Raw genomic sequence first — 72,089 nt, 5'->3', positions numbered from 1 at the left:
TCTTTGATCTGCAGAAGCTATATGGCCAGTTGGTGATCAAACCGATTAGATAGTAAATGATGATGTGCGTGAAAGAATGGTCCTATCACCAATTACACGAACAAGATGTCGTAGGCGCAAAGAAAAAAGGATCCCATCCTGTGGAGAAAAAAAAATCAACTCAAAAATGTCCAAAATGTGGTTCAAATGACTACGGTAAACAAACTTGTAGGAATCTTGTTCCATGTAGAACTCTTTTTAAATTGGTGTGTAATGAATAAATATTTTATGCATTTTATTGTTTATGTTGATGGCACATACAATCCTTTAAATATCAGACAATTAAAAGTTTATTACTTTTATTTCTTTACTCTGATAATTCACTTTTATGGAATTGGATCCTCGCCGGATCTAATTCATGGGGATCCTAGGGATCAACTCATATGGGCCGTTGATCAAAAATCGTGTGGTTATAATTTTTTCCTTTTTTATATTTTCACGCAAAACGAGACTGTTTTACTTTTAAAACATTTAATTGTGACCGTACGATTTTTGATCAACGGTCCATGTGGGTTGATCCCTAGGATCCCTAGATATTAGATCCGGCGAGGATCCAATTCCCACTTTTATAAAATGGTAAAGTGTTTTCTAGGAACCATGTGTGAGAAAGAAAGGTTTCCTTGATTATTTATTAAAATAAAATTGAGAGAAATCGTTTGCTCTTTGTTTGGAAAAGAAAAGAGAAAAAAAAAAAGGGAGAAATTTTTAGTAAAAGATTATAGGACAAGAAGTTTTTAAGGCTAGCAATTAGTTATTCACATAATTGAGGGTACTTGTGTCTATTTAGGTGAGATTTTGAATATATATGAAAGTTTTTCTAGAAACTGACATTTTTGAAATTAAGGGTTAGTTTGTTGGATAAACGAGATATAAGCATATAAAGTTAGGGGCAAAATGACCATTGGGACCTCTATAAATAGAAGGTCGTAAATTTTCATGAGCAGCTTACCTTACTAGCAAGTGGACCTGCGAGCCAATCTGTGGCGACCTAGATCGTTGCACCCGATTCTTGGGCTCGTTTTTCAATGCTTTTCAGGTGTGCTCCTACGAAAAAAGTCATTGCAATCACCGTCGTTCGATTCCTCTTGTCGTGACGAACAAAACCCAACCAAATTTTACCCTGTTTGGCCATGTTTTTAGGTAGGTTGAGTACGACAGTATTCGATGTCCTAGACGGCGAACTCGCCATCTTCGTCCACCTCGAAGCCAACCACCCCCCTCAGCTGACATATCCTAGTACTGTAGGATATGTTCATGCTTGGTACACCCACGATGGGAGAGTATACACATCCTAGTAGTGATCATGCTTGGTATATTCGCAATGGGTGTTCACTACCTAGTACTATTACATATGGTTCTTCTTGGTATATCTGCAATGGGGGACCATACACATTCTTAGGGTGATCATACTTGGTATACTGCAATTCGTGATCACTACCTACTAGGGTTGTAAAGAGTGGTTGTGCTTGGTAATGGGTGACCACTTCCTAGTTGGATTTCGTTGAGTTGCTCTGGAATCCTATTTCATTTCCGGTTTAAATTGAGTTGGTTTGGAACCCTAGATTCTTGTGCATAGAAGTTGCTCGAGTTTATGGTTGTAACTTAGAGTTACAATTGGATATTTGGATTTCAAGTAAAGAATTACGGGAAACCTTATAGAGTTTGGCTTTATTAAAATTGGTGAAGTCATATTTGACCTTGTTGGTTGATTAACATAGTTAAATATTAATATTGTATGACTTTGATTGTGATTGTGGAATTGTATTGGAAAACATTGTGATATGAACGACGAAATGACAATCCTGGTTGGCATATGATTTTGTTATGCAGTCTGGAATCCAGTGAATCATGCTAGTTAAGTTCCATTGAGTGATTTTGGAACTCCATGTTTTTTTGCTAGAAAGTACTATGAGAAATGTCGGAGTTTATCAAATAATGACCTACAAATAGTTTCATCCCGTCTTAGTGTACGTAGATAGTGTAACACAAAGGTTAAATGTAACCATGAATAAATGAAAAAGTGACTATGCTATTGAACCGTTGGGTTATTTTTTGTCATGTCTCAGAAGCAAGACATGATAATTGAACATGTATTTTCTGATGTCAGTTGTCAATCTTGGACGTATTTCAGGATCAAGGTATGACAATTGGAGAAAAGGATATCACATCGGTCATACGACCAAATAATATAAGATTAAATGACTCGCATTCGAAAAGATTGAAGTTTGCTCTAGAGACTGAATACCGACTAACGAGGATCACGAAAAGATTGTCGTTGGCTCTAGTATACTGACTTGACCAGTTCTCGATGTAGGAATTGGTTTCCCTTGTAACCCTATATGGGACAACTCAAGAGGGGGTGTGTTGGAGAATAGAATCTCACATCAGTTATATGACAAAATAATATGTAATTAATATAAGGGAATTTCCACCCCTAATATCACCGAAACCTTTTGTGATAAAACAAAACGCCTAGAAATAGGCGGTTAAGTTAGGACAATATCAGTGATATTGGTGGTGGACCATACTAGGCCTATAAAGTTTGGTATCAGAATAGGCCATTCTTTCGACATGTCCTGCGACCGAGTTATTGGGCTCGAACATGCTTCTTGAAGTTCGGCTTTGGAAAAGATGCGCTAGCTCCAACCTAAGGCTACTGAATCATTAAGCCTTCAAAAAGATTGTTGTTGGCTCCAGAGATTGAATATCAATCGACTAGGCTCTTGAAAAGACTGTCGTTAGCTCTGGTATAAGGACTTGAGCAGTTCCTTGTGGAAATAATTTCCATTATGACCCCATGTGGTGCCACTCGTGAGGGAACGTGTCGGAGAATAAGATACACATTGGTCATATACACTACTACGTTTAACTATTTGCTCGACGAACAAAAGTTGGTTGCACAAAGTGTATTTCCGTCGCACAAACGTTTGCGTGACGGAAACTTCATCCTACAGAATCCGTCGCGTAAAGATCATGAAGAAAGACTTTGCGCGACCAACAATAGCATTTGTAGCAAGAAGCCGGCACAACGGTTTAGCCTTCGTCGCACAAATTTTTTAGGAACGAATGTGTTAGTCGCACAAAATACCAGGATACAAACGTGGGATGAATAATATTCGTCTCTCGAAACTTTGCACGACGACAGTTTATTCTTGCGCGACGAATCCTTGTTAGTCGTTAGAATTTTGCGAGACGAAGGTATTCGTCGCGCAAAAAGAAAAAAAAAATTTAATTTAATTTAATTTTTTTTTTTTACATTTTGTTATAAAATAATAAAATTAAATTGCAATTAAAAAATGTAATGAAGAGAAAAATAATTTATTTAAATAAATATAAAATGTATGTACAAGGAAAATATTTAAAAAGTAAGGGAGTAAAAAACAAAGAAAATAATGTGGCATAATCTACAGGGTCGTCATTCGGAGGCGGCTAGAAGGTTTCGAGGTTGGGGACAGGCTTAGAGGTCGAAGGGGCAAAGTTATGGGCATGCTTTGGTTGAAAGGGCTCGGATGTCGATAGGGGACGAAGATTTGGGAGACGAATACCAGACTGACTCAGGGCCTGTACAATCAAGGTCTCTGTAAGGATTTGAAACCCCACATCCTCTGGGGGATCCACAGACTCTAGTGGAGTCTCGAGAGGAAGCTGGGAGGTGGACTTATGAAGAACCAATTGCCTCTTCTCCATCTTCATTGCCTTTGTAATATAACATGAAATATTAATAATAACATTGAAATAATAACCATGATACTTGAATGCATAAGATAGTAATTACAATTGAATAATACTTACATGAAGGGACTCGGCCAACTCATCCCCTGGTCGAACATAAACGTCGCTAAAGGCATCAATCCCCGGGAAATATGAACCCCCCTGAATAGAACAAGAGAAGAAAATTGTTAGTACGAAAAAAAAAATTAATATTATTGACATAATAAAAATTGAATATGAAAAACTTTATTATTACATGTCGCCGCGCCTCCATCCTATATGAGAAAGGCTTCGAACTAGGGCTGGGTTCGGTTCAAATTTTTTTCAATTTTTTTTGGTTCGGTTTCAGCCCGGCTCAGGTTTTTTTTTCTTTCCTTATTCTTCCACAAACACCTTTGCATTTAATCTTGCACTCTCCTGCGCTTCCAGTGAGCATGTATGTTATCCAACATGTTGTGGGTCAAACCATCTCTACCTACAAAATCTAAATGAACTGAATCAGTAACCACTGACCAGAAACTCATAACCTTTCTTACTATTTTCCTGCATTTCAAAGCTCTAAAGTCGAAAAATTTCATCAACGAAAACCCAAATCAAAACGCTCTCCAATTTACAATTCTCATTAAGAAGCAATCAAATGAATCAAAACCTAAATGAAGGCTATAAAAGCAAAGGAAGGAGATTATCTATAGCAATGAAATTGAAAATAAAATCGCAATCAATACATGATTGTTGCTTCTGTTCCCAGCCAAAAGAAGGAAAAGAAAATCGCAAACCCCATGAAATTGAAAAGTTGCAGAACCCATGAAATTGAAAATAAAATCTACAAAACCCATGAAATTGAAAAGAAAATCTGTAGAACATGAGAGAAATTACCATGAGACTAACCTTGCAAAGGAAGTCGTCGGTCGTCATCAAGACTCGAAATGGTGAGAGGAAGTCGTGGATCGCGATCACAGGGGTGAGAAACGTATAATACTTTTAAACTTAATATAAAAAACATACCATTTGGGCTCCTAAAAATGACTGCAGAGCCACACCCAATTATCTTCCCAGTCCTCAACCTCATTCGGGCAACCCTCCTCAAGAGCGACCTACAGAACATCAACTATCTCAAAATATTGGTGCAAGTCACTCTTCCACTGCTTGTACCGTTCAGCGAAGAGCCTGTTGACGTACGCCAACATATCGTCGTTGATGTCGTCGAAATTGTAGTTTGTCTGCAATGTAACAAATTAATTACATACATTAAGTAATATAAATATATAAAATTTAAAGGAAAGACAATTAAATGGTAGGATACTTACCGACAACTGTGCTTGCACCTTCATCCTCACCTCATCTGCCATCGCCTTCCAAGACTTCCATTGCATAGGGCAATAGGTCCAAACGATGTGACCAATTTCATGGGCCAATGCGCTATGTTGCTCCGCCATTGGTGCAGCCCGATGCCAGTCGTCGTATCTGATCAAAATTCGGTGAAATAAATGTTGAGCAATGCATTAAAATTTCAACGTTCATGTGTCACATAAATTTTACATGCAGCGTGTGACTTAATAAAAATCGAAAAAGTCATAAAAAAAAGACACTTGTCAATACCTAGCAAAAATGATTTATTTCATTTTATTATTATATTCAAAATTAAGCCATAAAAAATTCTATAAATAGAAGGCTAAGCCTTTCATTTCATGACACCAATTCACTTCACAGAATCCTGGAAGCTTTGAAATTCTAAAGCTCTCAAGCATCCAACCCCCCAAATTCCCAAGAATTCTGAAGGATCCAGAAAGTTCTCTTCGTTCTTCGCCAAATCTTCAAGGCCATTTTTCATTCAAGATCAAACCGTGACGACCCTTGAAGAAACATCCCTTGTTCATTCAAGATCAAGCCCCGACGGCCCTTGAAGAAACATTCCTCGTTCATTCAAGATCAAGCCCCGATGGCTCTTGAAGAAACATTCCTCGTTCATCAAGATCAAGCCCAACGACCTTTGAAGAAATCCATACAACGGTTCATCAAGATCAAGCCTCGAAGGCCTGTGAAGATCCATTCATCATCGTTCATGAAGATTAAGCCCAATGACCCTTGAAGAAATCCACATAACTATTCATCAAGATCAAGCCCCGAAGGCCCTTGAAGATTCGTTCATCCTAAGATCAAGCCCCGATGGCCATTTGGATCAACAAATCTACACCACTGTTTATCCCTAGATAACGTCCCGATGACCTTTTGGATGAATAGTGCATTAAAAAATCTACACCTCACGAAGGTAGAATCAGAGGATCACATTGTAAAAGATATTGTAACCCCAAAATTAATACAAAATATTATTTTGTACACGTGTTCTTGTCTCGTTTGTTTAAGGAATTTTCCATGTTTACAAATTTAGCATGCCTGGTGGGACAAGTCTCTACCTCTAATCTATATCTTCAAATCCTCAAAAAAGCACAAATGGCATGAAGGAAGGTTCAAGTTTTTCCCACAACCAACGCGAAGAATAAGAACTTCCTTACAGCAAGTGGTGGCACTTCGGGCGTCATAACTTGAAATAAGGCAAGAACACTTTCCACTATGTCTTCCACCTCTGCATCAACTCTGCCGAAGGAACAAGAGCACTTGAGGCATGAGCCCGTGATCACCCTGACCTCGCTTATAGCATAAAGGGAGGAAAGTCTGAAGAAGTACTCTGAGTCCCTACTTTCCGATGCAGACTCGAGCGGCAGCACAACCATTCAAGTCATGACCACCGAAAGGACTTCAATTAAGGAGCAGCTGGCTCAAATGAATGAAGCAATCGTAAAACTCACACAGACTATGGAGGAGAAAGACTTGTAAATCACCACATCCATTAGCCAACTGGAGGCGCAACACGATGTGAAAGTCAACCCAAAGGTTGATCCATTAAAAAGAGAAGTCGATCAAGAAGATGAGCTTCTGGTGGAGAAAGTCGAAGATAAGTTAGAGCCAAACCAAGCAGCGAGGCTCATGGGATCTATCCAGCAACTGCAGCATATGATCGCCAACACCATCAAGGCGTAGTACGAAGATAGCTCACGTACCTCCGTGTTGTACTCGAAGCCCTACTCTAAGAACATTGACGCCCTGAAGATGCCAATGGGTTATTAACTACCAAAGTTCATACAGTTTGATGGAAAGGGAAACCTAAAGCAGCATGTCACCCATTTCGTTGAAACTTGCAACAACGCAGGGATAAAAGGATACTACCTCGCGAAGCAGTTTGTTCGCTCTCTGAAAGGGAATGCATTCGACTGGTACGCGGATTTAGAGCCTGAGTCTATCAACAACTGGGAACAATTGGAGCAGGAGTTCTTGAACCGCTTCTATAGCACCCGTCGCACTGTAAGCATGCTAGAACTGACAAGTACGAAGCAATGGAAGGATGAGCCAGTCGTTGACTACATCAACCGATGGCATACTCTAAGCCTCGACTGCAAAGATAGGTTCTTGGAAATCTCTTCGATCAAGATGTTCTTCCAAGGCATGCAATGGGGATTACACTACATCCTTCAAGGCATCAAACTGCAGACTTTCGAAGAGTTAGCCACCCGCGCCCACGACATGGAGTTGAGCATCACCCATCATGGAAAAAATAGGCCAATCACCGATTTCAAGAAGGATAAGTGTTTGCTTTGAAAGTGGACAATCATGGGAAGAAGCCCACCAAGGAAACTTTTACCATCAACACTACCCCCCATTAAGACCTCCTCCGCACCCATCAAGATCTCCTCCAAGAATAAAATGAAGGAGATGAAAAAAGGTGAGCCTCTTCGCACCCAAGATAGTTACAAAAACACCTTGAGGGAACTGAAGTAGAAGACATACCTTTTTTTTTCGGACTCTAACATAGTTGTAATGCTAGATGACCTGCTGGAGAGTAAGGTAATCAAGCTGCCTAAATGCAAGCGTCTCGAAGAGATGAATCGCGTTGACAAATGCTTCATCCTTTAGGAACTCATCATGAAGCTAGCACAACAAGGGCAAATCAAACTCGACCTAGAAGACATGGTCACAATGCACACTATTATGATTGTGTTTGGATCTTTTGATGTTGTTCTTCTCTAAATGACTCATAACCATTCTTGCCAATGCTTAAATCACACGGCACCTTCTGCACAACCATTGCTGGGGCCAAGTGACCAAAATGCACTTACCGACGATGATAAGGATGGACATTTGTGACCCACAAAAAGACAAGAAAGCTAAAACCACAAGCCAAAAGGCCAAAGGTGGAACAAGGGAGAAAGCATTATCGCTGTAATAGTAGGAAGCCTAAAAGAAACGTAAAAGCTGTTAAGCCAACATATGGTGGGGAACCTATGGAGCAAGAACCACGCATTCTTGTCTCCTTGCACGAGTACTTCCCGAAGGACTTCTTCCAACAGTGCACTACTGTTGCATGTTACATGGTCAAAATAGAAATGGAAGAACTCTCAAAAGGCAAAGTTATCGCCATCGAGGAAGAAAATACCATCACACCCAAAAAAGGCCTGCCGACACAAGTTAGCATCAAGGAAGCATTAAGATTGCCCAAGGAAATATGAAAAGCACAATAGTGGTCTTGGCAAGTCTCGATGACCATAAGGTACAAGAAAGTAAGGATGAAGGCTTGAAGCTTCGGCTATATAAATACGCCACATGTTGTGCTGCCCATGATGCAATCAACTTCACTGACGAAGACTTACTGCCAAAGCCTCACAACCATTTTCTCTTCGTCTCGGGGTACGTAATGGAGCATAAAGTCAATCGCATGCTTGTGGATGGTGGATCGACCATAAACATCATGCCAAGGTCAACAATGACCACAATCAGCATCAAGGTACATGAACTATCCCTATGCCGTATGCTAATCCAGGGTTTTAACCAATGAGGACAAAGAGCGATGGCCATGATCCGAGTAGAGATGACCATTTGTAAACTCAAATCAACAATATTCCTTATGATTGATTCAAGAACTTCCTACAACTTGCTCTTAGGAAGGCCTTAGATCCATGAGAATAGAGTAGTATCATCCATCCTCCACCAATGCTTAAAATTCTATCGTGAAGGTGATCCAAGGTGATACCAAGTCATTCACCGAAGCTGAATCACGCTTTGTAGGCGTCAAGTTTTACACGGAGGAAGACATGGTGCTCAAAGCTCTTCTAAAAGAGATCAAATCCACGGGAAAATCAACACCTAAAAAGCAGGAATGGCAAGCCATGCCCAAGAAGTAAGAAAGAGAAGTCGTGCCATCTTCAAGCAAAAATGATGATGAACCTGCAACAACCAAAGGGAGTAGGACACCCTCAAAAGTGCCGAACACACTAGTCTTCCGATAAATCTCGATGTCGAGAAGAAAGAATGGTCAATCCCCGTTCGAACCTAGAGCAAGCAAAGTCGACACACAGCGGCACAAAGATGATGTAAAGTTGCCCAAGACAAATGCAGTTTTACCTCTAACATAGCTAGGCGATGCTAAGGTTGCAAGACCACCGCAAGGCTTCATAAAAGCTATGCCAAAGGGGGTGGAACCAAGCTTTCTTCCAACCAAGAGGACCAAACAAGGTTTTGATCCAAACGCCTACAAATTCATGTCAAAAGCTGGGTACGACTTTGCTTCCTCTTAGAATCCTGGAAAGAAGGTTTCAAACACAGTCAACAACAAAGAACGTGACCTCACCGAGACTCAAAAAAAGTTGAAGGAGCATGGTTACGGAGTTGACAACAATAAAGCTGGACTTGGCTTTTCACCAAAGCACCTTTGAAGATTTCAAACAAAGCGAATGATAACATTCAACACATCAGCATGAGCATTGAACAAGATCAAGAGGGTCCTAAACATGCCCCTTGGACATTAGTCTTCGATAGGATGAATCGTTTAAACCCAAAATTTTAGCACTTAATCACATTGGTGGTCAAGACCAAACCTCCGTCTTCAAGAAGCTTAACACGCCAACATCCCAAAGCTTTATTTTTGAAAGGTTGTCAAAACCTAAGAAACAAAGCAACGCGGCTAGCTCTCATCCACGATGGTTAGCTTTGGAAAGACTTGAAGACAACAAGAAGCATTCTAAAAAGAGGTAGACAATGCCAAAGGAAGAAAAGCTCGACGGGCTAGCAGAAAAATAAGATGTTCAAAATTCAATTCCTTCCAGGATGAAGCACCAAGCAATCTTGGAGGTTGACATAAATAGACCACTGAAAGTAAGAAGGCGTACCATCATCCACACCAGTCAATCTTTACGCCAACAAGCCCAAAAGGGGGACACTGAAGGAGAGGTCCAAGACGTTTTCCACATCACTATCTAAGAAGACAAAGAAGACGAAATCCTTAAGGAATATGTCATTACTGCACCACCACAACTCGAAGATAGGGGGCAAGCCACGGTTGATGATCTCAAGAAGCTCAACTTAGGAATAAAAGAGGAGCCTAAACCTATCTTCGTAAGTGCGCTGCTAAGTGCGGACGAGATAGAGGAGTACCACCAACTTCTATTAGAGTATAAAGACATCTTTGCTTGGACATACAAGGAAATGCTCGGCCTTGACGCTATCATCGTTGTGCATCATCTTGTACTCAAGCTTGGAACGCGACCGATAAAGCAAACTTAAAGGCGTTATCGATCCGAGCTCATCCCATAAATTGAGGTCGAGATTGACAAGTTAATCGAAGCAGGCTTCGTTTGAGAAGTGCAATACCCCAAGTGGATCTCCAACATCATCATTGTCCTTAAGAAATCGGGACAAATACATGTTTGAGTAGACTTCCGAGACCTCAATGATGCTTGCCCAAAGGACGACTTTCCCCTGCCAATCATTGAAATCATGGTGGACGCAACCATTAGCCACGAGGCACTGTCATTCATGGACGACTCCTCTGGATACAATCAAATTCACATGGCTCCCGAAGATGAGGAACTAACAGCCTTTCGCACTCCAAAAGGTATCTACTACTATAAGGTGATGCCCTTTGGTCTAAAAATGCTGAAGCTATATATCAACGTGCAATGCAGAAAATCTTCAATGACATGCTACACAAAAGCGTAGAATGTTACGTAGACAATGTGGTGGTTAAGAGAAAAAAAGAGATCAGATCACTTGAAGAATTTATGAATAGTGTTCAAAAGGCTGCAAAAATATAGCCTCAAGATGAACCCGTTGAAGTGTGCGTCACCTCTGGAAAGTTCCTTGGCTTCATTGTCAAGTACCGTGGCATCGAAGTGGACTAATCAAAGATCAAGGCCATTCAAAGCATGCATGAGCCATGAAATCTACACGAGCTGAAAAGTCTGCAAAGACGACTTGCTTTCATCAGACGATTTATCTCCAACCTGGCAGGACGTTGTCAACCATTCAGTCGACTCATGAAGAAAGATGTTATGTTCGTATGAGACGAAACATGCCACAATGCCTTTGAAAGCATAAAAAGGTATTTGTCAAGTCCACCTGTCCTGGGGGCATCCGTGCCTGGGAAGTCGCTTAGAAAAGTTCAGTAGAAGCATTATTGGCACAAGAAAATGTATCCCAGAAAGAATGAGTGATTTACTGCCTCAATTGAACTCTCACTGGCACTGAGTTAAACTACTCCCCAATAGAAAAGATATGCCTTGCCTTAGTGTTCTCCATTCAGAAGCTCAGACATTACATGTATGCTTACACCATCCACTTGGTCGCTAAAGCTGACTCGATGAAATACATCATGTCCAAACCAGTTTTGATTGAGCAACTAGCTAAATGAGCATTGCTTCTCAATCAATACAAGATCATTTATGTCCCAGCTAAAGCCGTTAAGAAACAAGCGCTAGCAGACTTCATTACCGATCATCCAATCCCAGTCGATTGGAAAATCTCAGACGACTTGCCTGACGAGGAGGTGTTCTACATTAGCATCTTCCCGACATGGATAATGGTCTTCGACGAATTTGCACGAGCAGATGGAGTGGGGGTATGAGTAGTATTCATATCATCACAAAGGTAAATACTACCTTATTCCTTCCAACTAACCGAACTTTGCTCCAACAATATCATTGAGTACCAAGCACTGATCATCGGGCTTCAAATGGCGATCAACATGGAAATCATAGCCCTTGAGGTATATAGCAACTCCAAGCTTATAATCAATCAACTCTTAATTGAATATGAGGTAAGGAAAGATGATCTCGTCCCATACTTCCGGTTGGCAACTCAATTACTACAAAAGTTTAAGCTTGTGACACTAGAAGATGTGCCAACAAAAGAAAATCAAATGGCAGACACTCTTGCTAACCTAGTCTCGAATATGACACTAGGAAAAGACAAAGCTACAGACATGCCAATTTGCTAAAGATGGGTGATCCCGCTTGTCACCGAAATGCTATTAGATGATGCAAATGTCATCTCAGTACTTATGGTCGACGCTAAAGATTGGAGACGGCCGCTGATCAACTACTTGGAACATGGAAGGCTTCTAGATGATCTTAGACATCACTTTGAAGTATGTTGACGAGCACCTTGCTTCCTATACTACAAAGGAACACTTTACCGACGCTCTTTTCAAGGAGTACTTCTAAGATACCTAGGTGAGGAAAAAGCCAATCAAGCCATGGAAGAAGCACACTCAGGTGTATGTGGGGTACATCAGTCTGGGCCAAAGCTACATTTCCAGCTCAAAAGAATGGGTTACTATTGGCCAAGCATGGTGAAGGATTGTCTGGAACACTCTAAAAGGTGCCAAGCCTGCCAAATCCATGTTAACTTCATACATCAACCGCCTAAACCATTACACCTAGGCCTGGCAAACGGGTCGTGTCTGTCATGTTTGTGTCATTTTCGTGTAACATCTGTTATCTTAACGGGTTCCTGTCGTGTCACACATATTATCTTAACGGGTCCTTAACAGGTCGGGTCACTTTACCTATTAGGTAAAGTGACCCGACCTGTTAAGGACCCTTTATGACCCATTAAGAAAAATATATTTTTTTCTTAAATTTGCACATACCACACATTACCACATAAATATTACTTCAAAACATTAAAACACATTTGTCGTTTAAGTACTACATCTACATTCGAAAATAAGAGCCTAATAAAAAACATCCATACACTAGTCTATTACAAAATATTAAATGTGCAAGGATATGCAAAATGAAAGAGTTTTTGTTTTCAATGACCTTTCTCAAAAGTTTAAACATTGCCAATGGAACTTAAAGTTTGCATGTTATTTCGTTTACAAAATCCTCAATTTTCTCATCGATCATCATGGGGAAATTGTATTGGAACTTTGGTTTGATCTATTGCCTTTAAGAGTTATGTTGATGATGTTTTCAGTAAGGTTTTCCATGTCAAAACTCTCTTCCGCATAAACTAAGTATAGAAAAACCAAACATTAAAAACCATTCAAATTATGAGAAGTTTACCAAAATAATTATGAAAAGAAATAAAACAATAGTATTATACTATATAAAAATATATTACCTCCTTTTCCAAATAGTCAATCTCATGTGCACAACAAAGCTTGAACTGTTTCTAGTAACAATGAACTACGATATTGATCTAGTACTCTATCCCCAATACTAAATGCAGATTCTGATGCAACAGTTGAAATGGGAATTGTTAACACATCTTGTGCTAACTGAGAAAGTATTGGATATTGAAAACACTCCATTTGCCACCAAGAAAGGACATCTATGTCTACTTTTCTATCTATTCTTTTATCCTCCAAATACTTCTGCAACTCATTTTTTTCAATCGAACTTGAACCATCGTAATTATTATCAAAATCCTACATCATAAAAAACATAATAAGAATCATGCATCATGTCAATTTCAAATATAATATCAACACTTTTTATAGTACTACTACTACAAATATATAAAGTAAATAAAAACAAACTTATGTTAACTCAAAGAGAACATCTCCAGATTCTGTTTGACGATTAGGCATTGAATTCATTGGAGTATTTGAATTGTCAAGATGCGAAAATTTTTCCAAGTATACACCAAAAAGAACATTCAATTTGTCATTAACCTTTGTAAATTCGACCGAATTCACACCATGAAGCTTTGTGTAAGCCCAATCCACAAAATGCAATTTATAACAAGGGTCTAAGATGATTGCAATTGCCAAAATCAAGTTGTACTCTGACCAATACTTCTCAAACTTCATGTACATGTAAGTCCCCATCTTATTCATGAAACTTTCAGAGTCATTCATGGTTGCCTTAATTTGAAGTTGGATTACGAACACCTTAGGGAAGAACAAATTTGATGTGAGGTACTTTGTCCCATAGAATAAGCACGTAACCTCATAAGAATACCCCTAAAACTTGGAAATCTTCATTATTTATCTCACTCTTCAGAAGAAGGACAACTACTAAAATTGGAATCACTCAACCCTAAATGAATCAAAGCATATCGATAGAAAATTGCACTATCTAGCATAATATAGGTTGAGTTCCATCTAGTAGATACATCTTGTCTCAAACCTCTCTTACTATCCAATATTCCCACTTGTCTAACACATACATAAAACTTTAGTTTCCTAGCCTCAGAGCCCTTTATATACTTGATGCATTCATGAATCTTTATCACCGAAGAATAAATTTCTTTAAGTCTGTTGATGCACAAAGCTAGAGGGGTCTTGGAATAACGTAAATCCGACCGTGAATCTGCAATAAAGTAAAGAACACAAGATGTATCGTGGTTCACCCCAATGTTTGGGCTACATCCACACTGATGTTGATATTGTTCACTCTAAATGGTGAATATACAAGAAGGCTAGAGGCAGTGTGCTCTCTAGCCTATTTTCTGTGTGCTCTCTTCCTATGGCCTAAAACTTGACCTCCTTTAATGAGGAGAGTGAGAAGTCCTTTTATAGAATAAGGGCTCCTCACTTATTACATATTTACCCCCTTCATTTATTACATAATTACATTTGAGTCCTCCGAGTATTTATACGAGGTCTAAATATGGAGGCCCTAAGTATGGTACAAACAGTAGTCCCCCAAGTCTTCAGTCAAGAGAGTCTTTTGGCTGGAGACTTGAAATTCAGTCTATGTGTGGGCCGAAGTAACTAGATGTCGTCTGGAACTGATACTCGATATAAGGCGGTGCTCAATGTGAAATGATGCTCAACTAGAAGTAGCATATGTTGCAAGGTTACTCGACTTGTGGCTTATGTTGCCTTGGTTGGCTCGGCTTGTGGCGTTGAAGGTGAATGAGTCATTTTTATAGAATAAGGGATCGCTCCTCAATACATAAATAATGGGCTAGAGTTGATACTCGCAGCGAGGTGGTTGCTCAGCAGGCGGCGATGCTCTCTAATGATGGTGAGGGAGTCCCTTTTATAGAATAAGGGCTCGCTCCTCAATACATAAGTGATGGGTTAAGAGTGATGCTCGCGGCGAGGCGTTTGCTTAGCTGACGGTGATGCTCTTTAATGATGGTGAGAGAGTTCCTTTTATAGAATAAGGGTTTGCTCCTCAATACACAAGTGATGGGTTAGGAATGATGCTCATGACGAGGCGGTTGTTCAACTGGCAGCGATGCTTTCTAATGAAGGTGAGGGAGTCCCTTTTATAGAATAAGGGTTCGCTCCTCAATTCATAAGTGATGGGCTAGAGTTGATGCTCACGGTGAGGCGGTTGCTCAACAGGTGGCGATGCTCTCGAATGATGGTGAGGGAGTCCCTTTTATAGAATAAGGGTTCGCTCCTCAGTACATAAATAATGGGTGCTCTCTAATGAAAGTGAGGGAGTCCCTTTTATAAAATAAGGGTTCGCTCCTCAGTACATAAATAATGGGTTAAGTCCCCTCAAGTATTTTTCATAAGGCCCCGTTGTGGAAGCCCAATATATGGTACATAGTGTAGTCCCCCAAGTCTTCAATCAATGGAGTCTGTTGGCTAGAAACTTCAAATTCAATCCATGTATGGGCCGAAGTGGCGGTTGTTCAGAGACGGTCTTTGTATATCATGCATTGAAGCTTTGTAAGTGAAGCTTTGAAGCTGGAGCTTTTGTAAATGAAGCTTTGAAGCTGGAGCTCTGTAAATGAAGCTTTTGAAGCTGGAGCTTTTGAAGCTGGAGCTCTGTAAATGAAGCTTTCGAAGCTGATTGACATGAGTGATGCTCATGAATGTTTATGTTGATTGACATGAGTGATGCTCATGGATGTTGACATGAGTGATGCTTATGAATGTTGATATGAGTGATGCTCATAAATGTTTATGAATGTTTATGTATGATTGACATGAGTGATGACCTAGTGGGTGATAAATGCTCATGAATTTTGGAGTATTGGACGTACTTTTGATCACCTAGTGGGTGATAATAGCGGCAGGCTGCCAAATAATTTTGGAGTACTGGGTGTACTTTTGATCACCTGGTTGGTGATACTAGCGGCAGGCTGCCGAATAATTTTTGGAGTACTGGGCATACTTTTGATCACTTGGTTGGTGATAATAGCAGCAGGCTGCCGAATAATTTTGGAGTACTAAACGTACTTTTGATCACCTGGTGGGTGATAATAGCGGCAGGCTGCCGAATAATTTTGGAGTACTGGGCGTACTTTTGATCACCTGGTTGTTGATAATAGCGGCAGGCTGCCGAATAATTTTGGAGTATTGGACGTACTTTTTTTTTTTACCCTCTGATGGGGTTATACAGATGTCTCCAAAAGATAAGAAAAATAAATCACATCATTCAAAAATAAATCCGACCCTCTGCTCAATGGGTCACACCCATAATTCCCTTTTCTGCATGTCATCACCACCGCAATTATGTCTGCTTCTTTTTATCTTCTTTTGCTTTCTGCTTTTACTTTATGCTTTTCTTTCTACTTTCTGCTTTTGTTTTTGTTTTTGTTTCTTATTTTTCTTTTCCCTTTTGCAGTTGGCAGACAAGGAATGATAATAGGATTAATAATAAGAAAAGAATCTTATCTCCGCTTTTGCTTTTGTTTCTCACTCCGTTTCCTGCATGTTCTCCTGTTTGGCCATGCTGCAAGCTTTATCAGACTGATTGAGAATCTCATAGTAGAACACTGAGAAATTTAGTGCCAGACCCAATCTTATTGGATGAGTTGGTGATAGAACCGCAAATACTATGTCCTGGGCAGCCTTGTAAGCAAGCATAGTGTTCTCAGCAGCAATTTTTCTCTTCTCGGCGGACTTGAACTCTGCCATGTAACGGTGGTAGTTGCCCTTCATCTTCAGATAGAAGACCTTGGACTCACTGGCCGACGCCAACGGCACAAGATTGGAGTCTAAGAGCTTCAATATGCTAGCGTAGACATCAGAGAGCTTGGACTCAACCTTGGATCTGTACTCCTTGATGAGTGGCACGTGTTCCTCATTCTTCCGGCCCTCCTCCTTCTGCTCGATCGAAGAACACGATGCGCTAAGCGGCGCGGAAGGAGCCGATCACGTTCTTGTACGTGATGGAAAGAAGGTTGCGCTCCTCGACAGTCAGCTCGACGGCCGGAGTCGAACCAACGACCAATTTCTCCATGAACTGGACCATCTCCTCATAGCGCTCTGCTTGCTCAGAGAGCTTCGCCAGGTACACGTACTGCTCCCTGGTGAGGTTATCGGGGACGACGGAAGCCATCAGAATGGGTGTTGGAAAACAAGCTTGGCGATTGCGTGTGAGGTGTTTGTGAAAATGTCTCTGTGATTTGCTTGTGGAATTGGAGGCTATTGGTCAGCGGATTCAAGAGAGATGCACCTGAGTTTTTCTTTCTCTCTGTAGATTGAATTGGTGTGTCTCTGAGTGTGGGTGTTAGGTTTCTACAGATTCACGGTGGTGAGATTTGATGAAAAAATGAAAGAGAACCGACATAGTTTTTCATGTCGATTCCCACAGACGGCGCCAAATGTTGATGCACAAAACCGGAGGGGTCTTGGAACAACATAAATTCGACCGTGAATCTGCAAGAAAGTAAAGAACACAAGATGTATCGTGGTTCACCCTAATGTTTAGGCTACGTCCACATTGATCTTGATATTGTTTCACTCTAAATGGTGAATATACAAGAAGGCTAGAGGCAGTGTACTCTCTAGCCTATTTTCTATGTGCTCTCTTCCCATGGCCTAAAACTTGACATCCTTTCATGAGGAGAGTGAGGGGTCCTTTTATAGAATAAGGGCTCCTCACTTATTACATATTTGCCCCCTTCATTTATTACATAATTACATTTGAGTCCTCCGAGTATTTATACGAGGTCTAAATACGGAGGCCCTAAGTATGGTACAAACAAAGTCCATCTTAAACTATCAAATTCAAAACATGAGCACAACAACGAACATGAAAGAACTCACCATTCATCATAAGAAGACTTCTAAGATTCAATTGATTCTTCAAAATGCTAACAAAAGAAATATTTGAAGAAGCATTATCCAAAGTAATAGAAAATAACTTCTTATCAATCCCCCACTCAGTCACCAATGCATTAATTTTCTCAGATAATGCAACACCAGTATGCGGAGGAGGCATGTGACAAAACCTTAAATTTCTTTTATGCAATTTCCAATATTTGTCTACAAAGTGAGCAGTAAGAGCAAGATACTCATCAGTGCATTGTGAGGTCCATAAGTCTGATATCAAACAAATTCTACCTTTAACTGAGCCTAACAAATTATGAAGCCTTTGTTTTTCATTTTTGAACATCCTCAACACACAAGCTTTAATTGTATTTCTACACGGTAACTTAATATCAGGATATATATATATATATATATATATATATATATATATATATGCAAACAAAGTCCTAATTCCCTCATATTCTGAAAAACTAAAAAGAAGATTATGCTTGATGATGGCATCTACCAATAAGCTTCGGAATACCACAGGATCAAAGTTTTGGGAATAGAATTCAGACACCGACAATAATCCACCAATCGGTCCAGGGCATGTTTTCAAATGTCTATTCATATTACCCGTCCCATGATGACTATCATTTATTACCAATTTCTTACAATCTTTACATTGAGCACGACTTTTACCATCTTAAAAAATAGTAGTCAATTTGTTGAAAGTTTTCCAAACAAGAGACCTAAATGTTCACTTACCTAATTTGATCACTCTAGCCTTTTTCTTTGCAGGACTTGTATTTGTATCTTCTGTATTTTCACTTCCATGATCAGATTGTATTCCCATTGTAACTTTCACTGACCCTCCATCACTAAGGTTCGTAAAATCTTGGTCTACAACATCCATTGCTTCATGAAAGAAAAACAAAACTAAGATTACCAATTCTAGATAAACAAAACTGCAAATTACCAAACAATACTAAGATTACCAATACTAAGAGTCGGACCTGTTCTAAAAACCAAGTAAGAATTTGCACACTCAATACTAAGATTACGAATTCTTTAGCAGAACACAGAAGTGGAACAAACAGCTAGCTAGTAGTTGATTTGTTTTGTTTATCTAACTCAGATCACATTTTGTGCTTAATTTCTTCTAGTGCAGGGGTTGTGGATTGGTTTAACCACACAGTCACAGTGGACAAAATGGAGAAAATGGACTCAACTGCAAATCATAGTGGATTGGTGCAGTGATTACGCTACGCACAAAATGGACTCAACTGGATTTACCTCGTAATGCTAATGCAGTTTTAGCCTAACTGAAGGTCACACAGTCACACTCACATAGAACTAGTAAACAACATAGACCACATAGGCAACCTATTTGATTAGTTTATGGAATTTTGAAGAAATTTATTGCAGAGAAAAACAGCCTCTAGATGTTGGAGTTTTCTCAAAAGTAAATTATCAAAAATTAGTCCGTCGAGCTTAATAAGATTTTGTGGTATCCACTAGTGTAAATATTTTAAATTCAAGATTGAATTCATTCATTGTTGTCATATAGGGTCAATGAGCGTAGCTATAAAAAATAATCAACATCAGAGTTAAAATAACCGTTAAATCGTGATTTTTCATTTATAATCGTCGAAAAGTTTTGTCCCATTACTTGATCTTTGAATGTTTGTTTTTTGTGATTTTTGGCGTATGCAATCTCGAAACATATACAAACAAGTTTGACGGTTGGATCATTAAAAGTAGTTTCATAGGATGCGTATCCCATCAAAACAATAGATTTACTAAAACTTAGAGTTTATTTATACTTTCATTAAGTATAACATAAGATTTTGTGGTATCCAGTTGTGTAAACATTTTAAATTGACGATCAAATTCATTCATTGTATTCATATAGGGTCAAGGAGTGTAGTTGTAAAAATCATCAAAATTAGAGTTAAAATAACTGTTAAACCGTGATTTTTCGTTTTATAACCGTCGAAAAGTTTTGTCCCGTTACTTGATGTTTGAATGTTTTTTTTTGTGATTTTTTGCTGATGCGATCTCGAAGTATATACAAACAAGTTTGACGGATGGATCGTTGAAATTAGTTTCATAGAATTCGTATCCCATCAAAACGATAGATTCACTAACACTAAGAGTTTGTTTACACTTTCATTAAGTATAACATAAGATTTTGTGGTATCCACTTGTGTAAATATTTTAAATTGATGATCAAATTCATTCATTTTATTCATATAGGGTCAAGGAGTGTAGTTGTAAAAAATCATCAAAATCAGAGTTAAAATAACTGTTAAATCGTGATTTTTTTTGTATAACCGTCGAATTTTTTTTTCTCATTACTTGATCTCTGAATGTTTGTTTTTTGTGATTTTTGGCGTATGCAATCTCGAAGCATATATAGACAAGTTTGACGGTTGGATCATTAAAATTTGTTTCATAGAATTCGTATCCCATCAAAACGATAGATTCACTAACACTTAGAGTTTATTTATACTTTCATTAAGTATAACATAAGATTTTGTGGTATCCACTTGTGTAAATATTTTAAATTGACGATCAAATTCATTCATTGTATTCATATGGGGTCAAGGAGTGTAGTTGTAAAAAATCATCAAAATCGGAGTTAAAATAACCGTTAAATCGTGATTTTTTTTTATAATCATCGAAAAGTTTTGTCTCATAACTTGATCTCTGAATGTTTGGTTTTTATGATTTTTAGCGTATACGATCTCGAAGTACATACAAACAAGTTTGACGGTTGGATCGTTAAAATTAATTTCATAGAAATCGTATTTCATCCAAACGATAGATTCACTAACACTAAGAGTTTATTTATACTTTCATTAAGTATAACATAAGATTTTGTAGTATCCAGTTGTGTAAATATTTTAAATTGACGATCAAATTTATTCATTGTATTCATATAGGGTCAATGAGTGGAGTTGTAAAAAAATCATCAAAATCGGAGTTAAAATAACTGTTAAATCGTGATTTTTTGTTTTATAACCGTCGAAAAGTTTTGTCTCATTACTTGATCTCTGAATGTTTTTTTTTTTGTGATTTTTGGCGTATACGATCTCGAAGCATATACAAACAAGTTTGACGGTTGGATCGTTAAAATTAGTTTCATAGAATTCGTATCCCATCAAAACGATAGATTCATTAACACTGAGAGTTTATTTATACTTTCATTAAGTATAACATAAGATTTTGTGGTATCCACTAGTGTAAATATTTTAAATTGAAGTTTGAATTCATTCATTGTATTCATATAGGGTCAAGGAGTGTAGCTGTAAAAAATCATCAAAATCGGAGTTAAAATAACTGTTAAATCATGATTTTTTGTTTTATAACCGTCGAAAAGTTTTCCCATTACTTAATCTTTGAATGTCTTTTTTTTTTTGCGATTTTTGTTGATGCGATCTCGAAGCATATACAAACAAGTTCAACGGTTGAATCGTTGAAATTAGTTTCGTGTATCCCATCAAGTTCAATGGTATGTGTGTACATATATATATATATATATTTGATCTATATTTAAATCTATTTATTTTGTACATATAATTATTATAGTTTTTAGGGGTATAAAATTTAATTTAAAATTTAATATATATATATATATATATAATTATTATAGTTAATATTTGGGAGGTATAATTATTATAGTTAATTTAATATATATATATATATATAATTATCATAGTTTTAAACTTTTTAGGGGTATAAAATTGTTAAATTAATATATATAATTATTATAGTATTTTTTAGGGTTATAAAATTATTAAATTAATATTCTGCTTATCATTTATCGTGTTACCCACATGTATACCCGAACTAACCCATTATCTTAATAGGTGCTTATCGGGTTACCCGATAACACCCGATTTGTTATCGTGTCTACCCGAACACCTGTTAATTTCGTGTCGTGTCGTATCGGGTAATCGGGTCATGTCAGCAATTGTCAGGCCTAATTACACCTTACAGTTGCTTCATGGTCGTTCAATGCATGGGGATTGGACGTCGTAAGACGGATCGCACCAAAGTCATATGTTGGAAAAACTTACACCCTAGCTGCAACAAATTACTTCTCCAAATGGGTTGAAGCCATACCCCTAAGGGAAGTCAAGAAGGAAATTGTCGTCTGTTTCATCAAGAAGCATATCATCCACCAATATGGTGTGCCTCGTTACATCATCACCGACAATGGAACACAATTCTCCAACAGACTCATGGACTAGCTCTGCGAGAAATACAAGTTCAAGCAGCATAAGTCTTCCATGTATCATGTCCCAGCCAATGGCTTCGCAGAAGCATTCAACAAAACTCTATGCAACCTCTTGAAGAAGGTCATTGGTAGGACCAAGAGAAATTGGCACAAGAGAATAAGTGAAGCATTTTGGGCATAAAGGACGACGCACTGGACGCCTACTCAAGTTACGCCGTATTCGTTCGTGTATGGCATGGAGGCTGTTTTGCCGTTGGAAAGCCAAATTCCCTCACTGAGGATGGCTATACAAAAAGGTCTGACTAATAAAGAGAATGCAAAGTCACATCTTCAAGAGTTAGAAGCACTGGATGAGAGAAGGCTTGAAGCTCAACAACACTTAGAATGTTATTAAGAACGACTCTCCAAGGCCTTCAACAAGAAAGTTTGCCCTCATTCTTTTCAGTTGGGAGATCTTGTCCTTACATTGTGTAGGCCTATCATCACGACGCACAAGACGAGAAGCAAATTCACCTCGAAGTGAGATGGACCTTACGTAGTACAAGAAGTCTACACAAGCATTGCTTACAAGATCGTGAAGAAGATGGCTTGAGGATTGGCCCCATAAACAGCAAGTTCTTGAAGCGCTACTATGCCTAAGAATAAGCCATGCTCCTGACCCGCAAGAGCATAAACTGCATACTACACAAAAGAAAAATTAAAAAAAAATGTATTTGAACTACGTTATGACTTGATCTTTTCTTTGAAAAGGCACATAAGTAGCTCGAACGTTAAACTTCGAGTTCAATCAATAAAGATTTTTATTAAAGGTTTGATTAATGAAGGTCAATGTTATTACAAGTTATTTGTACCAAAAAAAATGTATATAATATATTTTTATATTATATATATATTGAAGTGTCCACTTAAAAGCCACATGGATGGAGCAAAGCAATCTTAGTCAAATTCTACAGCAAGCCTAGGTCCAGCTCTCGCCAAGCTCACCACACGCCACAGGCCGGCCCAATGCCATAGTTATCCTAGCTCGCTCGATGCAGCCAGATTCCACTAGCCCAAATCCAGGCCCAACTCCCAAACCCAACTTCTCCATCTCCATTCTTAAGCTTTGAAAAAAAAAACGCTGAGCGCTGTTCTCTCTCCACTTCATTCTTCCTTGCATCGTGAAACTCCTCTGGTCCACCTCTATTAGACGCGTCTGTCTCTACGGTGCTGACCATCATCAAGGCCTTCGTCTCCCATCCCAACGCAGCAAAGCAGTGGGTGAACTCCATCGCCCAAGCTCCTCCCTACATGCGAAACACCCAATCTGTCTCTTCCACCGCTGTTACACTGCACTTGATGATGAAGAAGATGCAACTCTGGCAGTTAGATATTGTCTTCCACCACAAGAAATTAAAGATATTGTGGATGCTCCACCACTTCCCGCCTCTGTCATTTTCACTATATAAACCCACAACGGCTGTTATCCTCTCTGCTCTCAATCCTTTAGGCATAAAGACTAGGCCTCTTTCTCTCTGCGCTAATCTCACTGGAGGTAGCATGGAGATCCCAAGTGGAGCAAAAGCTGGCTTGCAACGTGGCGGTGCACTCCCAATTGGCAAAGACTCTCATCTCATCCACACTGTTTGTCAGCACATCTCTGCCGTCCGTCTTCCGTCTTGAATCGTTACATGAGAGAGGACATGATGGTGGAGATTCGGAAGAGCAAGTGCGAAAAGAGCTTGCTGAAATAGTGTCGCGAAGGCCCGCAAGCCCAACAATTCACACTATCTTTCTAGCCATCAAATCTCGAGAAGAAGTTGGAAAGTCTGCCTACCATGGTTGCTGGGGTTTGGTCTGATGACAACGGTTTGCAATTTGAGTCTGTATCATAGTCGGTTGATGGAACCGAATGGCCGAAGCAACTGCACCTTTGTCCACTTCAAGCTTGAGTCTCTCGGCTTCAACATCACCACCCACCTTCAACCCTGGCGGTTTGAAGATTCGATAACCACGGTTCCAGCAGATCCTAGCTTTTCCACAGCTGACTCGTCATCTTCTTCGTCCACAGCTGCAGCAAATCCAAGCTTTTCCACGGCCGCCTTGTTGTCTTCCACCCTCCATTGAAGGGGCAGCACCAACACCTGCGCCAGTATCTTAAAGCTCCTTGCAGCTGCCAACAACCTCGAGCTCGTCACTCTGGCCACCATGATCAAGATTGGCGAAAAACTTTAGTGACCACTGTCAAACGACTAGGTAGTCGTGAAGCTCGACGCTTTGCACTACCTCAAGCTGGTCACTCTGGCCACCATGATTAAAATCGGCGAAGAACTTCAGTCATCATTGTCAAACGACTAACCGGTCGTGAAGCTCGACGCTTTGCACTACCTCAAGCTCGTCACCTTGGCCATCATGATCAAAGTTGGTGAAGAACTTCAGTGACCACTGTCAAACGACTAGCCGGTCGTGAAGCTCGACGCTTTGCACTACCTCAAGCTTTAGTCCATCTTCACCCAAGATGGTCGTTGCTCTGTGCCTTACCTCTCACTGCTCCAAGCTCCTCTGCATTTATCCCTGCACCATGTGGGGGATATATAGAAAAGAAAGGGAAAGTGTTGGCCAACAAAAAAATAATAATAAATAATAATAATAATGAAAAAAAAATATATAAAGGTTTCAGGAATGGTGCACTGCACCAAGTGAAGGGTTCTGGTGGGATTAAGCTACAGGACAAAGGCACATGTTCAAAAGTTACCCATCAACACATTTGACGTGAGTTCCCGCATGCCAATTCAAAGGTGGAGCTCACATTTTTCTAAAGAGGAATGATATCCTATGCAAATTCAAGCACCCATCGAGGAACCCAGCCATGCCATCTTCAAGCCACTCACAATTGCATGCTACTATTGGAAAGTCAAAGGCAACAAAATAATTGAAAAGTAGAAAAAAGGAGGAAGATGGCACCATCTAAAAAAATAATTAAAAAAAATGAAGTACCACATCTTAATGAAATATATGCTCTATTATATTTAGCACAATGCACTGAATGAAATAAAGCATGTCTATTGATATCTTTGAGAAATTACAAATATGTACACACACAAAAAAAGAATTAAATAAAAAGAGGTAGCCCTCACAAATGTCACTCATGTGAAGCCTCAGTGCTCGGTAAAACCCCAAAAGGGGGAAGTAATGAAGATAGATTATTCGAAGCCTCAGTACTTGGTCGAACTCCAGATGGCGAAGGCAAAAGGTGCCTCTAAAATAAAACCGCAAACCTCTGATGGTCACGTTGAATCCAACCTTCGAATTCCTGCAGTTGATCAAGCTTTCTCGCGCTTGAGCCGTTTGATCTCTCATTTAAGGTTTGCCACCTCGGCAGTCAATGATTCAACTTGGCAAGTTCGAGTAAGTAGGATTTGGCCCATAGTGGACATAGAGCTCGCACACTGAACATTGAGAGCCAATGAGTCTTGGACAGCCAACTCATCGGACCATCTTGAAAATAGCTTATTATCTCTAGGAGTGAGGAGGTTCTTAGCTACTACTGTAGCCATTATTTCATCCCTCATCACAAAGTCTCCAACTTTAAGAAGGCCATTAAAAGATAAAAAGGATAGGTGCCATATATTATCCTGACGTGGCTTGTCTGTATCACTCATGAGACTCAAATCTAAACAAATGTTAGATGGGTAAGCCATTTTCAGAAATGATAAAAGAAAAAGGTTGGATAAAGTAAAATCTTAGAAATACAGCAGAGACAATTTTCACAGGCGGGCAATCTTCAAAGTGTGCATTTTAAATACAATCAATACCTCTATAAAAGAAGAGGCAACACAGCCACCTATTCAAAAATCGAAGAGACACCACTCTTCGAATTTCAAAAGCCGGATTTTCCTGCATAAAGTCTGTCAACACTTTTCAGATGCAATCTCAGCTTTTTAGATATCACGTGTAACTTTGTCAAAAATCTCTGACAAAGTTGAAAATGCATGAATTTCACTATTCCAACTACAACACTGTTGCCGACAAGCGTGGGTTACAAGGCCACATCCGCACCACTACCTCCTATTGGGAAATCCTTATATATGTTGACCTCCATCCTCCATGGAAAGGCATACATCCAAAATGCTTGACTCTTCTTCCTTGCCAAGAATGCATTTGCAACCAAACCTTTCAACATACTTAGTTTTCTTCCTCTCCTATAATGCCTTTTCAATTAAGTCACTCAAAATGATCAACTAATTTCCTCAGCAAGAAACCCCTTTCGATCGAAAAGGTTTACACCAGCGTCAAAATCTTATACTATTTCCTTCAAGAGCAAAAGTAACTCATATCATCAGGGTTGAGAATAAGAGTATCTCATTTCATGTAATCTCCCTATCATTTCCTTTACCCTTGCTCTTGCCAAGCAAGCAGTCGGAACCTGAAATCAAACTTTCGATATGGAATTGATTGCCCGGAACCTTTGCCTGGTTGCTTGCCCTGTGTTGTTCTTGAGTACCCATCTTTAATTGTTGTTAGGTCTCAAATTTCCTCAACAAATGCCTCAGAACAATTGATATAATATTGGCTCTTTACACTGAAGCTGCTAAGCATGGCTGAGTCGATGAAAAGTGATGCTCTGAATGACCAATCAAAGGTAAAAGGTTGCACACCACTTCTGCTATGCAAAAGAAACAAGCAGAGAAGAATGCATCATGATGAGCTAGAATAAATCACTATAGCACAGTGCCCTTCCCTGCAAAACTGCATAATCCAAATGGAATAGTCTAAGTCAAATCCAAGCCTGTCGTCGTTGCTCTAATTGAAGAGATCGAAAAGCTTCAACAGCTTTTCGCTGGCACTGTTGCCGAAGAGCAAAGCCTCGCCGTGCAACGCTGTCAAATCACCATTGCTTCTTCAAAAGAAAAAGTATCTCATATCATCAGGGTCTAAAGCGAAAGTATCTTATATCATGCTTTCTCCCTGTCCTTTTCTTTGTCATTGTTCTTACCTGTAGGATAATAAGAAAGAAAGCAATCAATTGGCACTTGGAATCAAGCTTCCAGTCAGGAACCGACTACCTGGAACCCCTTCCTTGATTGCTTACCTAGCATCGCTCTCGAGTACTCATCCTCAACTGCTGATGTACTTCCAGAGAAGATACCACATTTGCCTAGAGAATAGATAAGACGAGTGACAATGAAACATCAAGCTTGTGGATAATCAACAAACGCAACAACTGCACGTGCTGATTCATCCCCAACAAAGGTGAATCTCACTTGCCAGGTGAAACCAATCGTGGTCCCATTTAAATTCAAGATCAAGCCTTAATGGCCTTTGAAGAAACCACAAGTCCGATTCAAGATCAAGTGTCCACCACCCTTGAATCAAATTCAGCTCCAGATAAAAGGAGTTAGTTCCGACCTTTTAGAAGAAACCAGAAAAACTTCCAGCTCAGTTCAAGATTAAGCCTGTGGAAAATCAACAATTGGAGGAAACCAGAAAATCTTCCAGCCGAATTTAAGATAAAGCCCCGACGACCCTTAAAGAAACTTTCAACCCAATTCAAGATCAAGCATCGATGGCTCTTAGATCGGCGTCTGCATTAAGGGACTTCAAAACACATCTTCTACATGTGACAAGCACATGTATACGAAGCGCCTTGAAGTGAGGGCATTTGTAGACATCGAAATTTCGGTGAAATAAATGTTGACCAATGCATTAAAATTTCAACGTTCACGTGTCACATAAATTTTACATGCAACATGTGACTCAACAAAACTTGAAAAAGTCATTAAAAAAAGGACACATGTCAATACCTAGCAAAAATGATTTATTTCATCTAATTATTATATTCAAAATTAAGCCTTGAAAAATTCTATAAATAGAAGGCTAAGCCTTTCATTTCATGACACCAATTCACTTCACAAAATCCTGGAAGCTTTGAAACTCTGAAGCTCTCAAGCATCCAACCCCCCAAATTCCTAAGAATTTCGAAGGATCGAGAAAGCACTCTTCGTTCTTTTCCAAATCCTCGAGGCCCTTGTTCATTCAAGATCAAGCCATGACGGCCCATGAAGAAACATCCCTCGTTCATTCAAGATCAATCCTTGAAGGCCCTTGAAGAAACATTCCTCGTTCATCAAGATCAAGCCCAACGATCTTTGAAGAATCCACACAACAATTCATCAAGTTCAAGCCCCGAAGGCCCTTGAAGATCCATTCATCCTCGTTCATCAAGATCAAGCCCAATGGCCCTTGAAGAAATCCACATAACTGTTCATCAAGATTAAGCCCCAAAGGCCCTTAAATATCTGTTCATCCTCGTTCATCCTAGGATCAAGCCTCGATGGCCCTTTGGATCAACAACATCAACAAATCTGCACCATTGTTCATCCCTAAATCAAGCCCCGACGACCCTTTAGATCAACGACCCATTCACAAATCTACACCTCACGAAGATAGAATCAAATGATCAAATTGTAAAAGAGATTGTAACCCCAAAATTAATACAAAATATTATTTTGTATACGTGTTCTTGTCTTGTTTGTTTCAGGAATTTTCCGTGTTTACAAAGGTCCCTAGGTATTTTTCTTTGCTGAAAAAAATAAAAAACAATCAAACAAACACAACACATTAAACCGAAATTTCGGCAAAACCTCCCCTAAAGTTATAACAATTCCCAAACCCTGGACAATGTAATGAATAATATATGATATCTAACAACAATCACAACAGTTGAATGCTTCAGTAGTGGATTCCAAATGAAATATTACATAGTGTATATCTAGTTTGTAACCGATACAGAATGAAAAGCCAACTAAAAATTTTAATCACATGAGGAACATTTAACTTCCACATTCTATTTAGCAACTCAATTTTTTAGTTATTTGTTGTTACATTATTTTGAATTCAAGTCATAGATTTGACAGTAAATCAACCATTAGCATTCATGCTCCAACAAACATAATTATTTATATCAAACACTGATAACAGAAAATGGCAAATTTTATTAGCAATATAAATATTGACAAAGTTTAGCATAAGAGATTTATTCGAGTAGTTATTGGAAATAAAATGACAAACTTTCAGGTTGCAAAGCTTAATTGATCTTCCTATATGAGATGAAGAAGTCTATATGGAGAAATCACCAAGGTATTGTAGAAAAATTCAGTTCTCAGCGTTTATCACATGTTTACCTTGTTGGGACCCTGAGGCATTAGTAGTGGATGCTGATTTGTTGGGCATGCAGGGCCGGCGGTGACCACGCTTGGCGCTAATAGGTTGTGCCATTAAAGAGGCTAATGACGCCAACACCTAGGAGACCACAGAACCAACTGGATTGACAGGATTAACCGGCCTATGGTCCATTTCTGCTGGAGCAATAGCGACTAAAGTAGGAGGCGGGGGAATCGAACGGGTTGCATTCGACACCACCTTACGACTTCTAATTAGATGTGACATCTACACAATGAGAAGATAATAAATTGCTCTCTGGACTGTTAGTTATACAAGCAACCAATCATAATCCTTCTAAAACTTCTATAGTATTTATCAGATTAATCATATAAGCAACTTTAAAAAAATAATAAATAAAAAGAATAACACTAAATCAATGACATAGGAAAAATTCTACTTCTATTGGAAATTTGAGCAATAAAGTTTTGTGTTAAAGAAGAAAAACAGTGTATCGATTATGAAAGAAAGCAGGCACATAGGATTTAAGCCACAAAAGCCTACTTACTAGATGCATCCAAGTAAATCAACCATTTATACCTTGAGGAGGTTTTCAGGGGAAATGCTTTCACAAGACTTTGAAACCTAGCATCATAGTTATTTGAATTAAAATAAAGCAATTACAACATGAAAAACAAGCAGACTAAACCATCAACTCATTTAATTAAAATCAGCATAGTAGTTTGAATCTTAACATAAGAAAGATGGAATGTCAGATGGCCTTTTGGCAAGGACTATATTAACTGAAAATCGCCAACTCAAAGGACCATATTAACTGGAAAATTGCCAACAAAAAGTAACAAGGACTTCCCTTTATTCTCAGTGTAGAGAAGTATGTTTCATGTATGACAATAAGTTGGATAAAGTTGATATAAATGTGATTGATGCTCTGATTACAATTCTAGTTCTAAAGCCTCAAGATGAAATTCGTATATAATTGGGAGAGTTCCACTTAAGTAGACATACCTAATAAACACAAGTGAGAAAGAAGAAAGCTCACTTTTTACTTTTTATCTTTTTTTTGTTAGGGAAAAATGTGTGTAACACCTTTGGGTGTGACCATACAACAATGCACGGATATAACAAATGATGAGGAATAAAGCAACACAAAACATTATTAAAGAAAGCAACACGAATATGAACATGTATTTCATCCTTGTGTTCAATCAGTTAGTAGTATTCTTTGCCCAAGTGTTCAATCAGTTAAACTAAAAATATAACAATGCACGGATATGATAGCTTGTAAAACATGTATTTCATCCTTTTTTATATGATAGCAAACCTTATTAAAGAAAGCAATTGCAATAAGAATTAGTTCGGAATCAAATCAACACAATACAAACATAGTGATAGGATTAAAAGCACAGCACAAAGTAGCACACAAATGTCCTATTGATTTTCCTTATTAAAGCTAAGATTTGTCAATTGTAGCGTATGAAAATAAGGGTCTTTCCCGCAGAAGATTGTTTTATCTAACTACTTAAAATGTCACAAAAACTGGTTGCTGTCCCTACTGACCAGCCACCGAAAAATAATTATTAGACCAACTTACACTTATCTAAATTTTACAAAATTTTATATGAAGACACTAGACACACAGAGCTACACTTCTACAAATGTTTGGGATTTTTGGAGTTGATATGCTATTTAAATTAAATTGAACAAAAACATAACAGAAACAAATTTTAAGTAGTTCACAAATTAAGAAAAACGAGTTAGGGGAATTGCTATCCACCACCAAATAATCATGCAAACATGTTATGTTTCATTCAAATTCCTTTTATTTCTGGATGAAGATGCTCAAGTTGGCTCAATGTTAGAACTCAACCTATTACTCTTTCTTACGTAGTATGTTAAGAGAATGGCGTTTTCAACTTAACTTAGTCCCTAGCATGCAATCTAGAATGGCGTGTTCATAGATTTAACAAGTAGAAATCATTAAGAATGAAAAGAGTTTGAGTCATCACAAGGCATCGTAAGTACTGGCGCTGTCTTACTTATCTTAGAAATTGGTTCACATATTAATCGCAATTAACAAGTACTACTCTAGAACATATGTAGGTCCTCATTCGACAAGGGCAGGCACACACATATTCATAGCGTTAGAATCCTAGAAAACAAATAAAGAATTCATCAATGAGACAAGTAGTGAATCAATTTTCATCCATTCATAAAAGTAATTCAAACAAAATGTCATAACAAACTTGCAATCATATTTGGGGCTTCAAAACAGCCCCTAACTACTAAAAATTTAGTTACACATTATTATTAAATAAAACCAAAAGAAAGACATGAGTTTGGGAAGATAAAACCGAGAGAAGAGAATGCCAAGATTTCCTCCTTCCTTTCCTTCCTTTCCGCAAAGCTGCCTTGTCCTCTTTCTTTTCTATTTTTTTCTTTCTTTCTCTTCTTTCTCCAACCCTGCAACCTGCACCTTTTCCCCTTTTTAACTTGCTACCCCACTTTCTTCTCCTTAACTCACCCACTAACAGCCATTTAGTGATGGCAATAAGTGGGAGGAAATGGTAAAACAATTGTAACTCTTTGGGTAGCCTTTATGCCAATTACTCCCACTTAATCCTCATTTTTATTTCCATTTCCTATGATATTTGAGTAGATATCAGCTGGCTTATTCTTGGCTGCATCAGTTTTGGCTGCTAGATTTATTGGGTTTATTGCTTTCATTGCAGTTACAAACTGCCCAGTCTCTTGTGAACCTTTCAGTGTTAAAACGGCCATAACGTCTTCTACAAAAATGATATTAACAATCCACGAAATGCTCCAGAAAATAGACATCCGTAGCTTTTCAAGCATATAAGGCTCATTCTCTAATTCATTTTGAGCTGTTCATAACTTGCTTCCAAAGTCAGTTGACCTGCACAAGTAGTTTTGACAAATTTGTTACTTAATATGCAACTTGTGCTATTTTTCTTTTCTTGGCTTGACAAATCCCAAAAAACACAAAAACAATGTAAATAGCTCAAAAATATAAGGAACTAACTAAGAAAAGACAAGTGAATTTGATGTAAAATATATATAAATATGAGCTTATCACATAGCATCCTTATCTTTACCCCAATATACCTAAACACTAAAGCAGCCCTCTATAATTATAGTTCATAATGTAGTGGGACTCCACACGTGTTTGGACAATTCATACACAAATGAACAGAACAACTCAATCACTAGTGAAAAAATCATAACCATGGAAGAGCTTTGACCATGCTTAATAGTAGTAGCATTTACTATATTGATTTCACAATTAGTGATAGGCTCAAGCTTTAACTCTTCCAATCAACATTTACATTCCCAACAGCCGACATCAAGAATTTTAACACAACTTATGCTTATTTACAATTTCAAAATCCTTTATTAAGTTAGATAGTGCTTGAACCATAAAAGATCATTGAACTGTACAACCAACATCACCCAATGTCCATCTCCAAACAGGCAAGTTGAACTGTAGCTTAAATATAATGATGTTATCGATGTTATCTTCACCCAATCTCCACTCTACTTGACAGATACAAAAATGATTCTATCCCAAACAACTCAACAACAGATTGCAGTCAAAGAAAAATTAGTACCTTTGTCAGACCAATTGCTAACGTTGACATGACTAGAATGCAGCTAAATATGTTTGTTGAATTAAACTCAAACAACTCAAAGGAAACCCTTCTCAGACCAACTGCTAATGTTGACATTTTTAACATGACTAGAAAAGCAATTAAGTATTTCATCATGTTGCTTTCTAGTCAATATTCACATGATAAGAGCTTATGTCACCCTTCTATATAATCAAATTCCAGAGATGTTCCCTAATTTTCCCTCGACTGCATGTTTATATATGTGGTTTCCTAGATAGTGCAGTCGAAGGAGGAAAAGAGAGTGCGGGACAGTTGAGGGAGACGGTTGTCGAAGGGAAAGAGTTTACAGAGAGGAAGAGGTAAGGGGAAAGTGTTTGCAATTTCAATTTAATCTTGAGGTTCTTGCGCGACGAACATAAGATATTAGTCGCGCAAAAAATTCAAATTTTCACAAAATTATTTTCGTGCCCACCAGAAAGGCAAAGTTTTCAGCTCCTTGTGCGACGAAAGGGAAATTAATCGTAGCGCAATGAGCTGAAAATTTAATTTACCTCGGAATTTTTTTTTTAAATTATATTTATTCAAATAAAAATAATTTATTTATAACATAAGATAATTAAATTACAAAAAAAAATCATTTAATATGTTTTACAAAGCGAGTCACAAATAAATTGCATTATTCATCATCTGAACTATAATAACTTTCGCTATCGTCACTATCATCACTTTCGGTCTCCCAATCCTCTTCCTCGATAGGTACGTCACCGTAGTCATTTTGGCCCACTGCACAATCGTGTCGTGGAATATTACCAAGGTCAATTGTAATTGACTGAATCGATATTTAGATGAAAGCCACTCCGTGTATCTGAAATGGTTCTTAGATAAGATTTGTATCTCAAAGTGTTTCCACATCATTTTTCCATTGAAGATTCTAAACATTGGTCAACGACGTTGTCAACGTCATCATTAGTAGGGTCTTTTTTTGGTATAGCATACGCGTTCCTCTAATCCATTTTCTGAAAAACTTTCCAACCTCTCCCAGCATTAGGGTCATCTAGATACACAATCTGTTTTGCCATGTTTGCCAAAATGTAAGGGTCATCATCGTACCAAGTTCTGTTAATGTTCATAGATATTAAGCCATCGTCAATTTTAGCAATTCCTTGCCTATTTGGGTTTGTATCAAACCATCGACATTAAACATTATCACTTGGTATTGGTCTTTGTGAAGCAATTGCACGACATGTGTTAGTTTGCCATAGAAATCAATGGTCGTACTTTCGCGTCCACCTAGGACATGGGAACCGCTGTTTTGGATACACAACTTGTCATCTCGTGCAGTCCCCAAAAACTTGATGCCTTTAACATGGCAACCAAAGAACAATTCAACTTGAATCAGGCCGAACGTAGAGTTATATAACTCTTCACTGTAAGTTGGGAAATTCGATGCTTTTAATTTATTCACCTAATATTATACAAAAACATACACCTGTTAGTTTGAGAAAATTAAATACTCCAATATATATCACAAATACAAAACACTTATAACTTACATATTCGAGAAATCACTGTGGAAACAATTCTCACTATTTCGTGGCATAGAAATGTGATGGATGTTCTCACTTCATCATTTCTTCATGCTCATCTAGGTATGCCATTATCTCATCAATTGTTCAATACGAACCAATACGCTACCTCCACGCCATTTTTGGAAAACGAATCGCCTCGTACTGGATCTCCAAAAGGTCGTGCGCATTGGGCAAAAATAGAAAGTTTCTCCTTTCTCACACTCGTCATTATTCCTCTTAGGACGATTGAAAGTTGTCTCCACATCTTTTAAATACATTCCACAAAAAGTAAGCGACTCATATTGAACACAAGCCTCTATAATTGATCCTTCGGGCTTCGCCCTGCTGCATACGTCTTTTTTCAGCTCCCCGAGAAGCTTGCCAAAATAAAATGATAGAATACAAATTAGTAAGTGTGGGTTAATGATGCATAAACAAATGATGAAGATTATATACCTTTCTATTGGATACATTCAGCGATAGTTGATGGGACAAGCAAGCTATGCCTCTTCGAGCAAGTGAACCATCATGTGCATCATACTTATGAAGAAAGTTGGAGGGAATATTATCTCAAACTTGCATAAGACTTGGACAATGTCATGGCGCAACTAATTAATGTCCGTCTTTCGCAACGTTCTTGCCGTCAGTTGGGAAAAAAATCTACAACATGATTGGCTTCACAACATCTTCCGGCAATAGGTGTCAAATACCCACAGAAAGTAGGCGTTGCATAAACACATGGCAGTCATGGATCCTTAGTCCAACAAATTTACCCCTGTCAACATTCACACAACGCACGATATTAGAAGCATACCCATCGGGAAACATTACAAACGATACAAACTTTAAAAACTCTGTTTTTTCATTTGGTTTCATGGAAAAAAATGTAAGATCCCTTTTTCCTTTATCATTATCCCTATTCATCCATAAACCCCTCTGTATGCCCATTCTTTCCAAATCATGACGAGCTTTGATTGTGTCCTTTGTCTTGCCCTCGATATAAAAAATGGTGCCCACCAATGTGTCAAATACATTTTTCTCAACATGCATAACGTCGAGGTTATGTCTCGATTTAGTTTTGACCAATACAAGAACTCAAAAAACATAGGCTTGTGCATCCAATTCATATGTATAGAAGGTCTGGTCCTACTCGCTGTTTTCTCGAACAGAGCAAAATCCAAACAGTTAAGCTGTTCCAAAATCTGATCACCAGACCATTCTTTAGGTCTAAGGCAATGCTTTTTTTTCCCGTCGAACTCTTTATCCTTTTCTCGCCACTCATGGTCCCATGGCAACCATCTCCGATGACCAAGGTAACAAACTTTTTCGGTGTGCCAACTAGATGTTACATTATCCTTACATACAGGGCATGCCATATAACCCTTAGTGCTCCATCCAAAAATCATTGCATATGCGGGAAAATCATTCACATTCCACATAACTGATGCCTGCAAAGTGAACATCTTCCCTTTGCACTTATCGTACGTGTGCGCACCGTTTGTCCATAAATCATTTAGCTTATCAACTAATGACCTTAAGTAAACATTGATTGACCTACCAGGTTCCTTAGTTATCAAAAGAGTCATCATCATGTATTCTTTTTTCATGCATTCCCAAGGCGAAAAATTATATGGGAATACTAAAATCGGCCAAGTGCTGTGGTGTTGGTTTAGAACCCCGAACGGATTGAATCCGTCAGTGGCAAGTCTCAATCTAACATTCCAGGGATCAACAACAAACTTGAGGAATGTTCAATCGAACTCTTTCCATGCCTCATCACATCGTCGTTTATCCATTTTTCCTTATGCCATCTCATGTCGGTGGTAGTATGCGTTGACATATACTCTACAACCTAGGTTTCAAAGGCAGATAACGCATGACTTTTTGTGGGATCTTAGTCGTTCTATCATGAGATGTCATTTTGAACCTCGACTCATTGCATACAGGGCATTTATCCAATGCTTTATTCTCTTTGTAGAATAAAATACAAATTTTTTTGCAAGCGTGAATTTTTTCATACCCCGAAAAGCTCTCGTACCCCGGGTATAACTCTTGGTTGGTATTTTTTAATTGTTTTTCATATTGTTCGAATGTTGCACTGTCCATTGGTGTAGGCATGTCATCTTTCCCTTCCTGATTGGTGTTTGTCGATGCAAATGGAAAAGCATCATTTATAGTATCCATGACTTGTTCATTAGGATCCACAATAGGTTGAACATTGTCCACACTTGTGGTGTTCGAAGACAAAGCATTGTCTAATTGTTCACCATGATGGTTCCAAGTATTATAAGTCTCTTCCATTCCTTACTAAATGAAATTAAACATTTTCAAAAGTCTCCCTTAACGTGTTGTTACACCTCCTACAAGGACACCGGATTCTAGTTGCACCCGGGTTGTGTGTACATGCAAAGTCAATAAAATCATCGATTCCATCCAAGTATTCGTTCGCGCATCTATTCGGGTTCTGTATCCACGTCCTGTTCATAATTACTGCAACCACAATAACAGTACAACAATCACAACAACTTCATACAAATGATAGTGTCACCTTATGCCTCCGAGAAGGGCCATATCCCATTCAGGAATGCATAGTTATGTCACGTAATTTACGGCTACATCATATTAGATTTCGACATGGATGAATTTCGACAGTGTCTCGGTACAGTTCTTTAGATGGACGACGTAGATATGAAATACCTATGAGCCACCCGAAGAACGTACAAAGATGACACCAAAATCTCCACAACCGAAGCCTAATCCTTCAACCATAAACTACGCGCCATAATTGTGCATTCCCAAACTTTCCAAATAATGGGACAATTGAAGAATCAATCGGACCGCAGTCATGCTTTCGCATCCATGCGCGAAATCCAACTAATCCTTGAACGGGAAACTAAGTTTTACTAAAAAAAGAAAAAAACAAGTACAAAGTTAATTACAATTAACCCTGCAGATCACAACACAATATAAACATAACAACATAAGTTCAACATAATTTAATTAATTTTATTTTTATTTTAAATACAACGAAGAAAATACATTCTCAATCGTTCTCCACCAATCGCTAATCACACACAATATCCCTATAAATAATGAAATTCATGGCGTTAGTTTGAATTTACATTAATACTTTTACCCTAACAAAAAAAAACACTTACCAGACACATCAAGACTGCTCAATCAACCTAGAGAAGAAGATAGAGGAGTATTAGATGATAAAATTGAGAGAACATGAAAATGACGGATGTCAGATTGAAGAAAAACGAAGGGGATAAGTGCAGAGGCTAAATCTACAGTTTTACTGCAGTTTGCCTCTGCATTGCTAATCCAGATTATAAAGTTATCTTTTGGATGAATGATTTTGCGTGACGAACACCGTTCTCGTCACGCAAATACCCTTTGCGCGACTAAAAACATATTCATCTTGCAAACACCCTTTGAGCGACAAGCAATGTATCGTCGTGCAAGGTTACAATTTTTTTCATTTACTTTCTAATTTATTATTTTAAACAAATTGCACAACGAAATTCTTCGTGCAAAATGCATATTTTTTTTTAATGTTTTTCCATTTTATTTTTATGTAATGTAAAATTTTATTTTAATATAAATAAAAACTCAAACCTAATTAAACATTAAATTAATTAACAAAACTAATTTATTATCCCAAATACAAATTATAATTAATGTAAATATTAATACTCATCCACATAACATAAATTTATTAATTAAAATAAATATAAAGTTCACAAAATCTTATTTCAAACAAAAAAAAATTACAATTCAACTTCAATCCTCCTCCGCCTGCAACACATCAAACATCTCGATGAACCTACATACTTCCGCTGCTTCTTATCGGTTTCATCAGCATTCCAATGAACCTACATTAATGCCAATAACAATAAATTAGTAATTTAAAAAATATTATGTTTTAACAAAAATAATTATTCATTATTTACTACAAATATACCGATAAATTCCCCAGTATGGACTTCTTTAACTCCTCAAAGACATTTTTCCAAGACTCAAACTCGGCAGAATATTCCCTCTGTAACAAACTCCCAATGTCATACCTAAATTCAATGTACGCATCAGCCATACTTTTGTCTTCAAAGTACGACACTTGCTTCCGTCGATACCTCTCTGATCCTACTACAAGTTTCTTTTTGCCAGAACCTTCTCCAGAATCGGCCATTCTTTTGAAACAAATTTTTTTTTAAAACCAGGGTTTTGAAACTGTATTTATATAGCACTGGGATCCCTTTGCGCGACTAAGCCATTTGTCGCGCAAATACCTATGTTCGTCGCGCAAAACGCGTCATAAATGCGCAATAAATGGGAACTTTTGAACGTAATATGACCGTACTTTCTGCGACGATAGTTGTTGTTCGTCGCACAAAGTTGTCTTGCTCAACGAAAATAGCGTCGCGCAATATATGTAGCGACAAACATAATGATTGTAATTATAAAGTTTACGTAAACATAGATATCTATGTTTACGTAGACTTTATAATTACAAACAAATATTCAGTTAAATATTTATTCTAAAAATAATTACTACCTTAAATATTTAATCTAAAAATAATTAATACCTTAAATATTTATTCCAAAAATAATTAATACCTTAATCCATTCATTTATTTTAAAAAGCAAACAGGAATTAATGCCTAATTAAGTCCAAATACATAACTTATAAAAAAAAAAAACCTTCAATTTCAATATTGTCCTCCATTCCACTCGACTTCATAACGCCACCGAATGTAACCTCCCTCCAACGCATCCTCCATCAACTTCATCAACTCTCCGTTCATATCATCATCAAGAGTATACTTACACTGTTACACATATATGCAAATAATTAATTCCAACATAAAACAAAAAATTTCACAAAATTAATTATTGATCCATCAACATTATACTTACTAATCATTCATCAATCACCGCCTTCTTCGCATTCTTGGGCACATATTTCCAAGAACGCCACTTAACAGTAGGACAATTATTCTACATGGCTACGACAATTGTATGCCTGAACTCAAAATGTTGCCTCAAATCATTCGGGTCGGCGGCAGGCACGCTCTTATCCTTGTTTTTATCCTCCATCCCAGCACGAACAGAATTGTGAATAATAAGGACAAAAGAAGCGCATATTTACAGAAAGGTAGGGTCTTTGCGCGAATAAGGCTTTGTCACGCAAACATTTGTAATAAATGCAGTATTGATTCCTCTGATTCACCTGCAGTTAAAACTGACAGCAACTTGCATGACGAAACCTTGTTGCGCAAAGGTCCCCTTTTCGTCGCACAAGGTTTTCGCGCCAAACAAAATTACTCCGCGTTTTCTTGATGACTTTTCGCGACAACAACTATTGTTCGTCGCGCGAAGTATTCTTGCACGACAAAGATTTTCGTCGCACAATATTTTTTTTTTTCCTTTCCTGTCTTTTTTGCATGATGACACTGTTTTTCCATCGCGCAAGTACCTCTTGTGCGACGAAATATTGTTTGTCGCGCAAACTATTTTTCCTACTAGTGATATAAAATAATATACAGTTAATAAATGGGAGTTTCCACTCCTAATATCACCGAGGCATTTGGCTATAAAACCAACACCTATGAATAGGCGGTTAAGTTAAGATAATATCGGTGAAATTAGTGGTGAACCATGTTGGACCTATAAAGTTATCAATATCCATGCATATCATAGTCTCATTTACTAGTATATTTTATTTGTGTGTTATTTGTATTTATTTGATAATATTACCTTGTTATCTAAATGTTACGCAATGCATTGTAAGATTAAGTAATTTAAAATATTATCAGATGCTAGTAACATCTCCAACAACGAGTGAATCATAACTTTATCTCTAGTTGCAATTGTGTCATCTTATAGTAAAAAAAGAGAATCATAACTTTTCTATTTGTACCAGTACTTAACGTGTTGCCAAGCAAATTAAAGAAAGGGTTTTTTTTTTATCACAAATGGTTTCTAAGACTGATCAAACTCATCATTTTGGTTCCTCACCTTCAAAATCAATCAATGTCGTCCCTGACATTCACTACCTCACATCAATTTGGTCATTCCGTTAAGATTTTGTCAACTATTCGGTTAGTTTGTATGTGAGACCCACAAATCCAATGAAATTGTGACACATGGATTACACAAAATAAGGATTTTTATCGCAAATAGTCCCCGACATTGATCCAACTTCTCATTTTGGTCCCTGAGTTTCAAAAATTAATAAATTAGGTCCCTGACTTTCACTACCTCACATCAATTTAGTCATTCCGTTAAAATTTCATCAATATTTTTCGTTTGGGTGTTGATGTGGTCCCACTAATCCAATCATATGGCTCCACGTGGATTAACTATATGAAACCTTTTTTTTTTTAAGAGCAAACCAACATACGAATATTTCGTGTTGACATTTTTCTCGCATCCCACCCAATTGGAAAAAAACTCAATCTAATTCAATAAAATCGAATCCAAGTTCAATTCAAATTTGATTGGATTATAACCAACTAGAGAGAATAAGGAGTGAGTTCAGGAAGGCAAGTACTTTAGTGGTGTCATGGTGCCTTCCTTTCCTTTTTTAGCGTACCTTGATGAAGACAACGATGACTTTTTTTTCTTTTAGTTTTGGTTTTTAGTTTCTTATTTTACATTTAGTTTTAAATCTTTAAAAAAAAATTCTTGTAGTTAATCCATGTGGCGCCATATGAGTGGCTAATGAGACAAAAAATATTGACGAAACTTTAACGGAATTATTAAATTGACGTGCAGTATTGAAAGTCAAAGACTAAATTTATCGATTTTTTAACTCGGGGACCAAAATAAGAAGTTGGATCAATGTAAGGGACTATTTGCGATAAAAACTCTTATTTTGTGTAATCCACATGTCACCATTTCAATGGATTTGTGGGTCCCACATACAAACTAACAGAATAATTGACAGAATCTTAACTGAATGACCCAATTGATGTGCGGTAGTGAATGTCAAGAAAGACTTTAATTAATTTTGAAAGTGAGGGACCAAAATGATGAGTTTGATCAATCTCATGGACCATTTGTGATAAAAATCCTTAAAGAAAAGGAAAGATCATAAAGTAATTGGAGATTTAAAAATTAACACCACGTCTCTGTCCTCGAGATAAGGTTTCATATCAGTCTCTATTTTCTTCTTCCCTATGAAATAACAATTGAAACTACAACTAATCCTACATATCAAAATAGCAAGGTTAGCTCATTCCAATTTTTTTGTTCCACTAGAGATGAATGACTTCCTTAGAGTGTCAATAATAGTTCTCGAGAAAAAAAACAGCTAAAGTTTACGAAAAATCATTGTACAAGTGTACAGGAAAAGAAGCTCCGTACCTACAATTCGATATTCCACAGGGGGTGATACCACCACTGTACAGTGTTAATCATGGTTGACTCAGCCTCTTTCAATGAATTAACTCGGTTCCTACAATTCGAGATTCCACAAGGGATGATACCACAACAAATTGATTTGGATACGGGAACGTTTTCTCTGAAGGCTTCGTGCACCATGCCCGTCCGAACTGATCGATGCAACAAGGCCCTGCGTAAAATTAGTTTGAACAGCTAGCACATAGTCTATTCATTCGAGTCTATATACACCGAGACATCTCCTTGACAACCACCACACAGAGCTGACCTGCATATGAAAACATATGGCCAAAAACAAAACTAGCATCTTACAATCTGAAACAAAACATGATGATCTTTTAAGTTGTCCATTAATCTTATAAAATAATCAACACTGTTTTTAACTTCGTATTATCCAGGGGGTGCCAATGGTCGGAAACCCCAAGGCTTCTTTGGTTACAACAACGATTAAATGGACACTTCAACGATTCTACCACATCAACGGAAAATACAAAATGCAACAGTTAAAATTCAAGCACGAAAAAGACGCTGCTTAACGAAAACCATCCTAACTGTAAAGGTCATCTTCATCTGCGCCAGCAGCAGCAGTTGCAAAAGGGTCGGATGCAGCAGTTGTGCCAGTAGGATTGTCTGCAAACCTGAACTCTGTTCCAAACCCTCTCGACTGCTGCAATGTCTGCGCAAATGCTTGGTATTTGCGGATATCAGCATCGCTAACACTCCTGCGAGCATACTTCATCGACTCCTCAAAATGAGCAGCCTTGATCTCTGCAATTTCATCCTCAACATCCTCCTCCATTGCCTCAGGATTCTCGTTTCTCCTCCTCTCCTTCTCAATATCCTGCAAGATTAATATAACGGTTATTCAGAAATGAACTCAGAAAAATAAATAAATAAAATCCATTTCTCCCAGGGACTAAAAAGTTCAGCAAGTATGAGCAGTGCAATATCATACCTTCTCAATATTCTCTCTAATGGCATATTTGCAAGCACGCTGGCATATTTCTGTTATATCAGCACCACTAAATCCTTGGGTGTACTTAGCAAGGGCTATGATGTCCACATCTTTGGAAACTGGAGACTTCCTCAAGCAAGACTTGAATATTTGAAAACGGGACTCCTCATCGGGGAGAGGAATGTAAATCAACTGATCCAGGCGGCCTGGACGCAAAAGTGCAGGGTCTATGATATCAGGTCTGTTGGTGGCACCTATAATGAAAACAGTTTTCTTTGCAGTCATTCCATCCATTTCTGTGAGGAGTTGGTTCAAAACCCTATCAGCAGCACCCCCAGCATCACCTACGCTACTACCTCTCTGCAAGATGGAATGGAAGCAATAAGCATATAAATAGATCAACACATCAACGATGAACCAAAGGAAAATACTGCAAACGTTCTTTTATCAAGAGTTCTCTGCCGTGTTTGTCAAAAGTTTCTGAGCATTAAAAATTCAAGTTTCTTTCACTTTCACATAATGCTAAGTTTTCTCCTGTTAACAACAGATAACCTATGAAACGCAAGTAATAATTCAAGTTTCGGCAACAGAATTTGGAGTCTCCTACTTAGTCATATTACAGAGCAAATATTTTTTCCCTTTTTCAAACTACACATGTTAAATTCAATTTGCAAATAGAAGCCAGTGTCAATAACAAATAAGCAGTGATTTTATATAAAGAAAGGCTCAAACCTGAGTAGCAATGGAATCAAGTTCATCAAAGAACAGGACACATGGAGCAGATCCGCGGGCCTTGTCAAAAATTTCCCTCACATTGGCCTCACTCTCTCCAAACCACATGGTAAGCAATTCAGGTCCCTTGACACTGATGAAGTTTGCTTGACACTCATTGGCAATAGCTTTGGCGAGAAGAGTTTTACCACATCCAGGAGGGCCATAGAAAAGAACTCCCTTGGAAGGTGACATTCCAAATTTCTCAAACTTCTCAGGATGCTCAACAGGATACTGAACAGTCTGCAATACAAAATAATACAAGGATAGATACTGTAAGTAACAGAGCCAAATGAGATAAATGGAGTAAACTTGAATGAACAATCCAATGTAGTAAACTCAATTACCTCTTGAAGTTCACGCTTAACATTCTCAAGACCACCAATATCTTCCCAACTAACATTGGGCACTTCAACAACCTGGACAAGATAAACCATGAAATTGTGGGTTCCATTCAATGCATAAGGTGTCTAATAAAAAAACCTCTGTCACTTGAAGCAAAGTGCTAAATACTTACTGTTTCACGAAGAGCAGATGGGTTGCTTGTGCCAAGGGCAGTCTTGAAGTGCTCATTTGTAACTGCCATTGAATTGAGTATCTCAGCATCTATTTCCTCATCTTCCAAGTCAATTACATCCATCTTCTCTCTGATGCACTGAAGGGCAGCCTCAGTACACAAAGCAGCTAGATCGGCACCAACATAACCATGTGTATCCTTAGCTATCTTCTCCAAATCAACCTGTACAAGAAAAGTCAAAAGCATTGGTGACCATGTTTTGAAAGAGGGAAGAAAAGGATACGAACTTGAAATAAAAATAATGTCAAAAACAGAAAATAATTATATTTGACATTACATCTTCAGCAAGCTTCATGTTCTTTGTATGAATACGGACAACCTCAAGACGCCCAATTTCATCTGGCACACCAATATCTATTTCCCTATCAAATCTTCCAAACCTTCTGAGAGCTGGATCAATACTGTTCGGACGATTTGTAGCCCCCATAACAATCACGTGGGCACGAGATTTAAGCCCATCCATGAGTGTCAAGAGCTGGGAAACAATCCTCCTCTCAACTTCTCCATGCGTCTTCTCTCTCTTGGGAGCAATTGAATCAATCTCATCAATGAAGATGATTGATGGTGCATTCTTCTCTGCCTCCTCAAAAGCTTTCCTGAGGTTGCTTTCACTCTCTCCAGCCAATTTTGACATGATTTCTGGTCCATTGATGCAGAAAAAGAATGCCCCAGTTTCATTAGCCACGGCTCGGGCAATTAGAGTTTTACCCGATCCAGGAGGTCCATACAGCAGAATACCCTTTGGTGGCTTCACACCAATTGATTTAAATAGCTGAGGATGCCTCAGTGGCAGCTCCACTAATTCACGAATCTGAGCCATCTGTTTCCTAACTCCACCAACATCATCATAGCCAACCTCATTTAATCTCTCCTCATCCTCCCTTTTCACAGGCTCCCCCTCACAGAAAATTTCAGTGTCGGGAGCGACCACACAGTACTCAGGAGGGTCAGTTTCAATGACCTTAAACTCCACACTCCTCATTCCTCCTCTCACAAGGAAGAGATCACCCTTTCTCACAGGACGGTAGGCCTCCAGAAAATAAGCTGAAAAAACAGACCAGAAAACAGGTAAAAATGAATGGTACAAAGAATTAAACGAGCAGTTACTGATAAAATCAGTTAGTTCTAACAACTATCAGTACTAGCTACGGTATATTTTAATCGAAACTTATAAACATGATATAACCCAAACACTCTCCCCTAAGCATATAGTCATTAAATCTAAACATAGTAAGATAAATTATGAGTCATAAGATTCTCATTAACATCGACACTGTCTATTGATTCAAATACATAAAAGTGAAACATCATATTTCTAAGCATCCATGTATCAATGAGGTAAAAATATGATTCAGTTATTTCTCAATTTGTGCAATAGCATGTAGCTATGCAAGATTGATAAACAGTTCCACTAACTGTAACCAAACAAAAGCAAACTTTTTAAAAATATGATGACTATATACGAAATATTCACATGTTAGCCTCCAGTTGCAGCTGAGAATAAAAAGGGTTAATACAGAAACTTACGTTTCAAGTACGCATCAAACAGATTTCCAGTGACTCCTTCAATAGTATCATCCACAGGCAGAATGTGGACACGCTTTCCATACTTGACATCAGCACATTGGTGAACAGAAACAACATCCCCAAGCCTAACCCTTAGGTTGCTCCTCACAACCTTGTTCATCCTGATCTTAGGTTCTTCACATGTATCATCAGCAAGAGCAATGCAGATGGTATCCTTCCTTTTCTTTCCCTAAGGACCAAACAAAATAAACGAACCATTAGTTGCGATTCTTTACAAACCGAAGCTTAGGCAGAACGGAGAGCATTCACGCTGCTAATACCAAAGCGCAGTACGCAAACAGCCAATGACAATAAAAGCCAACCAAACCACAACATCGCATGCATAGTTTCAATTCGAGCGAATATCATACGTATTAAATCCTCAAAAGCTAATTCTAATAGGGGTATAAGTAGGGGAAAAAACATTAAACAATATTGATTTGGATATTTTTCCATAGATACCTCGAGTTGTAATCGGTGAAAAAGTAGAGGCGTAACCATCAAAACCCGGCAAATTGATAAAAAAAAATACCCCAAAACTTCAGACAGCAGAACACAACCCAGTTCTCAGATCCAAAATAAAATAGAGAAAAACCCATCAACCCAGATTAAATACAGCCTTTAATCACTACCTAAATCGTAAATTTCCATTAACCCTAACTAGAAAGCCCTTGCAAGTAAAATTCCATCCAAAAGTTTGCTTTCGCATACATAAGGAACATAGAAATCATAGAACATGATCTGAAAAATCAAACCTTGATCAAGATGGTGTCGCCACGAAAGAGCTGGAGCTTCTCCATCGTATCGGGGTGGAGCGCGACGACGGAGTTGTCGTCATTGATAGCATCGTCGACAACAAGCCGATTCGCAGCCTTCTTGCGCTCGAGGATCGCAGTACTGAAGTCCCTCTTCGTTCCCTTACTGCAAAATAACAACAAAAAACCACAATCGCATCAAAACCCAGAAATATCCAAAAACAAAAAACGCAAAAACAATTGAAATGGATCGAAATCGAGTAGAACCCAGTTGGATTAGAGAGGGATCTGGGGACTTACGAGTCTGAAGATTCAGCCTTATCCGTCATGGTGGAAGGCGGAGCAGAGACCAAGGGACGACGAAGGGAGAGAGAGTTTGTTTAGTCGATGCAAGATTTGGAAGAGAGAACAGAAGAGTAGCTGAAAGCAATTTGGTGGGTTGTGGAGTTGGGGGTTGGATATTTATATGGGAGGTTAACTCCTTTTCTTGTTAGGAAAGAAATGTTTTGGTTTACTTATTTTTTGGCTCTCGAATATAAACTTGACTCTTATTCTTTTTTTTCTCTCTTTGTTTCTGAAGCGGATCGAAAAAATTGAGTGTGATTTTAATAATGTAAAAAGTAAAGTTCCGTAGTCTACAAAGATAACTGTTCATAAAATAAAATAAATAACAAGTATACGACTCCCAAATTTAATGTGTAAAACTTATCTTTATTTACGATGTCCGATTCTTATACATACACATTACACCCATATTACACTCATCTAAGTCAACGTGAAAATTGGTATTTATAGAGCTTTTGTTGTACATCTAATATTTTTGCTTTTTATTTTTTATTTTTTATTTTAATAGAATTACTTATTTTTAGACCGGTAATTAATGGGATATGTGTTGAGACTTTCAATACGACGATCTAAACACAATTCGATACCAATAATAAATGGATTAAAAAATGGAATAAAGTTGGTATGATAGGGTTATAATCTGATTCGACTTCATATAACATATTGTTTAAGTTTTTATATTATTTTATAAATACGGTATTTGTGTTGTGTATAACGATAACTTAGGCTTTTTTATGTACTAAAAATACACTTCCACAATCCACACAATATTTTCTTATTATACAACTTGAATTTTATAAAAGGCTTTCTAAGCCAAAATGGTCCATAAGATTTGTATAATACTTCATTATGATTTCTGAAATTTGAAATCAATATAAGTGGTCTTTGAGATTATCCATCATCAATCATTTTTTTCCTTAGGTGAAAAATTATGTTAAACTAGGATCAAAATACAAAATTGCCCTTAATTTAATAAACATAGGCCAAAATGATTTGACAAAAATTGAGGATGTCATTTTATGTGACGACTCATCCCTAATTTTCCTATGTAATTTCTCCCAAAGTATGTGTTTTGACGACTATGCCTTACTGGCAAGTGACGTGGACTTATTCTTATCGCTTTCCATTTTATTTCTCGCTATCGCATTTAAATTGTACACGCTAGTACGAGTAGACGTAGATTTTAAAGTGTAAAAATATCTACTTCAGATAGATTTCAATTTCCTTTTACTGTAGGAAATATAGAAATCTATCCCTTGAATTCCTTTTAAACTCATCCCGTGCACTCTCTGCATCACTCCACTTTCAGCCATCCTATCCTATCGTTTCCTTATATTCTGTCCCCCTCTATCAGAAAAAAAAAACAAAGCAAATTTCAAAAACCTCACTCTCTCTCTCTTCTCCCTCTCCCACGCCACATTCTTCTTCTTCTTCCTCTGCAACTCCATGAGCAAGCTCCAAAGCTTGTAGATCGAACAAACAAACTACATCATCATGCTCATCTCAGTCCCACGACCACGACCATACCCCTGGTTCGCGTGTTGACCGAGTTTAGAACGTCCAACTCGGAAGGTCCGACTCGGCAAGTTCGATACTACGGTTTTCAAGCCATGCATGGCTAAGGTAAGCCTTAAGAAACCCTTAGAACCTTCATTTCACTTCTATGGGTTGTTATTGATCATTTGTTTGTGTTTTGAACATGTGGTTTTACCCAGAAACTCGAGAAGAAGGAGAACACGAAGTTTTTCGTACAAGAACCGTGGCCATTTAGTCATTTTCAAACCATTTTTCTGGTCAACCTCGACCACAAATGGACTTCTTCTAGGTACAAACTTTTTCTCTACATTCCTAACTTTAAAATGGCTTTTGAATCACTGAGTTTGGTTAAGTAATGAGTTAGAAATCAACTCTGGAAGTTAGGAAGAAAATTTTAGTTTTCTGGAAAATTTCAGCCGTGGTCGTTTGGCCACTTTCAGACCAAATTTCTGAACAACACGGACTATATTCGAACTTTCTGTAAATTGGGATCGATAGATCACATTCCTAGCTTTAATTTGGCTTTTGTAGAAGTGAATTTAGTTGAGAATCAAGCTCGTTATGGGCTCTGGAAGTTGACCCCAAAATCTGCAAAACTGCAGATTTTCGCGAGGAAGGCGAGTATAGTGTACTTGCGGGGGTGCGTGGGCGCGCGTGGACCGCCACTTTGGGCGGCGCGTGGTTGGTACGTACGCGTTCGTGTCGTCGAGTAGATCGATTTCATATATTTTTACCCTAGGTTTGAGCAAACTATGGGTGTTTTATTTGGGTTTCCGTTATGTGCTTTAATTAATGTTATTTAGTTATTTCACATATAGGGGAAACTTATTCCGAGGATTTTCGAGGCCAAGCTAGGCTCGGGGGCTACGACCCAGCGACGTACTTGTGAGTGGGCAGTTGCTTTATACCTATATATATATTTATAGTTTCCATAAATGCATATTATGTCACTTTTACGCCTACATTGCCTAGTATCATTATTGTGATATAAATTGTGATAAATGTTGCTATATGGTTGTGATATTACTGTCATGGCATGCATACGTGCTTGTGTACATGCTCATCTTGCTGCACCAGGTGTTAGTACTCGCCCCAGGGCCAGGGCCAGTCCTTCACGTGTATGTTCACATCCGCACCGTTCGCTCACCTTGGATCCAAGTTTAGGTGCCAGTCTTGTCGAGTATATTGCATTAGGCGATCCGACTTGTATGTGATGTGCTTTTGCACCAGTTTCACGTGATCGTAATACTAGAGCATATTGATTACACCCAGTCTTGTTCATGTCAGAAACCATCTGTTCGAACTTGTGTGTCAGCTTAGATGGATGAGCACTTAGTTATATTGATTATCACATGATTATTATTGCGGCATATGATACATCATTTACTTGGCATATTTCTGGTTATATGGCTGATATATTGGATTTTCATACTTACGTAGTATGTTTTGAGGAAACTATACTTGTTTTACGGCGAGGGGTTAGTTTATTCAAAGATAAAGGTTTTCTTATAAGCATTGTTTTACTGACCCACTCAACTTTGTTTTTCGCCCCTCTAGGACCTAGATAGCTGTACTCTCTGTGGCACTCGAGGAATCACGGCAGTTCTAACATTTCCTTCTGTTTAGACGTATGAACTTATCACTACTATATAATAAGTGTACTTTGGTTGCCTTGACTACTCTTTCGTAGTCTCATTGTCTATTACGCTCTGAATAATTGCAGTGGGTTCAACCCACGAATTGCGCACTCTTTCACTGTTTAGTCCTAATTAGTTTTAATTTTATTCACTTTTTGCATCACTTACCCTTATGGTTACGTCACCTCACGGTGACGGCCAGCATGCTTCGACCTTTCCAGGTCGGGGTGTGTCATTTTACCCTTATTTTATGGAGATTTTTCACGGAATGACCAAAATGATTGATTGTGGACAAACTTAGAGACTACTTATATTGGTTTCAAATTTTAAGGATCAAAGTGAGAAGTTATGCAAATCTCAGAAATCATTTTAGCTAAAAAAGCCTTTATAAAATTAAAATAGATAGATATAATCATAGAATAAAATTACTAATGATATTTTATTTTATTTTTTGTGTGAAAAATTAGATCTAAAAGCAATCTGATTTGATTCGCGTTCGATGTTTATCAAATATGGATATACAAGTTAAATTTGATGATCTGAATATGATTCAGGGTCGATAATCTGGCTATAATTGATCTAAATATATTATGAAGGGTTCTTAATTTGTTCCATGTCTACTTATTTGTCCATATAAAATGAATCATCCACAAAGAGATAAATGAATAAAGAGAATATGGAGAGAAATTCTCGTTATTCTCTTCATTTGATGACTCTAAAAAAATTAACTAATAATTTTGGCTTTATACCTAAAAGCCAATCTGCATTTTTTTTTAATTCTAGAATGTTCTAATCTGAGTTCTTATTGGGCTCTGACTAAACAAAACCAGTATAGCCCAAATATCCCCTACGAAATTGGAAATTGGGCTTTAACAAATTTATTATTTTTATAATTACAGGCTGGTTATTTGGTTTTTTTTTTCATCTCTCCTTTGAAGGAAACGGAAAACCGACTTATTTTTTAATTTTTTAATTTATGTTTAATTTTTATCTCAACGTCTTGTTATACAATCGCAGCCGTTAACAAAAAAATTATAATCCAAAGGCAGCCGCAAATGTGGAGATTGTTCAACTAAAAGCTATTGTACGGTCTAAATACGTTAATCACTTAATCGATATGGAACATTCGTGACCAAAAACATGGTCCGACTAGCAATGTGTTAGGATTTTTTTTTTTTCATGTCTCAAAAAAGGTGTTTTGGTTCCATTTTTGTCAAACTAATCATATTTTTATTATAAGCAATATTCTTACACTATATTACATTAAGAAGAGGATGAATGTAAATAGATTGAAGAAAAGTTTCTAACCACCAAGGTAATCCCTGCTTTTAATAAAGATTACCAAAAAAAAAAAAAGAAATTTAGGGGTGGGTGGAAGGGTTGTTTGGAGTTTTTAGTTTAGTAACCAAATAACTTTAGTGTTTAGGTAGTAGTTGAAAAGTCAAACTAAGTTTGCTAGTTAAAATGATAACAATGGCAACTCTACCATTCAATGGACTCTCACTACTAACTTTGAAGACTCATTTAGACCCTCCATGTCATAACCCGTCCCGGAATTACATTATCGTTGACGTGAAAAGATGAAATTGCCCTTAACTGTTGCTAAGGTATGTGTGACATATTAATTTGAATATTGCATACATTCCTAAATTTTTGGAAGCAATTGAGTTGGATTAAAAATTTGATTGTATTTTGTGTGGTTAGGGACTTAGGTGGACCACCCACACACAAAACAATCACTCTCTTCTCTCCTGTGTCTCACTATCCCGTACCCTCTCTCACTCTCAGTTTCTCTCTCTCTTCCTCTCAAAATCGTACGGACACATTCACCCACGATCATCCAAGCACGGATTGAAGGTGCCAAGAGCACCATTGTACTCGTGAGGACCCTACGAACTCATCCATACCCATTTTAAGTAAGAAATCTTTCGATTTCACGTTGAAAACTCGAGGTCCGATTTGGGTACTATTCATGAACTTTGTAATGGTTGGTTTTTAGGACAATCCAAGCTCACAGTGAGCTTTAGGAGGTTCTCACGAAGCTCGGGGACGTTTGTTTGAAGGTTTTGGACGTCGGGATCCCAAGGTTCAAAGGTGGCCGGTTTTGGGTGAAATTTCTCAACGTGATTTCGAAGGATTTGGAAGTTTTTAAAGGTATAGCCTTCTTCCTCTCGTAATTTGTGAAGTTTTGGTGAAAATTTCATGGAAAATGGTTGAGAATCGAGCAAGAAAAGGGCGATTACAGGTCTGCCCAGTTTCCGGCACCAGCGAGTTTTAAGACTCATTTAGACCCTCCAACCCTTGGGATAAAATTTAAAAATTTAAGCGAGAAAATTTTAAGCCATAACTTAAAAACTTTTTTTCTTTATGACTTAAAATTTTAGCCCGAGATTATTAAATAATAATTTTAGCCTTATTTTTTTTGATAAATTTTTTGAAATTAAAATTTATGTAGATTATTCTAATTTATTTTTATGAACATTTTAATCTAAAAATATTTAAATTTTGATAAGTAATTAAAATTCATACAAATACATAGGTATTTATAAAGTTTTAAGTTAAATTTGATTTAAATAATTTTAGACGTTAGATTTAATTTTGGGCCGTCAATTTTTTTTCTTTTTTTTACCATTAGATTTAATCTCATTCGATCATAGCTGTTAGATTATAAGTAAAAAAACAAAACAAAAATTGAAATATGACAGTTTGGTGGGTCCATAATAAATTAATACAGGTTTAGATCCTGAGGGGAATCTAGCCCAAAGATATATTTTCTCCCCGAGACTTATTTTAGCCCAATGGTTGGAGATGGTTTCAGGGCGCATCGGGGGGGGGGGGGGGTGGGGTTTAACGCTTATATTTTAAGCTTTATCCCATGGGTTAGAGATGGTCTTAAGGACTTTAAGGGAATATTTGGGTCCTGAATGAATATTGTCTGCAATGGAAGGTTCTTATAGTGCATTCCCGAAATGGAGTATTGCGATCATTGATAAAAACCGAAAAGCTATCTCAACGGTTGGAAGGGAAAAACCAAAGAGAAGCTGATGTGCATCATTCCTAAAAAGAGAAGGCATCCCCACTCGGGTGGGGTTGTTTCCCACTCAAAATCAATAATGACCCACTCTTTGAGTCTCTATATACAATCATCACATTTGATAATTTCTTTGAGGTATCGGGCATGTCCTTACATATTTAGATACTTGAGAACTTTGTTGATGCACAAAATCAGTGAGGACTTTGGTACAACAGAAAGTGTTAAGTTTGTGACCTTCGCTAGATTGCTCCGGTTACTAGTGTGGATAAATATGTAAATGGATAGGGACAGGAAAGCAAACACAAGATATACGTGGTTTACCCAGATTGGCTACATCCACGGAGTAGAGGAGTTCTCATTAATTGTGAAAGGTTTACACAAGTACATAGATTCAAGCTCTTCTTTTGTGAGTACTAGTGAATGATTTAGTACAAATGACATTAGGAAATATTGTGAGGGAATGATCTCTATTTATAGAAGAGAGTTTCTAGTTTCATTCTGACATTGACACGTGTCATGTTATGATTGGCTTCTGATGTTGACACGTGTCGCGCTATGATTGGCTTCTGATGTCGACACATGTCACGCTATGATTGGCCTCCTGGTTGGAGGGAAACTCTTCTGGGTCCTTAACGGTATAACGTTGACCGGTGCTCAGTAGTTTCGGGATTGGTCAAGTATGGTACAAACAGTGCTCCCCTAAGTTCCCGAATGAATGAAGCTCCTCGGTTGGGGACTTGCAAGATCCAAGCCATTGAGTAATCACAAAACTTCTAAGTACCGAAGTGTGGTATCATTTTCACTTGCCTTATCTGTCTCATATGTAAATGTGGTATCTTCTCTGGAAGTACTTTTCCTCCAGGGGTGGTATCTTTAACCGATGAAGATGCACAAGGTAATGTATCAATTTCACTTGAAGCTTACTTGTAGTTTCAGGCTTGGTCAAGTGCGATATAAACCCTATAGTAGGAGTCCCCCAAGTCGCCGAACTAGGAGATTTGCCGAATGAGGTAACAGACAAGGTAAGCAATCAGACTTCCAAGCAAGCAACTTGGATCGGAGGTTCGACTTCGGCTTTCGGTTGATTGTTCTTCTTCTCCTTGGGTCATAAACAGTAACAAGGATAAGGAGAAGCAAATGTAGAAGAGATGATATGAGATATTTTTGCTTTTGAAGAAGTAACTTTCCACAGGCTTATTCTTGAACTAGGCTGGAATGTTTTCTGGTTTCCTCAAGAGTATAAGGCCGACTTAAGAATTTGAAGGTCAAAACAAGTCCATCAAATCTAGAGTATGTTCGGTCCTGATAATATAGGATACTTTTGCTGTTGACAAAGTAGTGGATGTATCGGCACGTGTTCTGTTATGCTTGTTTCCACATGCTTCCTTGTGTCCTTCTCACTTGCCCTATATGTTCCTCGAGCAGATGTGGTTTCTTCTTTGGAAGCATAAGATGTTGAAGATGAGTACTCGAGAGCAATGTCAGGTAAGTAATCAGGTAAGGGGTTCCAGGCAGTCAGTTCCTGACTAGAAGCTTGATTCCAAATGCTGACCAATTGCTCTCTTTCTCCTTGTCTTACAAGTAAGAACAAGGCCAAAGGAAATGATAGGGAAAAAACATGATATGGGATACTCTTGCTTTTAACCCTGATGATATGAGATACTCTTGCTCTGGTGTGGCTTATTTGCAGAGGTATTATTAGGAGGAAAATAAGCTGAGTATTTCGAAAGACTCTGCTGAGAGTGTCCTATCGGATATGAAGAAAAGTTGAGCATTTTTTTTATTTTCAAGTCTACCTGGCTGTGGAGGATAGAGGTCGACATATATAGGAGTCTCTCTAACAATAAGTAGTAGTACTATTCATTTACCCTTCTTGGTCATAGCAATGTAGTGGGAGCTACAAGCTTCACGTGTTTTAACTTTGTCAGAACACTTTGAAAAAGTGGTCTGTGGTATCTGGAAAACTGATGTTGCATGTGAAGATTACAGACAAGCTTTATCCAAGGAAAGCAGTGCCTCTTCGGTTTTTGAACAAGCAATCTTGTCAGGGATCTGGCTCTCGAGATTCAGAGAGCGGTGCCTCTTCGATTTTTTAGAAAGCAATCATGTTGGGAGTCTGACTCTTGAGATTCGAAAAGCAGTGTCTCTTCGATTTTTTAGAAAGTAATCCTGTTGGGAGTCTGGCTCTCCAGATTTAGAGGGCGGCGCCTCTTCGATTTTTGAACACGTAATCCTGTTGGGAGTCTGGCTCTCGAGATTCGAAGAGCGGTGCCTCTTCGATTTTTGAGAAAGCAATCTTGTTGGGAATCTGACTCTCGAGATTTGAAGAGCAGTGTCTCTTCGATTTTTGAGAAAGTAATCCTGTTGAGAGTCTGACTCTTGAGATTCGGAGGGCGGTGCCTCTTCGATTTTTGAGCACGTAATCCTGTAGGGAGTCTGGCTCTCGAGATTCGGAGAGTGGTGCCTCTTCGATTTTTGAGCAAACAATCCTCCTTCTTCCCCTGGTTGATGGCATGAATGGCAATTTGCCAAATGATATTAGAGTACGAGTTGTACATTTCATCACCTGGTTGGTGGCATGAAGGAGAGTACGGGTTGTACATTTCATCACCTGGTTGATGGCATGAAGATGAGTTCCTTATTCACCTGGTTGGTGGCATGAGTGGCAAGTTGCTAAATAATATTAGAGTACGAGTTGTACATTTCATCACCTGGTTGGTGGCATGAATGGCAAGTTACCAAATGATATTAGAGTATATGTTGTACATTTCATCACCTGGTTGGCGGCATGAAGGAGAGTACGGGTTGTACATTTCATCACCTGGTTGGTGGCATGAAGATGAGTTCCTTCTTCACCTGGTTGGTAGCATGAGTGGCAAGTTGCCAAATGATATTAGAGTACGGGTTGTACATTTCATCACCTGGTTGGTGGCATGAATGAGAGTACGGGTTGTACATTTCATCACCTGGTTGGTGGCATGAAGATGAGTTCATTCTTCACCTAGTTGGTCGTATGAGTGGCAAGTTGCCAAATGATATTAGAGTACGAGTTGTACATTTCATCACCTGGTTGGTGGCATGAATGAGAGTATGGGTTGTACATTTCATCACCTGGTTGGTGGCATGAAGATGAGTTCCTTCTTCACATTTCATCACCTGGTTTGTGAGAATAAGGGTAAGGTGTCTAGGCACATTGTAGCAAGTGTCGAATGACACAAAGAATGTTGAACCTTTTCAAAGCACAGTTGGCTTATGTATGAATGTGTTGGAATGTATGATTGAACGAATATACTGTGAAACTGTTCGTTTATTTGTATAGTCATGTTGACATATACTTAGACTTTGTTTCATGTTGGAAGCATTCATGTTGAAGCTTTGAACCCGAATGTTTCATTGCTAGGAATGTAAGAGGATTAGGACCGAGTTGTCTAAATCACCTATTTATTGAATTCATGCCAAATAGTCTTCGTTACATAGGATGCCGAATGGCTACAGCTTAACACTTGTACAATGTGAGTTTACTTGTAATAGTACTTCAAGTGATTAACGTTCCATGGATGGCCAATGGTCTTGCCATTGGAGCTTCTAAGCTTGTAGGAGCCAGGGCGACTGATGCCAACAACTTTAAACGGTCCATCCTAGTTTGGACTAAGTGTTCCTTCACTCGGGACTCTGTCGCAGAGTAATCTTTTCTTCAATACCCAGTCTCCCACTTTGAAAAAACGAGGTTTGACCCTTGAGTCATAGTAGTTGGAGATGCGATGCTTGTAGGCGACATTCTTCAAGTGAGCTTGGTTTCTGTGTTCCTCGACTAGATCTAAGTTGAGGGTAAATTGTTTATCATTTTTGCTTTGCACGTAGTTCTGGACTCGGAACGTTGCTTGCTCAAGCTCAACTGGGACAACTGCCTCTATACCAAAGGCAAGTGAGAATGGGGTTTCTCCTATTGATGTCCGATACGAAGTGCAATATGACCAAAGAACTTGGGGTACAAATTCTGGTAGACAACCTTTAGCCTTGTCCAAGCTGGTTTTCAAAGTTCGCTTGATTATTTTGTGATGGCTTTAACTTGTCCATTAGACTGGGGATGAGCTGGGGAGGCAAAACATAAGTTGATGTTGAACTTAGAGCAGAACATCCTGAACTTATTGTTGTCGAATTGTCGCCCGTTATCAGTGACTATCGCATTGGGAATGCCGAATCTGCAAAGGATGTTCTTCCATACAAAGTCTTCTATTTTTGCCTCAGTAATGGTTGCCAAGGGTTCTACATTCTATCTCGTAGTGGAGCAGAACATACTAAGTGCATTCAGTCTCGTAGTGGAGGAGAGCTACTTCTCAAGTCTTCTATATTCTGACCTATTGAAAACCTTTTGTCTTTATATTTACGATTATACGATTGTAAGAACCCCATTTAGGATCCCCGTTGGAGATGCTATGAGACCATAGCCATTAATTTTCCTAAGGAATTGTGACTAACATGCATACATAAGAACTTATTTAGAAGAAAAATGTTTCACTATGTTAATCGCTTGGGTGTAGGATCTAGTTCTTAAAATTTGGGCTCCGCCCAAAATTTGTGACCTGCACCTTCCCAAAGACTTCTAAAACCCTTAACCAAAATGATTGGCCCCAAACTTTGACGGATCTTTTAAAACCCTAAACTTTCAAAGTCAAACCCGGCCTCTAAAGGACCTTATAAAATTCTAAAGGCTTATTTTTAGCTACGCCTCTTGGAATTCGATTTGGATCTCACTTAAACCTTAAAAGTCATTACTTTACTCCTTAAACCTTAAAATTTGTAACGCTTTACCATGTTTACGTTTCTTCTGTCAAATAGTCGTCAGTGTTTCTAGCATGGTCACGTGGGTGGGTAAATTTAATATCATAGGCTTATTTTCAGCTACGCCCACATAACTCAATTTTGATACCACTTTGCCCCCTAGAACTCGATTTTGATCTCACTTTGCCCCTTGCAACTCAAAAGTCATCATTTTATAAATCTCTACTATGAATTGTTTAATGTTAATGCATAATGGAGATGAATTTGATTATATCGACCACATTAATTGAAGGTGGTGCTTGGTTTGAACAAACATTGGTCGCGCATGCTTGGTCTAAGATGAATATCACCCACGCCATCTTCAACTGGCATTTATTTTTGTTTGTTTAATAGTTTAAGGCAAACATCAATAGTTAGTTTGGAATTTACGTTGGACGGCCGAATACTTATGAATGTGGTAGTGTGATAAATGTGCTCTTGACTCCTGAATCAGGCGATCTCGACTGATGAAGAAACACTCGCGGCTTTGGATTCTATAAATTGAAGACAAGGTTGTGCAACTCATTACGAAGTTTTGGATATTGTACACCGGGTTTGGCCTCTTTGACTATATTAGTGAGAATATAGGTGCGTCGAACTAGAATTAGACAGTAGAGGCAAAGATATTTAAAGGAGATGAATGTGTTTATGGTGAAAGTGGATTAACTGTCGAGATCGATATGCTGAACTTTGAATGCTACTTGGGAATATTCGATCATAGAACACTTTACTTCACCAAGAAAGCTAATGTAGTGACCTCGTTCGCCGATAAACAATTGAGATAGATAACCAGTTGAAAAAAGAAGGACATGTTGTTTAACCAACTATCAAGACTCCTAAGCCAAGCTAAACCTACGACTCTAGTGATGTTTAACCAAAAACTGTAAAGACAAAGATATTTAAAGGAGATGAGTGTCTTTATGGTGAAAGTGGATTGACTGTGGATATGACGAAAACTGAATGTCACTTGGGAATATCCGACCATAGAACACTCTACTTCGCTAAGAAAGTTAATGAAGTGGCCTCGTTCTTGAAAGAATCAAAGACAATTCACCGATAGAGAATTGAGAAAGATAACCAGTTGAAAGAAAAGGACCTAGTGTTTAACCAAACTATCAGGACTCTTAAGCCAAGCTGAACCTACGACTCTAGTGATGTTTAACCAAATTGTCACCTTCGCCAGTTGTATTTGGAAAATTCTCTTTAACCAAACTGTAATCATCTGTAGGCTGTCAACTCTAAACCTGTTTAACCAAACTAAATTTGTGTTGACTTGTTAGTAGTGCAGTTAGTATTTTTTTCATGAGTGTGAGAAGGTTTTGCTTTAACTCCGCCTGTGTAAGTTTATCTTACATTGCTGGTCCCAAGCCCGAATAAAGGATGAGGGGGAGGGCGTCAGGTAGTCGATAGCCGGCACTCCTAACTTACGTCGAATCCTTATGAAAATGAATCCAGAACGAAATCGCGCTAAAGCTAGGGCGTCACCCGTAAGTGGTGCTCTGTGTGGCCCGAGCACAGTGATAAGTGAGCAAGGGTCGCTGTATCTCCATCGGCACCCAGATATAGTGTTAAATGAGCAAGGGGCTATAGAAACTTCTTTTTGAACGACTCCACTCAAAGTTGTTTGGGAGCATATGCTCCTATCAACTTTACACAAGACACACAAAATAAGTACTTTGATCCTATTAGACGGGGGATGGGGAAGAAGCTAGGACAGAATGGTAGAGTTCAAGAGAGTAGAATGCGTTTAGGAACGTGGAATATAGGAACCCTAACGGGAAAATCTATGGAAGTAATGGAAGTTGTGGTGAGGAGAAGGATAAATATTATGTGCCTACAAGAAACTAAGTGGGTTGGTCTTAAGGCAAAGGATCTAGAAAACTCAGGGTTTAAACTTTGGTATTCGGGCACAAATAGAACGAGAAACGGTGTTGGCATCATTGTGGACAAGACCTTGACACAAGATATTGTAGATGTCAAGAGGGTAGGAGATAGAATCATGGAAATCAAGATTGTAATAGGACAAGAACTCATCAATGTGATTAGTGCGTACGCACCTCAAGTAGGGTTGGATACAAGTTCGAAGGAGAAATTTTAGGAAGACCTCGGAGACTTGGTACAAGGAATTGCTCAGAAGGAGAAGTTATTTATAGGAGGAGATTTAAATGGACACGTGGGCAATGAGACAAGCAATTATGGAGGTTTTCATGGTGGCCATGGTTTTGGGGAGAGAAACGAGGATGGGGAAGCTATCTTGGATTTTGCAATGGCATATGATCTCTTCTTAGCCAACACATTCTTTAAGAAGAGAGAAGAACATGTGATCACCTACAAGAGTGGGTCGTCAAAAACACAAATAGATTTTCTTCTAATGAGGAAAGGGGATCGTATAACTTGTAAGGATTGCAAAGTTATACCGGGAGAGAGCTTGGCTAATTAACATCGCTTGTTGATGATGGATGTACATATCAAAAGAGTGAGAAAAAAGAACAAGACTTGGAAGTGCCCAATGACTAGATGGTGGAATCTAAAAGGAGAAAAACAAGCCATTTTCAAAGAGAAAGTAATCACCTAGTGTGTGTGGGATAGAGAGGGGGAAGCTAGCTAAAGGTGGGATTCCATGGCTAGTTGTATCCGAAAAGTAGCAAAAGAGGTATTAGGAGAGTCCAAGGGATTTGCTCCACACCAAAAGGAATCTTGGTGGTGGAATGAGGAGGTACAAACAAAGGTGAAGGCTAAGAAGGAATGTTGTAAAGCCTTATACAAGGATAGGATCGATGAAAATGGTGAAAGGTATAGAAGAGCGAAGCAAGAGGCGAAGAAAGCTGTGAGAGAAGCTAAGTTAGCGGCTTATGACAATATGTATAAGCGACTAGATACCAAAGAAGGAGAGTTGGATATCTATAAACTAGATAAAGCAAGGGAAAAGAAGACAAGAGACCTAAACCAAGTGAAGTGCATCAAGGATGAGGATGGAAAGGTTCTTGCTACAGAGAACGCGGTCAAAGACAGATGGAGAGGTTATTTTCATAATCTTTTCAATGAAGGACATAAAAGGAGTACTTTTTTAGGGGAGTTGAGTAACTCAGAAGAGTGTAGAAACTACTCATTTTATCGTCGAATCAGGAAGGAAGAAGTCGTTGTAGCTTTAAAGAAGATGAAGCATAGACAAGCAGTGGGCCCAGATGATATACTGATCGAAGTGTGGAAAGTCTTGGGAGAGACAGGTATAGCATGACTCACTGACATTTTCAATAAGATTTTGAAAATGAAGAATATGCCAAATGAGTGGCGAAAGAGTACTTTAGTGCCTATTTACAAGAATAAGGGCGACGTACAAAATTGCATGAACTATAAGGGTATTAAGCTAATGAGTCATACAATGAAGCTCTGGGAGAGAGTCATTGAGCATAGATTGAGGCAAGAGACACGAGTTTGGGACAACCAATTCAGGTTCATGCCAAGGCGTTCAATCATGGAGGCAATCTATCTCTTACGAAGATTGATGGACAAATATAGAGATGGGAAAAAGGATTTACACATGGTCTTTATAGATTTGGAAAAAGCGTATGATAGGGTTCCAAGAGACATTCTTTGGAGGATTTTAGAGAAGAAATGAGTACAAGTAGCATATATCCAAGCTATAAAGGATATGTATGAAGGAGCAAAAACTGCCGTAAGAACTCATGAAGGACAAACCGAAAGCTTCCCCAAAACTGTAGGATTACATCAAGGCTCATCCTTAAGTCCTTACCTTTTTGCGTTGGTAATGGATGAGTTAACAGGACATATTCAAGATGATATTCCTTGGTGTATGCTTTTCGCAGACGATATAGTGTTGATAGATGAAACTCAAGAATGGGTAAATGCGAAGCTTAACCTTTGGAGAGAAGTGTTGGAATCTAAAGGTTTTCGCCTAAGTCGATCAAAGACAGAATATATGGAGTGCAAGTTCAGTGCAAATGGAGGAGATCAGGAAATACCAAAGAGCGACTGCTTTCGCTACCTAGGATCTATCTTGCAAAAGAACGGAGAATTAGATGGAGATCTCAACCATAGAATACAAGCTGGATGGATGAAGTGGAAGATTGCATCCGGCGTGTTGTGTGACCGCTGTATGCCACTCAAGCTCAAGGGAAAATTTTATAGGACGACAATAAGGCCGGCGATGCTGTATGGCACAAAATGTTGGGCGATGAAGCATCAACACGTACACAAAATGGGTGTAGCGGAGATGAGGATGCTTCGTTGGATGTGTGGGCACACGAGAAATGATAAGATTAGGAATAAGGATATCCGAGGTAAAGTAGGAGTAGCCGAAATTGTAGGAAAGCTGAGAGAAAATCGGTTACGATGGTTTGGACATGTGCAAAGAAGGCCTACTGACGATCCGGTTAGAAGATGCGACTACGGGACAGAGGTTCAGGGCCGAAGGAGTAAAGGAAGACCTAGGAAAACTTTGGAAGAGACTCTAAGAAAAGACTTAGAGTACTTGGATTTAATGGAGGACATGACACAGGACCAAGCACAATGGCGTTCTAAGATTCATATAGCCGACCCCACTCAGTGACTTGGATTTTTCAAGTCTCCAACCGAGAAGTTTTCCTCACTCGGGAAATTAAGGGAACACTACCTCAACCTACATGGTTCACTCACAAAGCTTCAACATACAAGCTTCAACAAAAGAAAAATTCAAAGAACTTAGTGAAGAAGGCTTTGGTGTATTTAACACAATACGTTGAAATGAAGCAAAGCTTATTTATTGATATCTTTGATAAGTTACAAATATGTACTTATACATGAGTCAAAATAAACAAACAAGATGGAGCCTTCACAAAGGTTGCTTAGGAGAAGTCTCAGCAGTCGGTAGAGCCCCAAAAAGAGAAGGCACCGGACGGTGATCATTCGGAGCCTCAGTACTGGACAGAACCTTAGAAGGAAGAGGCATCAGAGGTTGATCATTTGGAGCTTCATTACGCGGTACAGCCCCAGAAGATGAAGGCAATAAATGCCTTTGGAACAAACCCACAAACCTGTGATGATCAAGTAAAATCTGACCATCAGATTCCTTCATCTGGTCAAGCTTCATCTTCATGTTTGTAGCATAGTCATGTGCGAGCCTGTGCAACTGTTTATTCTCATGCTTGAGCCCTCTAATCTCCTGTTTGAGACTCATCACTTCAGCCGCCAATGATTCAACTTGGCGAGTTCGAGCAAATAGGCGTTGGGCCATATTAGACACAGAACCTGCACACTAAACACTGAGAGCCAGAGAATCCTTAACAGCCAACTCATCAAACCGTTTGGAAAGAAGTATGTTATCTTTGGGAGTGAGAAGGTTCCTGGCCACCACCGCAGCGGTCATATCATTCTTCATCACGAAATCCCTACCACTAAGAGAACCAGTAGGGGATAAGAAGGATAGGCGCCATATGTTGTCTGGAGAAGGCGTGGCTGCCTCTTCACCAAGGTTCAAGTTAAAATGACGATTGGAGGGGCCAAACATTTTCAAAGGTGTTGAAGAGAGAAGAGGTCGGACAAATCAAGATCTTAGAAGTGCAAGAAGGGAGCTTCTACTTGTGGAGATTCAAGTGTGCTTTGGAACTTAATGCCAGCCTCTATAAAAATCTGCACTCGACGAAGCTTCAGAAATCAAAAAGGCGTTTGCCTTCTCAAAAGCTGGGCTGCTCAGAGGCCACGAGGGCCGATCTCAGAAATCGAAGAGGTGTTTGCTTCCTTAAAAGCTGGGCTGCTCAAAGACCACGAGGGCCGATCCCAGAAATCGAAGAGGCGCTTGCTTTTTCAAAAGCTGGGCTGCCGAGAGACCACGAGGGCCGATCTCAGAAATTAAAGAGGCACCTACTTTTTCAGCCTTGTCAGCTCCTGTCACATGCACACTCAACTTTGCGGAAATTACGGGTAATCTGTCGAAGATTTCTGGTGAAGTAGAAAACACATGAATCTTACTGTTCAATCATCAACTTTCCACACGCAACATCAGCTCATGGGTACCACATATAACTTTGCTAAAGATCTCTGACCAAGTTTAGACACGTGAAGCTTGTAGATCCCACTATATCGCTATGACCAAGAAGGGTAAAAAAATAGCAAAGAAACAACACTAACAAAGTTTAGACACATAAATTTTGAAGGTCTAGCTACCATATTATTACCCATAAGGGTAAAAGAACAGCACCACTGCTGGATAATTGGAAAGTTGGGCTGCTCAGAAGCTAGGCTGCTTAGAGACCACGAGGGCCGATCTCAGAAATCAAAGAGGCGTTTGCTTCCTCAAAAGCTGGGCTGCTCAAAGACCACGAGGGCCGATCTCAAAAATCAAAGAGACGTTTTCTTTCTCAAAAACTGGGCTGCCTGGAACCCCTTACCTGACATTGCTCTCGAGTACTCATCTTCAACATCTTATGCTTCTAAAGAAGATATCATATCTGCCTGAGGAACAGATAGAGCAAGTGAGAAAGATACAAGGAAGCATGTGGAGACAAGTGTAACAGAACACGTGCCAATACATCCACTACTTTGTCAACAGCAAAATTATCCCATATCAGCAGGGTTGAACGTACTTTAGATTTGATGGACTTGTTTTGACCCTCAAATTCTTCAGTTGACCTTATACTCTAGAGGAAACCAGAAAACCCTCCAAGCCAGTTCAAGAATAAGCTTGTGGAAAGTTACTTCTTCAAAAGCAAAAGTATCTCATATCATCTCTTCTCATTTTTCTTCTCTTTATCCTTCATGATGCCTGCAAGATAGGCAGAATAAGAATAATCAGCCGGAACTCGAAATCAAACTTCTCATCTGGGACTGATTGCTTGGAGCTCTGATTGCTTACCTTGTTTGTCACCCCTTTCAGCAGATCCTCTAGCTCGGCGACTTGGGGGACTCCTACTACATGGTTTGTATCGCGCTTGACCAAGCTTGAAACTACAAGTAAGCTTCAAGTGAAATTGATACATTACCTTGTGCATCTCCACCAGTTAAAGATACCACCCCTGGATGGAGGAATAGTACTTCCAGAGAAGATGTCATATCTACCTATGAGACAGATAAGGCAAGTGAAGACGATACCATACTTCGGTACTTAGAAGTTTCGTGATTACTTAGCGGCTTGGATCTTGCAATTCCCCAACCGAGGAGCTTCCCTCACTCGGGAACTTAGGGGAGCATTGTTTGTACCATACTTGACCAATCCTGAAACTACTGAGCACCGGTCAACATTATACCGTCAAGGACCCAGAAGAGTTTCCCTCCAACCAGGAGGCCAATCATAGAGCGACACGTGTTGACATCAGAAGCCAATCATAGCGCGACACGTGTCAACATCGAAAGCCAATCACAACACGACACGTGTCAATGTCAGAATAAGGCTAGAAACTCTCTTCTATAAAAGGTGATCATTCTCCCAAAATATTTCCTAATGTCATTTGTACTAAATCATTTACTTGTACTCACTAAATGAGAGCTTGAACCAATGTACTTGGGTAAACCTTTCACAATTAATGAGAACTCCTCTACTCCGTGGACGTAGCCAATCTGGGTGAACCACGTACATCTTGTGTTTGCTCTCCTGTCTCTATCCTTTTACATACTTATCCACACTAATGACCGGAGCAATCTAGCGAAGGTCACAAACTTAATACTTTATGTTGTACCAAAGTCCTCACTGATTTTGTGCATTAACAATCCTTAAGTCCTTACCTTTTTGCATTGGTAATGGATGAGTTAACATGACATATTCAAGATGTTATTCCTTGGTGTCTACTTTTCACAGACATTATAGGGTTGATAGATGAAACTTAGGAAGGGGTAAAGGCGAAGCTTAACCTTTGGAGAGAAGTGTTGGAATCTAAAGGTCTTCACCTAAGCCGATCAAAGACAGAATATATGGAATACAAGCTGGATGGATGAAGTGGAAGAGTGCATCCGACGTGTTGTGTGACCGTCGTATGCCACTGAAGCTCAAGGGAAAATTTTATAGGACGGCAATAAGGTCGGTGATGCTGTATGGCACAGAATGTTAGGTAGTGAAACATCAACACGTACACAAAATGGGTGTAGCGGAGATGAGGATGCTTCGTTGGATGTGTGGGCTCACGAGAAAGGATAAGATTAGGAATGAGGATATCCGAGGTAAAGTAGGAGTAGCCGAAATTGAAGGAAAGATGAGAGAAAATCGGTTACGGTGGGTTGGACATGTGCAAAGAAGGCCTACTGACGCTCCGGTTCGAAGATGTGACTACGAGACAGAGGTTCAGGGCCGAAGGGGTAGAGGAAGACCTATGAAAACTTTGGAAGAGACCCTAAGAAAAGACTTAGAGTACTTAAATCTAACGGAGGACATGACACAAAACCGAGCGTAATGGAGTTCTAGGATTCATATAGCCGATCCCACTTAGTGGGAAAAGGCTTTGTTGTTGTTGTTGTTGTTGTGTGAGAAGGTTTTGCTTAGAACGTTGATTTGTATGTGGAGTTGAAGGTCCTTTTTCATTGCCTGCAACTTTGAATTTATAGGTACATGAATGCCCTTGATGATAAGTTGTGGAAACAATTCGATTGCACCGCACCTCCTGGAACTTTATCCCCTAATTTTTTTGGAACTTTATCTACCAACAAAAGAATTATCCTATTGGATGCTTCAGATTGTTTTTATCCCATATCTCATGCACAGAAAAATGTCAAAATAATTCCAAGAACTCTTAATAGATAACTGAAAACTATCTTAACAGCTCCTTTATCCAACGGCCTAGAACACATAAGCCGATGCCGGCCATTTCATTAGTTCGAATCTAAACCGTTGTACGAACTTAAAACTGATTGTTTTACAGTTTTTCAGGCATGATAATGGAAACTTAAAGTGATTTCAAATTCTGGGACTTGGATGACATTATAAGGCTAAATTGTTTGTTTAGACTATTAAATCCAGATTTGGACAAAAGTAAAAGGAACAAATAGATTTCAAATTATTTCTTGCATATATCAATTTGGAACGGATTAAATCCAGTAATTTCAAACACATTGAATCTAATGTGTGTGTGTATATATTCATTTTTACAATTCCTCTCGGCGTATCTGCATATCCCTCTCTGTCATAATCGAATAAAACAAATTGAAGAGAAAGAAATAAAGGGGTTCAACTGCCAATAAATTCCGAATTAGTGTCATTGGTGGAACTTCAACTTCCGTCGTCAAGTAATAAGTATGAAAAAAAATGAATATTGGTGAAAAATAATCGAAAGTAGTGGTTCATATATTCAGTGTACGTTGTTCTTTTCTCTTTTAATTAGTTGCCTTGTTGGTTAGTGAATGTGAAAGAGCTGTGCAAGTTTGTCTCAATACATATATATTCAGCAAAAGGAATAAGGTGGTGGGTACACCTTGTTCAATTATGTAGCAAATTAAGTAAGCCATCCAAGAAAAAAAAAACTAATTTTTGTTGCTTTCTCCCCCACCCTTATTCTAAAGATAAGTCCCAAACTTTGTGTGTACATAGAAACGGAAGATAATGCAGACTATTTTATCTTATATACTACAATTAGTTGACTGAATGACAGTCATCTCGTGTGCAGAACTGAGTTTAGCCAAGTTAGCTAGAGCAATTTGTTTCAACTCTGAATCCAAGTTCCAATCCTCCTTTCCGTAGTTTAGATGAAGTGAGCGTATATATTATCCAATCGTTTGTCAAAAAACAAATGGCAGTCATCTGTCCACACATCACAGAGATCGCACAATTAAGATGTGTTTTTCAGTTCATCTCACTTGCTTACATCCTCAGAAACACCAATAGAGAGAGAGAGAGAGAGAGAGAGAGAGAGAGAGAGAGAGAGAGAGATATGGAGGACAAAGCCTCAAACCCTCATGCAATCATGGTGCCTCTTCCTCTCCAAGGCCATGTAACCCCATTGACACATCTGGCCACGAAGCTTGCTTCACAGGGCTTCACCATCACTTTTGTCAACACCCAATATATCCACCACCACATACTCAAGTCACAACCCAACGACAACACAGAAGACGATATCTTTGCCACGGCGCGTAAATCTGGTCTAGACATACGGTACACAACAGTGAGTGATGGATTTCCACTAGCTTTCAACCGAATCCAGAACCTCGACCAATCTCTTGAGGGTGCTTTGCATGTCTTCCCTGCCCATGTGGATGAACTTGTTGGAAATTTAGTCCAATCTGACCCCTCAATCACTTGTTTGATTGTTGATACTTTCCAATCATGGTCAGCAACCATAGCCAATAAGTACAACCTTATCCATATTTCCTTCTGGACTGAACCAGCTCTAGTGTTCAACATCTACTATCACTTGGACCTTCTGCAAAAGAATGGTCATTTCGGTTCTCATGGTAAGTTCTCATAAAGATCTCATATTGCGTATATTATTGTTTGAATTTTACTATGACATAATATAGTTATAAACATTTGTTTTTGTCGCTTGATTTATTAGATAATCGCGAGGACATCATTGATTACATACCTGGCGTGAAAGCTATTGAACCAAAGGACTTGATGTCACACATCCAATCAACAGATTTATTTTGCCCAATGCTCCGAACGTTTTACAAGTCATTTCGTGAAGTGAAAAAGGCAGATTTTATTTTGTGTAATACAGTGCAAGAACTTGAATTTGAGTCCCTTTCTGCCTTGCAAGCTAAGCAACCAACATATCCAATTGGCCCTGTCTTCCCCGATAATCTCACCAAGAATATCGTGGCTACCAACCTGATGCCAGAATTTGACTGCATCCATTGGCTCCACGAGAAGCCTCATGGTTCGGTTTTGTTCATTTCATTTGGAAGCTATGCTCAAGTTACAAAAGATGATTTTGAGGAAATAGCTCATGGGCTTTTGCTTAGTAAAGTGAATTTCATCTGGGTACTTCGTTCCGACACTACAGGTTATGATGAAACGTATATTCTACCAGTCGGATTTGAAGATGAGATTAAAGATAGAGGGTTGATGGTGCCATGGTGCTCTCAGATTGAGGTGCTTTCACATCCAGCAGTAGGAGGGTTCTTAACGCATTGTGGATGGAATTCTATACTGGAAAGTATGCGGTGTGGTGTTCCCATGCTATGTTTTCCTCTAGTGGCTGACCAAATCACTAATAGGAAACTAGTAGTTGATGATTGGGGCATTGGACTCAATCTTTGTGATCGGGTTAAACCAGTTAGAAGGGTGGAGGTAGCAGAGAAGATCAACCGTCTGATATGTGGAAAATCGGGTGACGGTTTGCAGAAGAAGGTCATGAAAGCAACACAAACATTGGAGGATGCAGTGGCTCTAAATGGGTCATCACAAAAGAACTTATCTCAATTCATTAGTAATGTGAAGGAAAAAATTCAGACACGAATGTGACTTCCATATTGCCATCATGTGGTTCTTCTTCATCATCTCATTGACTGGCTGCCATAAGACGCTTCATTAGCGATGTAAAGGCCGAAATACAAGAATGTAACACATCTAGAATTTATATGTGCGCTTTTTCCTTTGGTTCCGCAACTCTATTATGCACGTTTGTTGCACAACTCCATTATTTGGGAATGTTAATTAAGCAACCTCTCAATTAACATAAACTCAAATTTTCACAAGTTTTTCGAATACTTTGACAGCTTTGTTACTGACTTTTTTGGGTTTTATATGTGTGATTGGTGGTTACATGTACAATAATAGTATGATTTGTTTGTCTATTAGGTGTACAAGAAAGAGTAAAGTGATTTATTTGTCTCAGCTTCCGGATTCTTGCTTTTGCTAGTTTTTGTTTTGGTTTCGTTTTCAAAAGTGATTTTTACCCGTTTAGGTATTTCTTCCTTTGCTTGTTCAGTAAATTTCACTAGTGGTGTCGAATGGTTTCACCATCACTTTCACCAAAGACTTATCTTCTTGTTACTAATTCTGATTTGCTAGAAAGGGAAAATTTTGGATTAGTAGCATTGACAAGAGATGGAAGCTGAAGAATCATCCAGATATCAGAGCGGACGCAGTTCAGTTTTTTCTTCTCTCTATTCGTTACGCTGCCAAGTTTACAACATTACAACATTACAACATTACCACATATTAATCTAACACTTAATCTTTACTACGAAAAATACGAGCAATTTTTGCTTCTATTTCTATACAAATCATCATACTAGAAGATCTTTACTCTCTTATTTGGCTAGGTTGGTACGTCTCTCTGTTTCTTTAGACATCTAATCACTAACATACTGCAACGGATTATGATGATTTCTCTTATCCACATTTTCATATTTAACAATTTCACTACATAATGTTTACTTGCAATTTCTGCAGGCCTTGGTCTTGCTCCAATTTTCACAGCAAAATTCATAAGGGTCTAGGGATTCCTTTTCTTTTCGGATTTATTGGTCATTTTCTTTCAGTTTGTGGATGTGATATTCAAGTCCCACATAATCATTAGAATCAAATGATCGGTTAAATGGAATCCAACAATTCATTCACTCGATCCTGAACAATAAATTGAAAGTAAAAACCTTACTGCAAATGCTTTGATCATGTTGCGTAGAGTAGTGTGCTCTCTTCTCTGTCCTCAAATTCGAATCCGCACTTTTGTACTTTAGATTAGATTAATTAGAATATAGTGTGAATAAAAAGATAGTAAACCACTACTAAAGATTATGATAGAATATTAAGTCTGTTGTGAAATAGCTGTCCTAGTTTGTCCCGCACAACTAACTATATTCTACATAATAATGCAGTTTGATGCCACTTAGTACAACGGTCTAACGGTATTTCTCTTCATTTGTAAGTAAGATGTCTTAGGTTCCACCTCCTCCCCTCTAGTGTACATAATATTGTTTGTTAAAAAAAAAATGAAATTTAACAAAAATTATTAAAAATAAAGAAAATAAACTTAAAAACATAAAAATACAAAATTATGACATGTGGCGCTACATATGGCTAAAAATCCACTCAAAAATCTATCCACAAAAATTGTACTTTCGGATAATGACACGTGGCAAAATGAGATTGGTTTTAAATCTTATCCGAAATTAAAAATAAAATAATCTTTTATTATTTTATAAATATATATATATATATATATATATATATATATATTAATACGAATTGTCTGGGCTTAGAGGTGGAGATGCACTTAGACAATTATTGCGTACTAAAGGCAGTAATTACCTTGCTCAATAGTTTGAGCAATAATTGCTTGGACAATCTGGTAGGAGTGGAAATGCTCTAATAGTAGCTCAACGCTCTTTGATCTCCTAGGGGATAGTGGATTTAATCTCATCCCCCTCCAAAAAAACCTCATTTAGCCCTCCTAAGCCCAGGGGTAGGGGAGCCAAGTTTCTCTCCCAGACAAATATCGACTAGCCCAGCCCCTAAGAGATATGACACAAGGCTGACGTCAACGTGAGTCAACCATGATCTCAAACCTTTTTCTTTTTTTTATGTGTCAAGCACGTGGAAAACACACGCTCGTGGGCGTCAGTTTCTAACATCCTACAGCGTGTGGTAAGCGCACTATTGGAGTCTGGATAGGAGGTGACGTGGCTTATTCCAGGCCGTTGGATTTCCAATGGCTATTTTTTTCTAGGCTGTTGGATTTCTAACGGTAACAAAAAATTGAAATCTAACCCAATGACTAGATGACATGGCACAATCTGCACCGTTTGATTTCTAATCAACGGTCTAGGTTTTTCGGATTAAAAAATTATGAAAAAAAAGTAGAAATGTTATCGTTGGCCACGTGTCAAAATATGGGCTGTTGGATTTCAATTTTTTTGTAAGCCTATGGTCCAAATTAATTAAGTTAATACAAATTTATTAAAAATTATAAAAATTATTAGAAATTATTAAAAATTATTAAAATGCAGGAATTTTTTTTTCTATAAATACCTAAACTTTATCTTCCACTTTACACAATATTTCAATATTTTCAAAGACTTTCAACCAATCTTTCTCTCAAAGTTTTCATATACTTTTGTTTGAGAAAAAAGGGGCTAATGAAGCAGGTTCGAATTGGTTGGTCATCTAAGATGTTAAGTTGGGTAAATGTTG

At 38.4% G+C, this 72,089-nt stretch overlaps 2 protein-coding genes, 1 long non-coding RNA gene and 1 pseudogene across 3 annotated transcripts; 2 read left to right on the top strand and 2 right to left on the bottom strand.

The window, feature by feature from the left end:
• Window positions 1-16,687: 16,687 nt before the first annotated feature.
• Window positions 16,688-17,347, bottom strand: LOC103450096 (14-3-3-like protein G-BOX factor 14 lambda; annotated as a pseudogene).
• A 25,020-nt stretch (window positions 17,348-42,367) lies between these two features.
• On the bottom strand, window positions 42,368-47,236 carry LOC103423351 (cell division control protein 48 homolog D). The gene is made up of 9 exons (XM_008361421.4): window positions 46,961-47,236; window positions 46,661-46,826; window positions 45,867-46,095; window positions 44,617-45,383; window positions 44,280-44,501; window positions 44,110-44,181; window positions 43,724-44,005; window positions 42,992-43,351; window positions 42,368-42,877 (listed from the first exon to the last, which is right to left on the bottom strand). Exons 1-9 carry the CDS (start codon window positions 46,987-46,989, stop codon window positions 42,584-42,586), a joined length of 2,421 nt encoding a protein of 806 aa, XP_008359643.1. The 5' UTR covers window positions 46,990-47,236; the 3' UTR covers window positions 42,368-42,583.
• A 1,157-nt stretch (window positions 47,237-48,393) lies between these two features.
• Window positions 48,394-50,291, top strand: LOC139189766 (uncharacterized). The gene is made up of 4 exons (XR_011573646.1): window positions 48,394-48,628; window positions 48,721-48,830; window positions 49,360-49,426; window positions 50,099-50,291. It is a non-coding gene; the product is annotated as an uncharacterized lncRNA (long non-coding RNA).
• A 17,201-nt stretch (window positions 50,292-67,492) lies between these two features.
• LOC103423349 (UDP-glycosyltransferase 86A1-like) lies at window positions 67,493-69,649 on the top strand. Its single transcript, XM_029090810.2, has 2 exons — window positions 67,493-68,404; window positions 68,506-69,649. Exons 1-2 carry the CDS (start codon window positions 67,741-67,743, stop codon window positions 69,414-69,416), a joined length of 1,575 nt encoding a protein of 524 aa, XP_028946643.1. The 5' UTR covers window positions 67,493-67,740; the 3' UTR covers window positions 69,417-69,649.
• Window positions 69,650-72,089: the final 2,440 nt, after the last annotated feature.

Source organism: Malus domestica, chromosome 12, assembly GCF_042453785.1.
Source record: "Malus domestica chromosome 12, GDT2T_hap1".
NCBI lineage: Eukaryota > Viridiplantae > Streptophyta > Magnoliopsida > Rosales > Rosaceae > Malus > Malus domestica.
The sequence above is the reverse complement of the archived record's forward strand: the minus strand, read 5'-3'. Positions and strand labels throughout refer to the sequence as shown.

What these genes read in the sequence shown, in the direction of transcription:
- LOC103423349 (XM_029090810.2), top strand. Translation starts at nt 67,741, where the DNA reads ATGGCAGTCATCTGTCCACACATCACAGAGATCGCACAATTAAGATGT. An exon ending in TGGTCATTTCGGTTCTCATG is followed by an intron (nt 68,405 to 68,505) that starts GTAAGTTCTCAT and finishes TTGATTTATTAG; the next exon opens with ATAATCGCGAGGACATCATT.
- LOC103423351 (XM_008361421.4), bottom strand. Translation starts at nt 46,989, where the DNA reads ATGACGGATAAGGCTGAATCTTCAGACTC. An exon ending in ACATGAAGCTTGCTGAAGAT is followed by an intron (nt 44,502 to 44,616) that starts GTAATGTCAAAT and finishes TTTCTTGTACAG; the next exon opens with GTTGATTTGGAGAAGATAGC. An exon ending in CATCTGCTCTTCGTGAAACA is followed by an intron (nt 44,182 to 44,279) that starts GTAAGTATTTAG and finishes TATCTTGTCCAG; the next exon opens with GTTGTTGAAGTGCCCAATGT.